Here is a 60948-nt window from a genome sequence, read left to right on the forward strand (position 1 = left end):
TAGCTGATCCCATGAACACTTTTGTGAGATTATTTGCTGAGATTCCTCTCTTCAAAAATCATCTGCCTTTTCAGATGAAATTGAAGTTGCCCTGAATCAGGATCTAGATCGTCTTCAAACTTGGTCAGACCAATGGCTTATGAAATTCAATCCTGCTAAAACGGAGGCAGTTATCTTTTCTCCTAGAAATAACCCTGCCAAACCAAACTTGGTATGCAATGGTGAACCCATTAAATTCAATGATTCGCATCGTCACTTGGGTGTAACCTTTAGCAGTAATTGCAAATGGAGTGACCATGTTAACCTCATTAAAACTTCTTCTCAAAAAGTGTGTGCCATGAAAAAACATAAGTACAAGGTAAATAAGTCTACTCTTAATACTATTTATATATCGTTTATTAGACCCATTCTTGAGTACGCCTCTTGTGTTTGGGATGGCTGTTCGGAACATTGTCCGACTCACTAGAAAAAGTCCAATTAGAGGCTGCACGAATCGTTACCTGTCTCACATCCATAGCGTCTCGTGAGTCTTTGTATCGTGAAACAGGTTGGGTTTCTCTCAAACAAAGAAGAGAGGAATCAAAATTGACTACGTTCTACAAAATACACGATAAGATAGCCCCTTCTAACTTGGTAAATCTACTTCCACCAATTAGGCGTGACTTAAACATTGAATTAAGAAACCCAAAAACCCCACAGTCGTCTAAATACTATGAAAAAATCCTTTGTGCCGTCGTCTATAAATTTGTGGAATAACGTAGATAATTCTGTAAAAGTGCCCCGTCCTTAAATACCTTCAGATCTAAGCTTTCTCCTGTAAACATTTCAGTTCCAGATTATCAACACTCTGGCAACCGTTTCCTTTCCGTTATACATTGTCGAATAAGAACAACTGTAGTGGAATGTGCTCAGATTTATTTACGGTGGGAATTTGTCAATCTCCAAATTGCTCTTGTGGAGACGTCGTTGAAGACGCAAGTCACTATTTTCTTTCGTGCGCTTTATTTTCTAATTGTAGACGAATATTGTTTGATACTCTATATGACCTAGACGTGATTTTTAACGTAGAAAACATATTATGGGGTGATATTAACTCTTACTCATACCAAACTAATTGCGAAATAATAAAATCAGTTCAAAAATATAATCAACAGTCCAAACGATTTGATGCTACCTAAATCTTTCCAAATGCAGTCAACCATGAACCCCCCCCTCTCTCTCTCTCTCTCTCCCTCTCTCTCTCTCTCTCTCTCTCTCTCTCTCTCTCTCTCTCTCTCTCTCTCTCTCTCTCTTAATTTTCCAGTAATATCCGCTGACAAACTGATTTAAACATTAAGTCTACAATTCTGTATTTTTATGTTTATTGTATGAACATATGTTACGTGTTGTAATATATTATCTGTGCTGTATTTGTGGAGAAGAGTTCATAAGTTGCAAGAACTTGTCTCTTATCCATTTGTCTATTTGTCGACAATAAAATATGTTTAAATCAACTAAAACATGAAGTAAGTCAGTGTTGTGTGTGAACTAAATCAAAGTACAAGTTAATGTTGTCTTTTTAAAATATTTTTTTTTGAAAATAATGTGAAGTTATTTTAACATAGAAACGCATTCTTTTATCTTGTTTATTTTAAAAAACTAATGATATTCAAAATTTAATATTTTACATGGTAAAAAAAAAGATAACCTATACACAGGAAATTGGCAGCACTGCTTCTCAATATTTTTTAAATGTATTACTCCAAATCATTATTTGGACATCGCACGTTCACGATTGTAAGGCTAATCAAAATTTAAACATTAAGGACTGATAGTTAATTGTCGAATACTCGGTATATATAATATAGAAATTATTACACATCAATTGAAATTCATTGGTTTTTATTGCAATTATAGATACTATAATGAAAACAAATTAAATCTCTCTAAGAAATGAAAAAGATGAAAGAAAAAATTCTCAAAAGTATTATTATTTATTTTTCTACGAAAGGAAAAAAAAAGTGACAGTCTAAAATATTTTGTAAACTACTATTGTAAGGAGATGGCTTCGTAAGTTTCTTGTACCAAATCCTTTTCTCTGATTTTGGTCGATATTATAGGTAAAAAGACAAATTTAAAGTAATTGATTTGGCTGTCATTATGCATGCACGCGAGAGACTTTTACAGTTCAATGTAGCGATGAATTATTCCGATACAATAGTTAATGAGTCGTGATGTAATGCACTTTGAAAACTGAGTGAACTAAATCCATGAGCTACAAACCAATTATTGATCAGATGGATACAAGATGGAGAAGTACCCCTAAAACCATATTAATGCACGTGCAGGTATATACACTGTACCTACTGATTCAGAAATAAATTAATCTTCTCACTATGTAGAACAAGAATTAAACACAATTTTTGAGGTAATGAAAAACCTAAGAAGTTGCCTTTGATATCAGCTATTACAGAAAATTACATTGCTGACTGCAAACACAGGGACACGAGAATTTGTAACAGTAGAACGATATTTATCTGAAAACACAGGGACACGAGAACTTGTAACAGTAGAACGATATTTATCTGAAAACACAGGGACACGAGAATTTGTAACAGTAGAACGATATTTATCTGAAAACACAGGGACACGAGAATTTGTAACAGTAGAACGATATTTATCTGAAAACACAGGGACACGAGAATTTGTAACAGTAGAACGATATTTATCTGAAAACACGGGGACACGAGAATTTGTAACAGTAGAACGATATTTATCTGAAAACACGGGGACACGAGAATTTGTAACAGTAGAACGATATTTATCTGAAAACACGGGGACACGAGAATTTGTAACAGTAGAACGATATTTATCTGAAAACACGGGGACACGAGAATTTGTAACAGTAGAACGATATTTATCTGAAAACACGGGGACACGAGAATTTGTAACAGTAGAACGATATTTATCTGAAAACACAGGGACACGAGAATTTGTAACAGTAGAACGATATTTATCTGAAAACACGGGGACACGAGAATTTGTAACAGTAGAACGATATTTATCTGAAAACACAGGGACTCGTCACTGTAGATCTATGTTAGAATCTGTCCCGATATGAAGCACTGATAGATGGCAACCAGATGGGAGTTTAACATTCACCTTCGTCAATACAAGATACAAGAATTTTATTTTCTGTCGCATGCAATAAAACGTAATATTAGCTCAGGAGAGCTATTACTACGAAATGTGATTTATATACAGCTTACAATGTGAAAAAAAACACTTATTTTTATCAGGAATTGATTATGTTTATTTTTTAACAGGTACAACTGTATGTATTCTGATTGAATACGTTTCTCAAGGCCCACTGTTCCAGGACAGAAGTATAAAGGCACTCATCGTGTTATTCTCAGCTGCGTCGGTACGTAAGGCATGTTATCACATCATCTACCAGTGATTTCGTCCATTTGGGTATATTTCACTAGTATCGTATACACCTGTTGGCGGTCAGTCAGAAATTGTTATGTCATTAGATCAATAATGGTTCTACGGTATCAATGAAAAATGGCGCAACGAAATGACTGCCTTCGCTAATTTGAGCCGTTCACTTGTCACTTTTAAATCTGTCAAAATGTAACTTTCAGAAGTTATGTAATGAAAATTTGTTACCATTTCACAGGAGATTTTATGAAACTCCTCTCGGCGTTTTACTTTCCGCTTGTCACGGCCCGCAAAACTTTCAAGACCCGATTTATAAAATCATAAGATCCTATATTTTAAACAAACACGATCATTTGTCATTTCGTTTTTGGTTCGTGCGGTTTTTAGAGACGCATTTTGATGAAAATGAACTTGAAAAAAAACTGCTAATTATTGCAAGATGTCAGTTCTAATTTCTTTGATCCGATCTCTGGCACAGAACAATTTGAGGTAAACCTGTCACAGTGATATTGTTACATGTATATATACTGATAATGATTTATTAATTTTGCGTAACGCAATATACTTAAGAAACACGTAAATCACCTGCAATTATGGATCTGCCAAATGATAAGCGTGTATCTCAAAAATCCTAGAAGTAAGGAATAATAGGTTTTCCTTTAAACGGTGTGCATACATAATATGATAATTACACCTTCCACCAGACACACGACCCGAGTGAAATTGATTTTGATTCACATTTCATCAGTGATATCAAACAACAGTGATATCTATTTCACTCGGCATTATTTGACCTTTTCTTTGCAAGTGATAGAAAGTCAAGCTTTTTAATTCAATACTTAAAAAGCATCTCCAACTTGACTAAGGATACGGACAACAACAATTTAAACTATCTTATTAACCTCAATTTAATTCCAATAAAATAGGATATTCTGTGATTCAAAAATTGAAATCCAAATGATAACCAAATTGTATATTACATGTAATAATTCACCTCAGCTAATAATGTGTTAGAGAGAGAGAGAGAGAGAGAGAGAGAGAGAGAGAGAGAGAGAGAGAGAGAGAGTGAGAGAGAGAGAGAGAGAGAGAGAGAGAGAGAGAGAGAGAGAGAGAGAGAGAGAGAGAGAGAGAGAGAGAGAGAGAGAGAGAGAGAGAGAGAGAGAGAGAGAGAGAGAGAGAGAGAGAGAGGGAGAGAGGGAGAGAGGGAGAGAGAGAGAGAGAGAGAGAGAGAGAGAGAGAGAGAGAGAGAGAGAGGGGGGGGGGGAGAGAGAGAGGGAGAGAGAGAGAGAGAGAGGGGGAGAAGGGAAGAGGAAGAGAGAGAGGGGAGAGAGAGAGAGAGAGAGAGAGAGAGAGAGAGAGAGAGAGAGAGAGAGAGAGAGAGAGAGAGAGAGAGAGAGAGAGAGAGAGAGAGAGATAGAGAGAGAGAGAGAGAGAGAGAGAGAGAGAGAGAGAGAGAGAGAGAGAGAGAGAGAGAGAGAGGAGAGAGAGAGAGGGAGGGAGAGAGGGAGAGAGAGGGAGAGAGAGAGAGGGGGGGTGTCTTGAAATATAAGCTGTACTTTGGCGAGGGTGAAGAAAGACGAAAGTGTGAGTCACGTTTGTCTTTCTGTTCCGAGCCAAACGATGCAGCTTATATCTTAATCACTAACCATGTATTCTATTTATCCTGCATCATCGTTCGAAAATGAGACTACTGAAACTTCAACAGTTTTGTCGTTCAATCTATGTTTACCTGACATCGACGTTACGCTGAATTTTGTCTAATGACGTACGCCAAAATAATTGCTCCGCGCAGAAACGTAGTTCCAAACTTCAACGGATATGACAGCGATTTTATGAATTTTCATAAATCACATTTTTGTTCATTACAACATGTAAAATCGCATATTTCAACAACTGATATTTTTCTGTTTTCCGTCACTGCCGAATACAGCAAAAATGATGTATTCCGACCACGGCGGTTCCAGTTGCAGGATAAATATATATATTCAATCTAGTAAGTAATATTGACGGTATGGTTCAATATTGGTACCGGATCCTAACAAACAAATGTTTGTTGGATACGTATTACTGGAATAGAGATATGATCAATGAAGTAATAACGACAGTACGACAAGTGAATTGTCAAATTTCCGAGGCAATCAGTGTCCCTGTATAATGAAGTAATAATGAAAGTATACATACATATCTATATATAAATAGATATAAATAGATATATGAATTCTCTGTCATTGAGCAATCGGCTAAAGTCATCCAGAATTATTCATTTACGTTTGTCGACCATCTGTACATTTGACAACAGAGAAAACAACCATTGTGTCAGAAATTGATTCACGGGAGTGTACCTAATGATGTTTGGTTTAGTAATGAGACACTGTACACAACACACGACTACATGTACCAGGATAGTTTATTACGTTGTAATCAAACAGGACATCACATTGAAATAAAAAATAGATGAATTTTATCCTAATTGCTCCAGGTGGTTTTAATCTACCGCGAACTTTGATTAAAGTGCCTTATTCTACTCTAGTCATGCTTTTATTCGCAAAAGGCAAGTTTTTATTGTGTGAAATCTTAGCCGTTGAACAATTCAATCAAAACAAAAGAAAATTCTATTGTTAATGAATTACTGTTTCTTTGCTTTGTGATTTGTTTCACTGAAATATGTATAGTCTAAAAACTGGTTTTAAATATTACAAGTCCGGTCCAACCCACATACAATTAATCTATACATTCTTAATGCACAAACAACTACCTGCAAAATTGTAGCATTTAGGAAACCGTTTGGTAAGTTGACTGGTTTTCCGTCTCCGTGAATCCTTCCGTATCGTCTCATCGGCGAACATCAGTGCTCTGGCGACGCCAGGAAAATTAAGCAAATTTGAATTTGACGATATCCTGCTGTCTGTTTCAACTGATCACAAGATCACACGTAATTCCTTTCTTCATGTGCAACTTTATCTCCCAATGTCCAAATCACAACATTTCGTTTATTTTCTTTTTCTCAAATGTTGACCCCTCCCTTTTAGAGCGTTGGTCTACGTAACCCCAGGTGAAGGTTCGATGTGTGTAGTTGGATCTCGGGAAACTAAAAAACGGAATGATCTGTGCTGACTTGGTTGTGTCCTTGTGTCTCCCTAATCGCTCTGGAAGGCATACGGCGAACCTCGTGACGGATCTCTTGTATACGTAGGCACCATCTATTACAAGACTCGCCTCAAAATGACCCTCGGACGATATACCCAGCAAATAAAAACAAACACCATGTGCAAATGTAGACTCACCTCGCCGAATGAAAATGTTGACTCGTGTCACTTTGAACTACTGTTGACCCCTTCACCATGTTCAAATGTTGACTCTCCTTGCCGTACACAATACAATTGTTGACTCATCTCACCGAGCGAAAATGTTGACTCATATCTCTGAACAACCGTTGTCCCACTTCGTCGTATAGAAATGTCGACTCTCTTCACCTTGTATAAATGTTGACCCTCTCACTCAAAAATTATCACACATGTTCATCGTTTTCAACTGTTTACCCGCCTCACGTTACCATAAGTTGCCTAGCCTCACTATGAACAAATGTTGACTCGCATCATCGTGCACAATTCTTGACTCACTTCACCGTGTACAACTGTTGAATCATCTCACATATACAAATGTTGACTCAATTCCCAGTGAACACTTGTTGACTAATCTCATCAAGTATAATTGCTGACTTAACATGACTTTGTACATGTATAAATGTTGACTCGCCTGCTTGTGTATAAATGTTGACTCGCCTGCTTGTGTATAAATGTTGACTCACCTCTCATTGTGGATATTCCGTTGCAGTTCATGTCTACGGGGTTTGTGGGATTACTTGGTTTGATACACAACGACTCGGCTTGGGTGGTAAGTATTCAACATCTTCATCCCTTTGGCTTGTTTTCCAGGGCATATATGCCTTTATTATGATTATGCATGTGACCCACGTACTAGTTGCCTTAACAATTGTACCTGTGCATTGGTCCAAGTGTTACGATTGATTGCAGTTCTTTTCTTAAAATCCGCCCTGTCCAAACTACTGCTTCTATGTCATGTTACTTCGTTGCCACGGTGAAGTTTATTTTGAAATATGGAACACTTTTGAAATGAATGTATAGAATTTTAGTGGTAAGGCACTGCAGGATAAATCTTGTTCATCCTAGACATAGATATATAATCCTAGATGCCGCGCGACGGCGCCTGTGACGTGTCTAGCGGTCCGCCATCTTGGGAAGGTATTGTACAAGCTGTCAAGTTACTACCATGTACAAATTGATGTTCTACAGAATGTGTGCCTTATCCGATTTACCTTTGTATGATAGGGCCTATTCATTTTGACTTGTAAACATATATATAGTGTTGAGTAGTAGATGTCATTGTAGTAGGCAGTGTTTCAAGTAGTGATGAAAGAGGTTTTTGATGTACTATCATTAAGTATTTGAGCAAATGGTCATTCACCTGATGTAAGGAGTAGTTTTGTTGTTGTTTTTTTTCTGTAACAATCTGTTGTGCACTGACATGTTAGCAAAGTAGTGTGATTTATTATAGTTACCTTCTATGTTTGACAGTAGTTTCATTTTGGTCACGAAATAAGCAACTAGTCTATAACTTGTTGATTTAAACATATTTTTATTGCCATCAAACAACCGGGATTAGGCACAAGTTATAACAACTTAGTGACGCCTTCTATAACCTGTACAATACATAGTGATCTTGGGCTTATTAGTGATGAATACAGAAATGTAGACAGAAGACATGATTTGTGGACTGGTTTATGGTACCAGTGCTGCGTATGAAGAGAGTGTATACTTTGTATTTGGCTGGTGCAATATGGGACTTAAGATAAAGTAGTTTGCACTTCATGCAAGGTCATTATTGTCATGAATGATGTAATTGTTGTTGCATCAATTTCAAACAGTAATTGGATTACAGGTTCACCTTCTCTACATGTATGTGAATGTTCAGTGTGAAGGCAAACAACATGCTGCACTTCATTAGAATCGCCTGCAAGCGAGATCCGATTGTATATTACCTTACTTTGTTTTGCTGTGGTCTCCTCATTCCTAATGCACCAAAATTCAAGAAAGTAACCAGTGAATGAAAATGTCTCTTAGTTTCATGTTTTTACTAAGACACCCACAGTCACACTGCACGTGACTATATATATTATTAATTAGTGCATCTCATGGTCAGAGGCTGTTAGCTGCTGTGTGGCACTTTGCATTCAGTGTTCTGCATGCTGATATAACCTTTAATAGATTAGCAATATGTATTCACACATATTATTCACTCTACAAATTAAGCGCGTAAATCCTAGGGTATATTGTTCATTAACCATCCCCCTCCCCCTTAAAATGAGGTCCAGCAAATCATGAAGTCGCATGAATGACACTGATATATAATTAATTGCACTTTGATATGTAAGCCATTACAAAATAAATTCATTTTTGGGGTGAACACCTGTCCAGGGACCAGGTCCACAGATCAACATGATCGCTTCTATATATTGCCACAATCAAGTTATTTATTACTATTTGAAAAAAGGATGAATTTGAATAAAATGCTATTTATTATTTCTTAATAATTTCTTAATATTTTATTGGGTTTTTTCTTTTTTGGGGGGGTGGGGGTGGGGGGGGGGGGGTAGGTTATTATATTTCAGTTTATTGTTAAAAATTATCCTATGCAAAATAAATGAGGAGTAAATAAAAAAATTTTTAGTAATTTTTACATTTTAAATATTTCCGTTATTTTTTCTTTAATTTTGATTCCTCCACTTTGAGATGAGATGACTACAGCATAGAACTTTTTCTCGGCTTTAAAATGAAGTATTATTTGTGTTGATACGTGGGCTAGTGACCGAGGTACATTTTTAGTGGGATTTTTAGCATGAGGGCCTCTGTGTAGCTATGGTTTGGCGCTAGCGGCAATACCTTTCCAAGATGGAGGCGCTGCAGACACGTTGCGTCAACAGTCGCAGATAAGCCGTGCGGCATCTAGGTTAGATATCTATGATCCTAGACACGTTTGCGCAGTTGATCAAACTGTTAAGGGTTTTTTTGTTTTTTTTTTATTTTTGAAATTTACTGAAAACTGCTACAGCTCTCATCAAATAGCAATACCGCGGTCAAGTGCCATTCAAGTGTGTCTTCTCAGTTGTCTATGTACTTGTTATGCATATGTGAGATACTGGTTACGTAATACATGTGACGTCATAGCGTTACTTCGATTTACAATATATTTGATTGACAGTAAATTTTTCTACCTTAAGTATTACAGAATATCTCGTTTTGATTGACCTTGAATCCGTGAAACTACTGTAATACTAGGAAAGTATAGGAAAATCCTGATCAACCGCTAAATGATTCAATTTGTTTAATATTGATAGAAGTTGATGAGGTCTGTTACTTTTACTTGGTTCGCACGTATGGATGAGTGAATGCATGTATGGATGACTAAACGAAATCAATAAGAAAGTCGTTTGAACTAAGAAAAGTATATAGAATTAAGATTCTATATTCAAAAGCTGATCGAAATTACATATGTGCGGATAAATAAAACGATACAATTCACTGAAATATTTTGGTTGTCTGAAACGTGTGTGTGTCAATAAACCCTTTTAGAGAGTCACTCGCCAATTAATTAGAAGGTTCGATAACCAATTAAGATATATCTGATTCCCAATGTATATCTGACGTTTCAGACAAACTTGCAGTTATCTATCGAAAGCGTTATGTTGATCGCCACCATCACGGCTTTTCTAGCTCTTAAAGACACCGTCTACCTTCCCGGATATAACGAATGTGTCGCAACTAATGTCACGTCCATATGCACGTGCAGGTATGTAACCATAACCAATGAAATGATCATAAGGCCGTAAGTGAACAATACATATAATAATTAGCCGTTCACGTCGAATCCAAAGTTAAATTCATAGAACCCTTGATTTATAAGTACGTTCGGTGGTGTGAGGCATCGTGATACTGTTGTACTATTTTCATTGTAGCTCATGATTTACATAAATACAATGCTTAAAGTAGGAACTTATTTGACTATCGACCATTAAGAGGTTAAATCGTGTTGTATATCTATCTACAGGTAAACATTCTGCATGCTGTATATCTGTTTTCTCTTGTACCAATGCTCTATAAGTTCGTACTGATTTCCCTCATAGCGAACTACATAGGCTTACAAACGAAGAAAGGTGAAGTACGACCCCTATACAAACTTTTTCGTGACCATACACACAATAAACCAGATATTTTTAAACTTCAATAACCTATTTCATTGCTAGTGGAAACATCACGAGCAGTATTGTCCTGAGAACTCGGATAATGTTTACAAAAACAGATATAAAAGGAGTATTTAGCCGACGAGCGGATTCCTCTCTGATCTATTAAAGTTCAATAAGTATAATGACTTTGTATAGAACTAACGTTAATATATCTATAGAGCTTAGGGATGGTAAACTATAACAAAGTCCTATATCAAAATGACTCGCTCTTTCCGGATATAATTACTGTCTTTAAGACCTGTGATTTTATGAACTTGAAAATCAATTAGGTATGAAGTGTTTGTTTTACAGACTAAATATTGGTTTGTAAGACCGGAATCGGTGTTAGCAATCGCCTTCTTCGAAACTCGAATCGAATATCATTTTGACGGGCAGATAACTACGTCAAAAATCTGTTACTCAATATGTAAATCTAAGTACGCAGAACCGTTTTCTCAAACAGAAACTTGTTATTAAGTCTCATGTATACTCAATTTTTATATTTCAGTAAAAGAAGTAAAGTCCAACTTCCGTGAGTATCTCCTTCCTTCTTGTAATGCTGCGAAATAAATAAATAAAATCCTTTTAATACATACGTAAGTTTTATCATGGAAGTTTCCTGTATCTATCACAGACAACGAATTTTTGTTTTTTGTCAAAACAATCTGGAAGCAAAAGACATTTCGTGACATGTATCATTTTTGAATAATTTTAGAATTAATTTTGACAAGTGATATAGTTCTTCTCTTGAATGAAACCTGAATCTGAGAAATCTGGTCATGCAAGCGACTTGCACGTCCGAGACAGGGATCGAACCCTGACCTTCTTATTTAATGACGAGCTCGTCACCCATCCGCTGTATGTTGCTATCTGTACCAAAGTTTTGTACCTTTTCAGAGGGAGTTTATCAACCATCGACTGTGACACCTTAAACACAGCACGTGACATGGCAAATGCCCTTATATACCTGTACATAGCTGTTTGTATCATGTGCATCATAGAACTACTTCGTGCTATTTATCGGGTCTGTACCCGGTCCTCTCGGCGTAAGGTAAATCTCATATCAAAATATAATCATGTACACCATCACCATGAAGGATGACGTCACAATCTCATCATCATAGTGATGTCATCACGATCCCGAACCAATCAGTTAGGCAAAGCAAGTCGAATTGTCAACTGACTAACTATTAAATTTAAAACGACAACTGAAGTTAAGAAACGGCGCTATCATATCTGTTCCGTTTTCCAATTTATTAAAAAAATCTTCCCATAAGTTCCTGAAATGATTTCAGAAGTTCAAGAGCTGGCAATATTTGTTATCATCATTACTATCGTTTTATTACTTTGTATATGCTACACCTTGGGCTCGTTTTGTTTTGATTTGAAATAATATTTTCTTTGGTGCAGGAAAGCCAGAACGAGGAGATGTTGAATAGTCTGACTTTCTACAATATACCATACCCAGAAAAAACACACAAAAACAAGAAAAATAATGAAGACAGACGAGATGAGGACAAAGAAAAAATATTCACATTACTTAATACTTAGCGAAACGTGAATTCCTTTATTATATTTGGACCGGTTGAATCGGACAAATGAAAACCACGCAGTTTTCACAATCCAAGTGGATCTGCTTACAGTTTACATGGCACGAGTCATGAACCTATCAAAGAGCGCCCTCCTTTATCGAGTTCGAACGATTTAAATTGTCAACACTACACAATTCTGCAATAAAGCATTTTTCTAGTTTCACGATATCATTTAGAATACTGGCTGACTTTGACTGATCGTGACGTACGAACGTGCAGAAATGTACAAAATGTACATTTACGTGTAAGGTGTCATTTCATCAAGAATTGCTTGGAGAGATTGAACAACCATTCCTGGGTTAAATAGTGGCACAAATCGATGTAAATTAAAGTAGATGGCTGAATGTAGTTAATGACTCCACAAGTAACCAAGAAGAAGAACATAAAATATGGTTAAATAAGATTAGATTTTAATGTTTGGATGATGTACCACATACATGTATGTTGGCATTACCATAGGATGTTCTAACATAGCTAGGGCAAAAGCGAGCGGGTGTCTATCTGGCCGTGTTATCAGATGTTGTAAATACTGCTGATTTATCATTACATGTTTTATACATGTAGCTGGGTGGAATATTTGATGCCAATGTATGTTGTAAGCCAGCTATCAGCTATATGATCATAGTGTTTGTATTACAAATTACTAAGAGAAATACAAATGTATATGAACAGAATTTTGACATTATCGATGCAGTTAAGAGAAGAACAGCAAACTCAATAGTTTAGTTCTGCCGAACACATTAGAAATTGTAGCTTTCCTCGTTACTTTAGTCTTGAAGCTTGATCACCACGACGTGGTATTCGGTTTTCTTCAACAGTGTTTCGTTTGAAAGAGTTACTGCACTTTGATGAGAATTTTAATCTTGTCCGGAAATTGTGCCTTTCAGTTTTCAATTAATCTTTTTCATATGAATTTACCTTTTGTTTTTATCATTTTAAATTTGTGCAGATATATCTTTATCTTCTTTTTCTTTGAACTTTGTATTCTTTATCATCTAAATATTTAACACTTTGCCTCGTTTGTGCCAATCAAACCCTTTACTTGAAAAGGGAGGATGCAGGTCATCGCCTCATGTCGTACGTTGGTGTTTCTCTAAATGTACATTTAGCAAATATCCCATGTGACTAATTATATACCTTTACGTTCCAAAACATTGGGATTTAGCCTTCTTCCTGGAGAGTTCCAGAGGTTTTCTGGTGAACTTTGGCTATACTGATGCCTATTAAAGTTATGGATATCAAAGAATTAAAACAATTGTTTGTATTATGATAACTGTTATGGCGTTTCGATTTGTGTTTGTTCGTGTATCAGAAAGAAAATCTCCAATGCAATTAACAAAAACATTATCGATAATTGGTTAGAACCTTTAGATCATTCCAGTTATCTCCCTTATACGATATACAGTGTCATCGGTATATGATCATATGATGAAAATGTAAATGGAAATTGATATTAAATGTCTATTTTATCAAAGGAATGAACACTTCTGACTTTAATATAATCTGTAATTTAACAAAAAAAAAAAAAAAAACACTGCAAAGGGAAATTATGGTGCTGATTAGAATCGAGAAGATCAAATCAAAACGAAATTAATTTAAGATATCTATACACTTGCTACTAATTCTAGATCACAACGGAAGAATACCAAGGTTCAGCTTTGTCTTTTGTGTACTACGTCCGCCAATATAGATTTGGTAGTTAATTCTGGACTTATCGGTGTTCATTACTTCGTTAAGCATAACAGAAAGTGGTCTTACTTTTGGAAAATCGTTAATCATGACAGGAAGTGTTCTTACTTTTGGTAAATCGTAAAGCATGACAAGCCAGTGCTCTTAGGTTTGGTAAATCGTAATGCTTGATAGGCAGTGGTCTTACTTTTGGTAAATCGTAAATCATGACAGGAAGTCGTCTTACTTTTGGTAAATCGTAAATCATGACAGGAGGTAATCTAACTTTTGGTTAATCGTAGAGCATGACAAGCCAATGGTCATAGGTTTGGTAAAAAGCAAATACGAAAAGGCAGTGGTCTTACTTTTGGTAAATCGTAAATCTAACAGGAAGTGGCATTATTTTGGGTAAATCGTTAAGCAGGATTTATTGTACATGTACCTCTGTTTACCTTCGATGTTGTCTCTCAGAATGAAATATACAAAACTGGTCACATTTTTCTTCTCGAAGTCAGATACCAGATGGAATTCCACGAAAGCAAACATTTTTTTTTACACTAACACAAACACAGAAGATGGTAGCGCTCTATCCAACCTGTTAATTTATAATCCCGACCTGTGTCAGACGGACGGACGGATACATATACCTAACGCCACCATACACCCACTCCGTTGCATGGAAGAAGGGAGCCGGAGAGGAGGAGGGTGTTTATATAATCTTCTTAATAACGTTTGAGGTAGTGTTTTTTTTAATCTTGAAAGAAATGCGTCTTTGAGAGTTGTCTCCCTTCAATTGCGTAACACGAATCAGAAGCCTCTTGGGCTGAACACATGGCATTTATCCACTTTATCACGGCAATTGAGATATGATATTTTCTCTTCCAAACCTGCGGGGTGTCAATGTTCCGTTCAAATGCATTTCAAAAAACTTATAATTAACATTTCAATATTAAGATTTAAAGCTGTTATGAGAGCGTAGATACACATCAATTTTCTAATCCGGAGAGGAGTTAACGCTGGTACCTACCACAGGGACATGGGCACCATTTGGACCTACATCCCAACGTGATTATGATATTTTCAGACGTTTTTACTTAGACGTCTGAGATGTTATAGGTAGGCACCTTAGCACATAAACACCCCACCTGTTACGAGTACAGCGTCGTAAACATATGTTGATTTTGTCGGATCGAATGAATATCGTGAAAATACAGGAATCACTTATTAGTTTTGGGCTTTTATCAGCGTTCAAGAAGTTCAAACTCACATTTGGGTCTAATATTATCAAATTAATGTTGAAACACAACAGCAAACACCATGTGAATACAACTATGATAACTTCAGTTTGTTTATTGGGTAACTTCCTTGATGACCAGACGTTAGCGATCTCTGTAATGCCTTAGAGAGAGAGAGATCCGTCGTTGAGGAGTACCCATCAGATGCGGGAAAATTGCGCTCACTCATTTCTCGCCGTACTGCGTGTACTCTTTCAAGTAACTGACTCTTTTTTATAAACTATGTAACTATAATTTCAACCAGGGACATATATGACACATGTGATATATATGTCTTTGTTTCAACTATCCTCAGTGCAATTATGTGAAAATTATATTTTCCTTCTTACGCACAGCCTTCTCAACATTGGCGATCCAGTCATAGATGGAAATTTTATCATTGCAAATTAAAGACTAACCACATTGCTAGGTTATTATTACTTTTATTTCAGAAACCAGTATCTAGCCACAATACCAGTGACACATAACCAATGCCCGTGCTTACAGATAGTGCTCGGAAACCAAACACTTTTGTATAGAGTGTTTCGATTGGCTGACTAATATATTAGGCCAATCAGAACGTCACTTTTACTTCGACGGAAGTACAAAGGATGTTTATGCTCCGATTTGTTTACACGGAGATTAACAACAGCTGACATTGACCTGTAAATCGCCCCGAACTTAAAGTCGGTAAGTTTGCTAAATGCCGACTAGTTCGCTAGTTATATTCTTACATCATAACTGCTGTACAATGGATATTATGTCCGAAATGTCATGTTGCTGCTATAAGCTTCATGACTGAACACGCTCAGTTTAGGTGTTACCCGTTACAGATTTAAAATTGCCTATTTTGTCGGGGCTCATGTGTACCTCTGTAGTTATGTCAGAAAGCAAAATATTCACCAGGTCTCGTATCCTGTTTCCACCTATACTCTCCGACCGACAGACAAATTTATGTCAATGTAACCGTAACCAAATCGTTCTTGAAATCCGGAATCGGTTGATGATAAATTCGCGTCTAATACATGTATTTGCACCGTCAGGTAAAGATCTGGTATGTAACAGCTAGTATAGGGACTCTGGTACGATCTGTACTAAGGTGGTGGAGGTTTGCATTTCCAAGGATTCTGAAATTAAAGTGACCCTATGTCGTACTGCTTGTGTCCTGATTGTCGTTGATATTCAGTTTAATAGCCACTAGTCATTATTTCAATCTTTATCCCACCTCATAATCGTCCACGAAGCTTAAACAGCCCACAAATGAACAATACATGTACTGTAATAGGAAGAAGTATTGAAAGACACCCTACCACTAATGGGGTTCGAACTAGCGACTCTTTGGTCTCTAGCCAGACACATTACAGCTGACTAAAGGCAAATTCCCACTAGCTAAGGCTAATGAGGTGACCTGTACTCTAAACTCATACACTAGGAAAAAAAATCCAATATCAATTATGTAAACCTGGACTTCTTCAGTCTACATTGCATATATGATAGCTAGCTGTAAATAGTATGTTTCAATAATACTTTTATACTTATAATATACAGTGCACATGTTCAATGTAACCCTGTATTTCATCTCAACCATAAACAGTCCATAGATAACCACCAGGGTAAAATCATGTGGCCATGTGTAAATAATGGTTTTAGTCACCACTCAGTGAGGACTAGGTATGACCTAGGTAATTACCTGGGTGATCTATATGTCATTAGGATTATAGCTTTTATTTCAACGATGAATCAATAATAGCAAAGATTACTATAAGGAACCATGGACAATGCTCTACAGAGACCATGGGACCTCATCCACATCATATTGCAGTGTATAACACATCCTAAACAGAGTACTAATGTGGTAATATACAGCTAATGATTTATTGATTGACACAGAAACATCTTCCTAAACTTTAAGATACAATGCTTATTGATGTACTGCATATGGATATTTTGTCCTAACCTGTCGCATTAAATGGTTCAGTTATTCTCTCAGTTTGGTATGACATGGTTCAAGTACTTACATAATCAAGAGAACCTAAGGTTGAAGCAGGAATAGCAGATCTTATAGCACAACTAGTAGAAGAATTAAATGTTTCTGCTCGGTCACCTTCATCAGACATGACCATGTGAAGCCTTCTAACACTGACATACACAGTCTACAAGATGGTAAGAGGTCTCACAGTGATGTTTCTGCTCGGTCACCTTCATCAGACATGACCATGTGAAGCCTTCTAACACTGACATATACAGTCTACAAGATGGTAAGAGGTCTCACAGTGATGTTTCTGCTCAGTCACCTTCATCAGACATGACCATGTGAAGCCTTCTATAACGCTGACATATACAGTCTACAAGATGGTAAGAGGTCTCACAGTGATGTTTCTGCTCGGTCACCTTCATCAGACTTGACCATGTGAAGCCTTCTAACACTGACATATACAGTCTACAAGATGGTAAGATGTCTCACAGTGATGTTTCTGCTCGGTCACCTTCATCAGACATGACCATGTGAAGCCTTCTAACACTGACATATACAGTCTACAAGATGGTAAGAGGTCTCACAGTGATTTTTCTGCTCGGTCACCTTCATCAGACATGACCATGTGAAGCCTTCTATAACGCTGACATATACAGTCTACAAGATGGTAAGAGGTCTCACAGTGATGTTTCTGCTCGGTCACCTTCATCAGACTTGACCATGTGAAGCCTTCTAACACTGACATATACAGTCTACAAGATGGTAAGATGTCTCACAGTGATGTTTCTGCTCGGTCACCTTCATCAGACATGACCATGTGAAGCCTTCTAACACTGACATATACAGTCTACAAGATGGTAAGAGGTCTCACAGTGATGTTTCTGCTCGGTCACCTTCATCAGACATGACCATGTGAAGCCTTCTAACACTGACATATACAGTCTACAAGATGGTAAGAGGTCTCACAGTGATGTTTCTGCTCGGTCACCTTCATCAGACATGACCATGTGAAGCCTTCTAACACTGACATATACAGTCTACAAGATGGTAAGAGGTCTCACAGTGATGTTTCTGCTCGGTCACCTTCATCAGACATGACCATGTGAAGCCTTCTAACACTGACATATACAGTCTACAAGATGGTAAGAGGTCTCACAGTGATGTTTCTGCTCGGTCACCTTCATCAGACATGACCATGTGAAGCCTTCTAACACTGACATATACAGTCTTCAAGATGGTAAGAGGTCTCACAGTGATGTTTCTGCTCGGTCACCTTCATCAGACTTGACCATGTGAAGCCTTCTAACACTGACATATACAGTCTTCAAGATGGTAAGAGGTCTCGCATCTTGTTACCATCTTATGTACTTTTTTTCTGTAATCTTTTTACAGATCTTGTCCTACTGTTTTCTACCTCATTGTTCTTAGGATTATAACACAACCAGACATATTGGTTGATTCTTTACCATCTCCTACACTAATTTTATCCTAGCCACAGAACTTACATTACAATGAGGCTGATCACCCGAGATTACAGGTGACAGATGTTTTAAATCTACGAAAAATTACTAGTAAACAACATATCAGATGAAGAACAAAGTGCACAGTGGAGCAATGTCAGATCAATTCTGATTTTTCCAACAGATCAAGGGGAAGTCACAGTTGTCATGGACACAAACAGATGTGAGAAAAAAGTCATAGCTGTACTCGAACACGACAAAATACATGAAAAACTCCAGATCAACCCTAATGAAAAGTTCAAAAAGAGCGTTGTAGCTTGGTTAGATAAATAAAATAAGACCACTTAATCACAGTATAGTCACCTATATCCCACTACAGAGATCACACCTAGAATGTACTGCACATTAATCACAGTATAGTCACCTATATCCCACTACAGAGATCACACCTAGAATGTACTGCACATTAATCACAGTATAGTCACCTATATCCCACTACAGAGATCACACCTAGAATGTACTGCACATTAATCACAGTATAGTCACCTATATCCCACTACAGTAGATCACACCTAGAATGTACTGCACATTAATCACAGTATAGTCACCTATATCCCACTACAGAGATCACACCTAGAATGTACTGCACATTAATCACAGTATAGTCACCTATATCCCACTACAGAGATCACACCTAGAATGTACTGCACATTAATCACAGTATAGTCACCTATATCCCACTACAGAGATCACACCTAGAATGTACTGCACATTAATCACAGTATAGTCACCTATATCCCACTACAGAGATCACACCTAGAATGTACTGCACATTAATCACAGTATAGTCACCTATATCCCACTACAGAGATCACACCTAGAATGTACTGCACATTAATCACAGTATAGTCACCTATATCCCACTACAGAGATCACACCTAGAATGTACTGCACATTAATCACAGTATAGTCACCTATATCCCACTACAGAGATCACACCTAGAATGTACTGCACATTAATCACAGTATAGTCACCTATATCCCACTACAGAGATCACACCTAGAATGTACTGCACATTAATCACAGTATAGTCACCTATATCCCACTACAGAGATCACACCTAGAATGTACTGCACATTAATCACAGTATAGTCACCTATATCCCACTACAGAGATCACACCTAGAATGTACTGCACATTAATCACAGTATAGTCACCTACATCCCACTACAGAGATCACACCTAGAATGTACTGCACACCCGAGATCCACAAAGAAGGTAATCCATTACGGCCTATAGTGGACTATACTGGTTCCATTGGTTACAATGTCTCCAGGTCACTAGCAGACATTCTAGGATCCCTCCAGGGAAAATTAGAACATCATGTCAAAAACTTGAGAGACATCGCAGGAAATATGTCTATGGTACTTATCCAAAAACATCAGGAATTCATTTCACATGATGTAGTGTGTATTTTCACCAACACACTCACTGGCAAGGCACTTGGTATCATTGCCTAGAGCAAGTCATGGCAAAAGAACTTCAGTCTCTATACCCAGAATATCATGGATTTGCTAGAACTTGTTCTTACAATGCCATACTTTTGGAGATACCATTTTTCAGTAATGGTTTGGCACAACCATGAGCAGACCAGTGTCTCTGATTGTGGTCAACTTATTCATGGAACATTTAATTGGAGAAAGAGGATATAGCAGTGATTCCTGTAGAATGAAAACCTAATCTTTGGAAACAATATGGTGATGACATATTGGAAATAGTCAAAAAAGGGTTACAGAAAGAATTGCCTGCATGTATCAATACCATAGATACCACCCCATCCAATTCATCAGACAGGAAGAAGTTGATGGCATTAAGCCATTAATTAACATCCTTTTAGTACGGAAAGATGAAAGTACTACCAAGGTGTTGATCTTTAGGAAAAAGATGTACATGTACTTCTGATTGTACAACCTCTTACACTAGGGTGTTGTTCACACTTTGCCCAACAGAACTTCTATTCTATTGATATTACCAACCTTAGAAATCCTACAGCTGTTAAGTCCTTCTATAGGTCTCATCCATGATGCAGAGGTGCAAAACTAAAAAGCCCAGGTGATGAAAAGGAAAACCAAAATTGGTTGAAACTTCATTCATGTTATCTGGATGGGGAGGTGCAACATCACGCAATAATTAAAGAGACTTCATTCATGTTATCTGGATGGGGAGGTGCAACATCACACAATAATTAAAGAGACTTCATTCATGTTATCTGGATGGGGAGGTGCAACATCACGCAATAATTAAAGAGACTTCATTCATGTTATCTGGATGGGGAGGTGCAACATCACGCAATAATTAAAGAGACTTCATTCATGTTATCTGGATGGGGAGGTGCAACATCACGCAATAATTAAAGAGACTTCATTCATGTTATCTGGATGGGGAGGTGCAACATCACGCAATAATTAAAGAGACTTCATTCATGTTATCTGGATGGGGAGGTGCAACATCACGCAATAATTAAAGAGACTTCATTCATGTTATCTGGATGGGGAGGTGCAACATCACGCAATAATTAAAGAGACTTCATTCATGTTATCTGGATGGGGAGGTGCAACATCACGCAATAATTAAAGAGACTTCATTCATGTTATCTGGATGGGGAGGTGCAACATCACACAATAATTAAAGAGACTTCATTCATGTTATCTGGATGGGGAGGTGCAACATCACGCAATAATTAAAGAGACTTCATTCATGTTATCTGGATGGGGAGGTGCAACATCACGCAATAATTAAAGAGACTTCATTCATGTTATCTGGATGGGGAGGTGCAACATCACGCAATAATTAAAGAGACTTCATTCATGTTATCTGGATGGGGAGGTGCAACATCACGCAATAATTAAAGAGACTTCATTCATGTTATCTGGATGGGGAGGTGCAACATCACGCAATAATTAAAGAGACTTCATTCATGTTATCTGGATGGGGAGGTGCAACATCACAATAATTGAAGAGACTTCATTCATGTTATCTGGATGGGGAGGTGCAACATCACGCAATAATTGAAGAGACTTCATTCATGTTATCTGGATGGGGAGGTGCAACATCACGCAATAATTGAAGAGACTTCATTCATGTTATCTGGATGGGGAGGTGCAACATCACGCAATAATTAAAGAGACTTCATTCATGTTATCTGGATGGGGAGGTGCAACATCACGCAATAATTGAAGAGACTTCATTCATGTTATCTGGATGGGGAGGTGCAACATCACGCAATAATTGAAGAGACTTCATTCATGTTATCTGGATGGGGAGGTGCAACATCACGCAATAATTGAAGAGACTTCATTCATGTTATCTGGATGGGGAGGTGCAACATCACGCAATAATTAAAGAAACTGCATAATTTTCATATATCTGATAATTTCCAAGAACCTTAAGTACATGTGTATATTCTGAACCGTGCAACTATTCAAATGAATTAAAATATGGCTGGCAGGATATTTTTAACATTGAGGACTAAAATTCTATTTCAGTTGAGATTGGTTAGGCCCTTTGGGCATCTTGTAAACGATATCACAGTCACTGAATTAAAATAAAATATCACAATTAACTGAATTCAGAAAAAAATTAATTTCTTTTTTAATCTTTAGATACACTTGTAGGAAAAAAATTATATAATTTATCGTCTTCAATATTTGTTTCTTTTTTGTTCTGCTCAGCACGTTATCTGGCAGATTGACATATGTATTGCTGCAAATATATGTCTGTTGAACTAAATTATCTCTGCTATCAAAGAATTTTGTTTTTATTAATGATTGTTTGCTACAAACTATCAAAGAAAATGTTTATTTTAGTTTTGTAATTCATTGATAAAACTATAGAAATATATAGCTGTTTGACGCAAAGAAAAAAGAAAGTGCCGTGATTTTTACCTGGTCATTGTTTATGAGAATGCAGAACTTGTAGAAGGTTCCATTACAAAGGTGATAATCAGAATGTATGGTTGCAGCTAATCTCACGAAGGACATTTGTCACCTTGTCACCAAATCCTGAATGTATATCAGGCGCGGACTGTATGTGACTCCTGAATTGTGAGCCGTATCAGTAGCTCATTGTTTGATCAAGTTCAGTGTTAGCACTGTGGTGACGCCTGATCATTTTTGCATGCGTCAATTTTAAGACTGGCCATTATTTTGATTTCACGTAAGTAAGGTATGTAAACATTGGATTTGGACAGTGATAAGGAAATGAAGTAAAATCTAGGTTGTTTATGGAGGTGTGTTGGGTCACTCAAGGAGTTCAGTCTTAAATCTTCAGATATATCTTGATTTTTTTGCATCAAACTATCAAGAAACGACTTGCAACCACCAAGCAGACTTCTGCTTTTGAGAAAGAAGTTATAGTTTGTGATAAGATACTATAGCCATTAACATATATTTCAAAAATAAACATTAAGCAAAAAAGAAAACTCATTGTGCTAATGGCATGGGAAAAACAAAGCAAATGACAAGTTTTTCGTCTTCAAGCAATTCATTTAAGAAACAAGTCAGTTTGGCATCAGAAAATTCGCTTCTGGGTTTAGATATTCTGAAAAACATGTCAGCTGTAAATGGCAGGTTTGAGTTATTATCACATGTTCTGCTGACAAATGCTTATTATCACGTTTTCTCCTGACAAACAGAACATCATATTGAGTAGTTTTTATAGTAACGTTCATATTAATTAACTGTTGGTGATATCCAGGTAACCTTGCTTTTGACACCTGATATGTACAAGTGCAAAATGATGAAATGCCTTTTTGACATCCGCTCTTTGGTCTATACAGACGTGTGTACTTAAAAAAAGTATATATAGTGGCTCAACAGGTGTGGGTGCATACAGTGTCACGTAATCTGTTGTTAAGATATTCTCATTGAGTTAAGCACTGTATATGTGTATTAACAGGGTATAATGTATTTTATCATTATTGAAGTGAGTATTATTCCCATAGGTCTCTGAGTTGTCTGTTAGAAAATAATTAATTTATATTGGGATAAAAGAGAGTATAGAACTGAAGACAGAGGTCATCAAATACATACAGATGTGATAAATATAACAATTGATGAAAAAGTACTTGGTGACCCTTTAATGCACCCTGTCACCCTTGATTTTGAAGGACTGTTTGACCAGATGACTTAATGACTTAGAGATTGATGATTTTGATTTCTGGTTCCTGTTATTTCTATCATAATTAAATAGTTTCCATTCATAAACTCTTTGTTGGATGGAGATATTGAGGTGAAATTTGGTTTCAATAGTTATATAATACAAGTATGCAGATCAAGCACTTAACTTGCAGAATTGCTGTCTTTGAACATTTTACTTGATGTAGGAAATGTCCATAATTGAACTGAAATTTGATATATGGTTTTATTATTTGCACGAAGGCAGCTCTTTATTATGATAGAAATGTAATATAAAAGACACACAAGTGAATATCACCTTTTGACAGAATAATGTGATACAGGAAATCTAAACACTGAATTAAACAACTGCTTTGTCCTCTAAGAACTTGTCAGTAATGCTAATCTTAAAGCCAAGGAGTTACTTGGAGAAGTCCAAAGCATCAAACACCAAAAATATGTAAAACAAAGACTAGATGGGGAGATGCACAAGCCGTATAATTCAATAAGTAATTTTCATGTCTGTTTTAGAAGGGCATCTATATACATGTGGATTTTCAACCCTGCCACTATTGGATTGAATTAAAACTTGGTTATAGAGTTAACCTTGGCCAAATAAAATCTAGCACAGTATGAAAAGTACCGTTCTAAGAGACAGTGAAACTTTAATGTCATACTTTTCTTTGATTGCCCCTAGTGTATGTATTCCAGATATGTAGTAACGTCCCTACACAGGTTGTTTTGTGTTTCTGCTGATATCACAGACCACTCTGTGCTCACATGGTTTTGTCCATCGGTAAGAGATTTTACCCTTATTGCTCTGGAAACCATGTGATTGACCTCCCACATGCTGTTCAATAAAGTAACGATTAGCTTCTTCGAGAAGGCTCAGCTTTTAAAATGACCTTGTCTATTCCGAACGATAAACATATAACAAACAGACTATCTAGAAACTGATCAGATTGATCAAGAAACTCTGCTGATTGATCCAGTTCATCTCAACTATCTAGAAACCTATCAGTTTCCTGTTGAAACTCATGAATTCTAGAAACCAATGAATTGATCTTAGGAATATACCTTTCAACATCACTTGAAGTCACCTAACTCCAGCTTTATCTGGAAACCCCAATGTATTTGCTTAGAAACCAATCTTATTTATTTAGGAGTCTACCTAATTTATCTTGAAATCTCAGGCAGCCAAATATATCTACCTGTACACAACTGACTAAGGAACAACAGGTGAACATAATCATAATCCGAACTCTGAAACTTTGAGCATTTACATGAAGACTCCTTATAAAATACATGAAGAATAAGACCAGGTGTTCTGGAAGAGTAAGCGTCTTCTGCTTCATTGATAACACCTGACATGTAATCATACTCAATCCAAATAAATAGTGTCACCTTCCCGAATATGAACAAGGTATACAATAACAGAACTAACAGGCAAACTTACAAGCATCAAATATGTCCTGCTTCATATCACTTTCTGAAAAGCTCATTATCAGTCCTAGCCTTCATTAAGCACAAGATCTTCAAAACCGTTCGTTGGGTACTTATGAAAACATGCCCCCTTTAATACTATCTTGAAATCTTTTTATCTTTATCTGTAGATCAGGGATACATCTGGAATCAGCTGGCAGTGTTCTGAGATACAGACAGAAAAAGCCATTTTTTACCTGGTGTAATGCCAGCAACCATTTCAGCAGGTATATATAGTATTATCTTCCTGACTTCAAAGTTATAACATCTTCTAGTATACAGGTGAAGTATTATCTATATCATCAGATATTTTGTACACTGTAAGCCAATATTTGTGTAGTGTTTAAATTCACACAGTACAAGATTGATGGCTGTTGACTGGTTCTCAGATAAGTGTGACGTTGTGACGTATGTTGCACATATCGAATATAACTATATTAGACTATACCTGACTGTGAAATCCTTCCCTGTATATTTCTGATAGCTTTGTGAATACACACTCTGACTTTGATAATCGTGGGAAACACGTGTGCACACGGGGCTGAGAGGTGTATCCCACGGCTAAATAACGATCAGGGTATTCTTCTCTATCAAATTAAATCGGGGGCATTGTGTTGGAAACATTGTGGAACAGTATACCCCCTCGACCAACCTCAGGCACATGGCGACTTTTTGTTATCCGGTAAGTTAATTGTTTATGATAGGATCACAACATGTTTTATATAAAAAACAATACATGCGTAATGGTATTGAGCTGTTTGGCATGTGTATACATAAATATTGTTTGTAATGCAACGAGTCATCATTATCACCTGGTGTCGTGAAACTCCCAAGGATTAATAATGCTTTCAACTGGTGTGTATGTATGATACACAATGTACAGACTCGTGGTGAGTGAAAACCCTATTTATATAAATCTGATTTTTCTAATAATTTTTTATGAATTTGATATTTTTCTATGTTTTTTAATTTGTACAACCATCTGAACTTTAATGATGTTTTAATTGTTATTTGGTAATTAGCCATCTTACAGATACTAAGGTCCCATCATGTAGGATACTTAATACAACTATATTGAAGGATTTGGGGTTTGATGCCTAGAAAATGGGAAACTTTTGTTTTTTTTCAAGCAGAATATTTTCTTAAGAACTTAAGATATTAAACCTCATCATTGTAATATCCATGACTTAGAAGATATAAATGATATTTTATTCAAAATTTAAAAACTGAAGTCAATGTTGTTAAATTCAAACTTCAGTCACAAAAGAATTTAAGATACATAAATCGCAATATCAATAAGAATACGTATCGTGATTTTAGAAACTTTATCTTCATGAATCTTTACAATGATCATTGAAGCCAGACATGGTGATTGCCTCTTCGCTTTGATTATTATATTGTATTGCTGGAGAATGAGGGTCGGTATTACTGAAGAATGTGGGTCATTATTTCTGGGTGATCGAAAGTTACTTATGGTTATGTGTCAGTGGAGAAGATTCATACACTGTTTGGTATACATCTGTTCCTTTGAAATTACAGTCAGATAAAGATATAGACATTTAAATTATAGATACGTATGAAAATTCAACCGTCTGTGTCACTGTAGTAGTGATGGCCAGATAAAGGTAAGAAATGACATATCAACATGTGTTGATAACTGACAGATTTATATTAAGTTGTAACTTAAAAGGAATTGGGGAGGGGAAGGGGAGAAGGAGAGAGCATGGGAGGAGGATATAGGGGAATATAGAGTTAGTGGGATGTGGGGGTTGGGGTGGTGGGGGTGGGGAATATAGTTAGTGGGATGGGGGTGGGGGATGTTGGAGGTGGGGGTGGGGGATGTGGGGGTAGGGGATGGGGTGTGGGATTTGGGGGTGGGGGTGGGGGATGTTGGAGGTGGGGGAGGGGGATGTGGGGGCAGGGATGGGGTGTGGGATTTGGGGGTGGGGGTGGGGATGTTGGAGGTGGGGGTGGGGGATGTGGGGGCAGGGATGGGGTGTGGGATGTGGGGGTGGGGGATGTTGGAGGTGGGGGTGGGGGATGTGGGGGCAGGGGATGGGGTGTGGGATGTGGGGGTGGGGGATGGGTTTGTAGGACATGGATGCGGGAGAGGATGAGTTGGTTGGAATTGAATGGATTTGGCTTCCAAATCTGGCCACCAATACATGATATAAATGACCTTGACTTGGATTTTAGGTAACCTTGACCTGTGTTGGATTGTATATGACCTTGACATTTTATATTTATTATATATTATATTTATCTTGATATTTATCATTTGTATTGATAAATTCCAGAATAAAGAGGTCTACAAATCTGAGAGTTGAGTGACCTGTGACTATTGATTGACATCAACTGATTTAATAACAAAAATTCTGATTTAAAAAAAAATTGAATTAATGTAAGTAAGACATTGATGTGACTTCATTAGATAGATATGCTGGGAGTGGACAATTGGCAGGCTTTAAATTGGCACATGCCTGTGTTTATCTGTGACTAAATTGTAATGTAGATTTGATCAGGTGGACCATTTTGTTGTAGGACAAGCATTAAATACAACTGATATAGGAGTGCTACAGTGGCAATAAGCATATGTTTATTTGATACCTCATTAAGTAAACATGCTAAACATCATTCATTCAAACTCATTGTCTGGAAAGTTTAAAATCAGGATGTATTTAAAAATGTAGCACACTTTATGGGTAGGTGTGACTTACTTAAAGGGGTTGGGAATAGTGGAATAGGTGGAGGGTTAATTTGGAACGAAGAACTTAAAAGGGATGAGTGAAGGGGCAATTATAGGGGGCCCAATTATAGGGGGCACAATTATAGGGGAAGGTAAAATATAGTTATAAGGGAAGGGGTAAAGTGGAAGTTATAAAAATCATCTAAGGTTATCTGATGTATGAAAATTACAAAGTTTATCTAATCATGGGGCTGCTGCACCGGCTTGTCTAGATTTTGACTTTTCTTTTGGTCACTTTGGATTTTCCTTAGTCACCTCATAGGCTTCAAATTTTAGGCCAGTAGCATCACTGACGAGTCCTAGAAGGAAGAAACAGCTGTATGATATTGTTTAATTCATTGTTTGGGTCTACTGTATCTCATTCTAAATTATAAAAAGGTGCTATTCACTTGTGTGTCTTTTGTACAAACTTGTAGGAAGGAGATCAAAAAGAGGCACAAGTGGTGGTTATCAGGGGAGGGATGGCTATATATAGAGAGGGGGCTATTATAGGGGAGGGATGAAGGAATTGGTATAGGGAGAGGGACAGTTATATAGAGGGAATGTTTATCATAGGGGGAGGGGTGATGAATGGGTATAGGGAGAGGGACAGTTATATAGAGAGAATTTTAATGATAGGGGAGTGATGAAGGAATTGGTATAGGGAGAGGGACAGTTATATAGAGGGAATGCTTATCATAGGGGGGAGGGGTGAAGGAATGGGTATAGGGAGAGGGACAGTTATATAGAGGGAATGCTTATCATAGGGGGAGGGGTGATGAATGGGTATAGGGAGAGGGACAGTTATATAGAGAGAATTTTAATGATAGGGGAGTGATGAAGGAATTGGTATAGGGAGAGGGACAGTTATATAGAGTGAATGTTAATGATAGGGGGAAGGGTGAAGGAATTGGTATAGGGAGAGGGACAGTTATATAGAGAGAATGTTAATGATAGGGGGAAGGGTGAAGGAATTGGTATAGGGAGAGGGACAGTTATATAGAGTGAATGTTAATGATAGGGGGAAGGGTGAAGGAATTGGTATAGGGAGAGGGACAGTTATATAGAGAGAATTTTAATGATAGGGGAGTGATGAAGGAATTGGTATAGGGAGAGGGACAGTTATATAGAGTGAATGTTAATGATAGGGGAGGGGTGAAGGAATTGGTATAGGGAGAGGGACAGTTATATAGAGTGAATGTTAATGATAGGGGGAAGGGTGAAGGAATTGGTATAGGGAGAGGGACAGTTATATAGAGTGAATGTTAATGATAGGGGGAAGGGTGAAGGAATTGGTATAGGGAGAGGGACAGTTATATAGAGTGAATGTTAATGATAGGGGGAAGGGTGAAGGGATGGGTATAGGGGGAGGGACAGTTATATAGAGAGAATGTTAATTATAGGGGGAGGGGTGAAGGGATGGGTATAGGGGGAGGGACAGTTATATAGAGGGAATGCTTATTATAGGGGAGGGGTGAAGGAATTGGTATAGGGGGAGGGACAGTTATATAGAGAGAATGTTAATTATAGGGGGAAGGGTGAAGGGATGGGTATAGGGGGAGGGACAGTTATATAGAGGGAATGCTTATTATAGGGGAGGGAGGGGGGGGGGGGTGAAGGGATGAGTATAGGGGAATGGATGTTTGTATAGAGGGAAAGTTTATTATAAGGTAAAGGGTATGGTAATAAGTGATGGTAGGCTTTGAATTATGTAAAAGAGAACCAAGCAAACATTACAGGCCAGTTATACCTTTTGTTTGTTAATTCTATTTCTGAGAATGCACTCTTTGAACCATGTATATGAATGGAGTATGATTTTTACCAAAAGAATGACAATTATAAATAATTATCTTAAATGTTACTACAATGTAATATGATTTCAGAGAGTTTAAATGTCTTCTTAGACCTTTATTTATGTATCAGAGTACTTTGATAATGATTGTACAATATAGACAGTCCATTTAACAGTCAGACAGACTGTATTGATCCTGGTTCACTTTTATAAACACCTGTCATGTACGTTTATCACATAATGTAACATACAACACTCACACACTCAACATAATCAAAGATTTGTTACCTCAACTCGGTTAACCTATGATTTTGATTTAGAAAACATTTGAATATATAAGACAATAATATGATTGTTTTTTATATCCCTTAAACAGGAAGTTTAAACAAATATTGATTTTTTTCATCTTAATGAAAAATCACATAAATTTGTCTTTAAGGGACTTAGATAATTTGGTTTCATAAATATCAAATGCTTTTGTACTTTAACACTTGGCATTTACAGCATAATTTCTTCAACAGAAAATGTTTATCTTTGGTTAAGCTAAAGATACATTGTTGTTTATGTCTACTCAGCTGAACAACAAAGTAAGTGGTATATAGACTTCTTTGTAGAAAACATCAGTATGATGTTGATTATAAAGGATGCTTTACCATGATAAGAATTAGATCATGGTAATAAAAAAAAGGGAAAAAGATTTGAAAAAAAAAAAAACGAAAAAAATTTCAGATGTGTAGAAAACCTACATAATGTTTGATAAGGAATGTATTTATAGTAAACATTTGACAACAATTTTTTATTATTTCTTTTATAGAGAAAATCTGAGTGAAGTATATAGTAGATAGAGGTGAACCAAAATAGCTTGTTTTGTGTATCTTGGCTCTCTACATATTTTCTTGAACACTTTCTATTTAACCACAGTTTATGTAGCCAGCTATGTACTTTAGATATAAGTTTGTAATTCAGTGCTTATTGCAGGGATTGAAATTGATTACATACATTTAGAAATTATAATTGTAGTTAAAGTTAATGTTGTAAAGATGACAGATCTTTTTTTTTTTTAAACTTTTGAGTATTTTACGACATAGTACTGGCACTGTCCCAACATACTTGAGCCTTACTTGTCTGGGGACAACACCGCAGACCAAGGACTAGGTTACAAATGTACTATGGACTGTGAATTAATAGAAATCTTTGTAATTGTTACGTTACACCTTATTTTTACCACCTAAAACCTGACAGACGTTAATCCCAGCTTTTTTATGGTCTGTCCCCGATATCAAATGACATCGTTAATGACACTAGTATCTTACGGTAATTGGGACCACAGATATTTACACATACTTGTTCTACTGAGTTGTGAAATTTGAGTCATAATTGTAATTAGTGTTAATTAAATGTTCGTTTGTAATATGTGGATTAGTCATTGGTTGTATGCACATGTCAGTACAATATCATTTTACTAAAGTCAAATGATTTGATCCTTGTTCAAGGAAAGACCCATCAAGGTTTTTATACAAATGCGTTTGATTACGGACAAGCTCTAGACTCTACAATGCACTTTTGAGTTTAAGGAAGCCTCTTCGTCTACTGAAAGGCCAAAAGGCTGTTATAGCAGACATTAAGCCTGTTAAGTCAGATAAATAAATAGGAAGGAAATCTCAATCTACAGGTGAATTTATTAATCATCTTATGCGAATATTGCTCAATAAACTGAGAGTTATGGCTCTGAAATCTCACCTAGTGGTTGTTTTCCACTCCAAGCTGATTTGTTCATATTCCTGGGACTTACTCTCTCACATTATTATTAATTACTGTTTTTGCGACAAATCTTCAGCCTTCTCCTCCAATAACAAAATATGTAATTATTATGACACATTCATACAAAAGTTGTCTCCCCCTATTTATGGGGATGATCTCATCAGACCACTCTGAGGAATGATTTATAAATTTTCAAAAAGAGAGTTTTTGGGTGTTTAGCATCCTTAGAGTCATCCCAAATGTACAGTGTATGGAACTATTATACAAATACTATTTCACTGTCTTGTAATAAGCCCACCACCCCCTGAGTCAGAGGTTATGTCCTGGGCTTATTCCAGGATAATTATTGTATTTAAATCAAAGAAAATTTCATGTTATTTGATCCTCAGAATACCAGATTGATACTGAGAAAACTGGATTAATAATGAAATGAACCTTCCTTTTCCACAGGATCCAAGATGTAGGGGAGAGAAGTATTTAGGAGTTGCCATGGCAGCTAATCGGGAGTCAGGTGGGATGACTCCACAGATGATGAGGGCATCAGGTCTCAATCCGATGGAATGGAACGGTTATGATGAAGGAGAGGTTGAAGAGGATGTCATGGAACAGAAACTGGCAGAAATCCAGGAACAGAGTCTAGGACCTCTAAAGGAAGATCTAGCAGAGTGGCTTGGAAAACACTTAGGTATGTCGTGTCATAATGTGTCACTATATCACACATTACAGTGTAATATACTGTATTTATTCCATAATTAGCCCATGTCTGTTATAGTAACAACTAGTGCTAATTCATTACCCTGTTATACTCTCTACATCCCTGTGTAATATACTGTATTTATTCCATGATTAGCCCATGTCTGTTATAGTAACAACTAGTGCTAATTCATTACCCTGTTATACTCTCTACATCCCTGTGTAATATACTGTATTTATTCCATGATTAGCCCATGTCTGTTATAGTAACAACTAGTGCTAATTCATTACCTGTTATACTCTCTACATCCCTGTGTAATATACTTTATTTATTCCATAATTAGCCCATGTCTGTTATAGTAACAACTAGTGCTAATTCATTACCTGTTATACTCTCTACATCCCTGACTTTGAGCTGTTGGCCATGCGTTTATTTGGTACCATCAATATTATATATTTCAGCAAATTTTTTTCACAAAATTCTTGTGCTTAAAATTGTGTCTGCATACTTTGTATACTTATACAGTACTTTTTGTACAAACTTGTGTCAATGACATCAAAAAATAATAATGAAATGCTGTCACAGACCTCTAGTACTTACAATGATATCATAGTCAGAAACAATGGAGTGAAATTTAGAGCTAAGTTCATTGAATTTTAGACTTCAAAGATAACATAAGATGGAGAATCTTGCTACATGTAAATCAGATTGAAGGATTAAAAGAACAGATTCGCTGACAGAAAAAAGTTGAACTGTGCGAGTTTCCTTTCCTTAACATATGACTTGGCCTACTTTCGGATAAAGTGTTTAACTGTGTTGAAACATTTATACAAATTCTTTTGAGTAACCAAAGGCCCCAGAATTATGGAATTTGCCCAATAGTAATTAGCAATGTCATTAAACAAATGAATGACAATTTTATGGCCACCATACTGCAGTCAGATATGCTTGAAACACATTTTCTAAATAACTAGTGCACCCAGTGTCATGATATTTGAGTTACAATGTTCAGATATACTGTCTTGACTTTACGCAAATAAAGGACCTTGCATGCTCAACTTTCAAGGTCACTAGGGTCAAATATGGAAAGATATTTAAATGGCCTCTTCAGGGTAATGAAAGTGAGTCATGATAGATTGCCAGTAACATGTGGGAGATTGAAGGTATGATTAGATTTGATTCTGAGAATTCACCCTTGTAAGAAAGTCTTATCATTAGCAATACAAGCCCTTTGGACCCCTTTTTGAAATTAATTTAAATACTACATAGGTGTACAAAGTATTCTATTACACCTGTATGCACAGGTGTGACATATCTTATTACCTATATATAAATGTTTAACTGTGATACCTGTTCTTGTATTCTACTTGTATGTACAGGTGTGACAAATCTAATTAACTACAAAGTATATGTAATGAAGCTGTATTACCTATATCATACCTGTGTTGTAATAATTTTTGCATTGATCTGTACAGAGATAGATATATCCAAGTCAGGTAAGCAGTGCCTGGCATGTGTTAATGAGTGTTAACCAGGTGTTTGCTTGTGCATTTTTATGATAAATTAGACTTTATTGCTAAATGTATGTAGGTTCAACATAAATTTTATTAATCATTCAAATAAAATGATGTTGAGGCCAAAATCTCTAAATGAAAACTGTAGAACAGAATTCTTTTTCTTTTCATGACTTTATAATAGAAAAAATATACAGATTGAATCCATGATGATAAAATTGTTTAAATCACTGGGCATATACTCAGTCATTGTTAATCATACCTCTCTCAGTAGAGGAAGAACAAAATTATCATAGAAAGGCATTCCCTATCAACCTATCATTATCCTTCTATACTGATGAGGTTAAGAAAACTGACAAAACTCCTTCACAGTATGATGGTGTTCTTTATCATGTAGGGGACAGCTAAGCTAAAGGACAACTTCCTGTAAATATGTTGTGCAGTTATTATATAATGTAAATATATAAACTGAATTCAACAACTATTGTGAAATAAGTAACTTGATTAAAGGTGTTTACCTCAGGATAGGTCAGTCACCAATATTGTTTGTCTCTGTGTTGTTTGTACATGAAGTGAAAGAAAAGAAAAATGTGAAGCATATCTAGCTAAAAGCTTTTTTACAGATATGCTGGCTGACTTTGTGACATACTTTACAGATATGCTGGCTGACTTTGTGACATACTTTACAGATATGCTGGCTGACTTTGTGACAAACTTTACAGATATGCTGGCTGACTTTGTGACATACTTTACAGATATGCTGGCTGACTTTGTGACATACTTTACAGATATGCTGGCTGTGACATACTTTACAGATATGCTGGCTGACTTTGTGACATACTTTACAGATATGCTGGCTGACTTTGTGACATACTTTACAGATATGCTGACTGACTTTGTGACATACCTTACAGATATGCTGACTATGACATACCTTACAGATATGCTGACTGTGACATACTTTACAGATATGCTGACTGACTTTGTGACATACCTTACAGATATGCTGGCTGTGACATACTTTACAGATATGCTGACTGTGACATACTTTACAGATATGCTGGCTGTGACATACTTTACAGATATGCTGGCTGTGACATACTTTACAGATATGCTGACTGTGACATACTTTACAGATATGCTGGCTGTGACATACTTTACAGATATGCTGGCTGTGACATACTTTACAGATATGCTGACTGTGACATACTTTACAGATATGCTGGCTGTGACATACCTTACAGAAACAAGCTAGTTTAGTCAAGTTTGCTTTTGCCACCATTCATCATTACGTATGGCACGTATGATATTTAGGTACAAGTATAGATTACAGGAAAGTTGCAGTATGATATTTAGGTACAAGTATAGATTACAGGAAAGTTGCAGTATGATATTTAGGTACAAGCATAGATTACAGGAAAGTTGCAGTATGATATTTAGGTACAAGTATAGATTACAGGAAAGTTGCAGTATGATATTTAGGTACAAGCATAGATTACAGGAAAGTTGCAGTATGATATTTAGGTACAAGTATAGATTACAGGAAAGTTGCAGTATGATATTTAGGTACAAGCATAGATTACAGGAAAGTTGCAGTATGATATTTAGGTACAAGTATAGATTACAGGAAAGTTGCAGTATGATATTTAGGTACAAGTATAGATTACAGGAAAGTTGCAGTATGATATTTAGGTACAAGTATAGATTACAGGAAAGTTGCAGTATGATATTTAGGTACAAGCATAGATTACAGGAAAGTTGCAGTATGATATTTAGGTACAAGTATAGATTACAGGAAAGTTGCAGTATGATATTTAGGTACAAGCATAGATTACAGGAAAGTTGCAGTATGATATTTAGGTACAAGTATAGATTACAGGAAAGTTGCAGTATGATATTTAGGTACAAGCATAGATTACAGGAAAGTTGCAGTATGATATTTAGGTACAAGTATAGATTACAGGAAAGTTGCAGTATGATATTTAGGTACAAGCATAGATTACAGGAAAGTTGCAGTATGATATTTAGGTACAAGTATAGATTACAGGAAAGTTGCAGTATGATATTTAGGTACAAGTATAGATTACAGGAAAGTTGCAGTATGATATTTAGGTACAAGTATAGATTACAGGAAAGTTGCAGTTTGAAATATTTAAATTTCAAGCTGTCTTGTTTTGGGTTGTGTGCAAATATTGTACACTTTTGTTTATGGTAGTATGTATGCTATTATGTTGCTATGTTTGGTGTAGTTATTATATTACCTGGGTCTAACATAAAACATACCTTTAGGGTGGTCTCAGTTTATATGAAAATCTGTCTGTATAAAGACTGGCCATCAAGTCACATGAAACAAATGTCAAATTGACAAAAATTTGGTTTTTATAATTAATAAAAAAAATGAACTGTCTCTTGTAGTCAACATTTTCTACACATTCACTAGTAAGAAATTTAAGATTGTTGAGGAATGGAAAACTAGGACTGGTAGCTGGTTACCATTCAGTTTTAATTTTTCCCCCAAGTTTTGAAATGTTTCAATGAAATCATTAAGTTATGTACATTATCAAAATTAAAAAAATAAACCTCTGAGGTTAGCCTATGTAGAGAAGTTAAGGAAAAAGTCACAGTATCCACACAAGGATGTTTGCTTATTTTATTGATTATAGCTGTGGTTTACATGAGTTATCTCCCTTTTCAAAGATGGATATCACATTTGTCTTGGAAATCATTGATGTTCACATTATGCTTGAAATGTCAAATTTAGATAATAAAATTCAAGTGTGTTAAACTCTTATGTGTAAGATATAAAGTTCACAAAAACGTAGCATACATATTTAGCAAGTAATGCCTTAAGTCTCAGTGTCAGAAAAAGGCAGCATACATCTTTAAGAAATAATGATAGCATTCATCTTCAACCAGTTAGGTAGTATACAGCCTTAAGTCTCGTCAGAGTAAAGTACTGTACATCCTTATCAAGATAAACTATCTTCACTACAGGGATGGAGGTTAATGCAGACAATTTCATGGATGTGCTGGACAACGGCGTGTACTTATGTCAAATGGCAAAAATTATACAGAGGAAGGCGCATGAGTGTGTCTTGGATGGATCATACACAGAGGTGAGGAAAATTAGTCACTGATTCATATATGGAAACTAAGGAATGCCATAGAAAGGTCATACACAGAGACAAAGAAAGTAGGTCACTGTGATTCATGTATGGAATTTCAGGATTTCATGGAGGGGTCACACATAGAGGTAAAATATTAGGTCACTGTGATTCATGTATGGAAATTCAGGAATTTCCTAGAGGGGTCACACATAGAGGTAAGAAATTAGGTCACTGTGATTCATGTATGGAAATTCAGTAATATCTTGGAGGGGTCACACATAGAGGTAAGAAAGTAGGTCACTGTGATCCATGTATGGAAATTAAGGAATTTCATGGAGGGGTCACACATAGAGGTAAGAAAGTAGGTCACTGTGATCCGTGTATGGAAATTAAAGAATTTCATGGAGGGGTCACACATAGAGGTAAGAAAGTAGGTCACTGTGATCCGTGTATGGAAATTAAGGAATGTCTTGGAGGGGTTGCTGTGATTCTCATATGGAAGTCAGGAAAAGTTACAGAAAGTTAATCTTTGAGATAAGAAATGTAGTTAGGTCATTTGATGGTTCAATGGTATCAAAATTAATTCGGGAAAATCTGGAATGTAAAAAAAAAATGTTAAGTATTTTTAAAAACATTTTTTGATTCAGTTGGTCCATTACTGGTGTATTTATCTAAGTATTTATAATATCTTGTAATGTCCCTAGTTCTTGAATCTCTGTGATGTTGATGACCTGAGTATAGGCTGTGTCCTGAATATTGTGGATTGTTTTACAGCCCCTGCCCAACTACAAACTTCGATGTAAGAGTAATGCACCTTCAGGGAGCTGGTTTGCACGCGACAATACAGCTAACTTCCTGTCCTGGTGTAAAGCATTTGGGATGGCAGATGATCAAATGTTTGAAACAGAATATCTAGGTATGATGAATTTTGATAACAGGATTTGATATTTCTTTGAGCCCAAAGCCTGATTAAGATGTTGACATTATAGTTGTATGTATGTATATGTAAATCAGAAAAGTGAAGATTTATTCAATGATTGTATTGCTATAGATTAACTTATGTGGACAAATGAAAGGAAAAGGTGCCTATCAGCACAAATACATTATTTTAGTGCCCTGCTAACCCAGAAACTTATACAAAAACTAGCCTAGGGCTGGTAATAAGCCCACTCTATCTATTGCTGTTTAGAAGAATTAACAATGAATGATATTTCAGTGACCTGTAATAAGCCCACCCCCTGACTTGGAGTAAATTGTAATGTTTTGGAACCCTGGATTTGAGTGTTAGTTTGTTTGATCAGAGGGTATCACCCTGTAAACAGCCAGGGTAATTTTGAGTGGGATCTCTTCATATTAGCTGGTGGCTACCTCACTGAACAACATATGGGAGGCCCTTTGCATCCCATCCAGACCAATCAGGGTAAAGTGCCTTGCCAAAAAACACAATCAGGGCAACAATGACTGGTCTGTTTTGTGAGAAACACAAACCACCTATGATACCTCAGATCTTCACCTCAGGTCAACACTCTCCAATCTGAGCTATGAAGGTCCATTTAATCTCCTGGGCTCATTTGTTTTCCATGCTTCCTTATCATTGACATATGTTGATTCTTATTGTAAAACAATAAAGATAGGTTACATACAGGTATCACAATTGTCCCAGAAATTAATCAACAGCAATTATTAATCAAATTTTGAACCAATCTCTGACTGAAACAGTAATGGCCAGCTCACTTCTTTTGACTGGTCTGAATTTCTGCTGCTCTAGTAAATCTTAAAAATATAAAACAACTGTAGAAAGCATTGACCTTTACATACTTAAACAAACTCTGAATAGTTTACAATACACTGGCATTAGTGATAACACTGAATGTTAACTGGGACCTGTATTTTAAAGTCTTGTTAACATGTATGATGAGGGAGTTCTTGTAATTAATGTAAAATATTCAAATTTGAGGATTTAAACAAATACCGAAATTAAAACTCCAGAAACTTTTTAATACAATATGTATTCCTAAATGTCTCTTAAAAAAAGGAAGAGAAAAAAAATTGAAAATGTACATTGATTGTGTTTTTGAATGAAACACAGCATGATAGTTTATTTAAATATAAGAATACATCTCTAAGTAATGCTGAATTGATCTCCACCACATTTGAGCTGTTATAGACTACCGTATACGTTGTTTTGTATATTATTTTACTTGCAGTGTCTCACACAGCCGAGAAGTCAGTAGTACTATGTCTGTTAGAGTTAGCAAGAATAGGTTACAAGTTTGGTCTGGAGCCTCCTAGTCTTATCAAAATGGAAAAAGAGATGGAGAGAATGGAAGAAGAAGAACTCCCTCCTCCCCGCCCTCCCCCTCCCAAACCAAACAGTTTGGATGATGAGGTGAGGCTCTATCTAATGATAAAAAATGACCATGTTGTCTCTTTAAGATTCTACAACGAAAGATCTGCTAATTGCAGAAGTGTTTGTCAACTTTTTTTTTCAGAAATAGCTTTAAACTGTCTCCAACAAAGATGGTGTACTTGGCTTACATCTCTTTTGAAGCTGACCGCCTTGAGAAGCATTGTTACAGAAGTCTCAGCATTACTTTACAGAACATGAAAACTTGTCCTGGCAATGTGCAAAATACAAATGACCTAAACACTAATATACAATTTTCTTGTTTTTATGCTATTATTGCACTTTCCCATTCCTGACAGATTTACACATTAATCTGAAACAGATTCACTTCACCAAGTTTTCAGCACATTGCTAATGGAAATCACAATGGATACAGGATGAAATTAACATCATCCAGATTGCTTTTCTAGATTTCACACCTTCCAGCACACGAAATATAATTTATTTAACGATGAACGTGTATTGAATATGAAACATAAGAGTGTTTGTGAGTTGATATGTCCTTGATTTGTCTCCCCTTGTAAAGACTGGTACTGAGACAGAGGAGGAGGAGGAAATTGAAGAGAAAACCCCTCCCACCCCACAGTCCTGGTCACTTGATGAGGAGGTAGGTCTAGTACTGGGCTTGTGTTTGACCTTGACCCTAACAAGAGTTCATTGTCGACTTGGCTTTTACAATCCGTAATAGAAATCAGATGTTTTTATAAATAATGTTTTTCATTCCTCACTTTGCAGTTTCAAAATTTAATGGAAGTTGTACAAGCACACTAATAGATGACTTTTTTCCAGAAATTTCAAATAAAAAATCCAAGAGTGACCAGCTTTTTATGTACCAAAACTTAATTCACTCCAGGTCACACTTTTGACATGAGAAAGATTGGCAAGCCATTTTTCCTATCAAAATTGCACAACCATTTTGGTTTTTCTTATTTTCTTATTTTTTAAAAGAATATATATGTACATGTTACCTCTTCAATTTGTAACTTGATACTAAAGTTGAGGGGGAAAAATTCAATAAGCATGAAGTTGTTTTGCTTAGTCATGGCAAATATTTTGGTACTTTAAAATTGCTTATTATCAAATTATGGTGTTCTACTTTCATTATAATTTTCTGCAAAGTTTGGATAGAAAGAGTCTTAAATTAACAGCAAGTTAAAGACATCCACCTCACTATGAGGAGCTAGCAGTAAGGTTAGAGTGTCATGTCCAATGAGTGTTTGTGAATATTCATGAGCTAGATAATTCAGAACTTGATTATAATGATTTGAATTTTAAAAAGTGTACCTGCTTTGGTAATGGGTGCTGTGAATTGTGTCTCCATCTGAATCCTTTTGAACTGGTCCATGTATATAGATGGGACAGTCCATCAGTGTCACCAGATAAAGAGAGTTACCTCAGCTCATATCTCCTAAGTGAATTGGTCCATGTCTGTTGAAAGCACAGGCTATTATTATTTGTCAACAGAAATTTGTTGATTGTTAAAAAATGCCATGTAGGTATGGATAATTTGTATATTCTTCCAGATGATTTGTTTTACTTCATTTGAAAAAATTAATTCAATAATATTTAAATGTACTTTTAGCTGTCATGCTGTAACTTAAGGATATATGCTACTTTGTTGTGAAATGAATCTCTTCTTCAAAAGATAGTTGCATAAACATACATGTGCCTTTGAAATAGCATATATTATCAAAAGGGTTTAGTAAATCAACATTATCAGTGATATCTTTAAAATACAACAAAAGAATAGATGTACATTCATACTGATGATCATGTTTTCTATAAGGGAGGTAACCATTTGAGATTTGAATGCTGTGTACTTTAAAATAAGGTAGCATGTTGCCTTAAGGAATGTTCATCAGAAATATGATCGGTGAAATGATTGTTGAGACGTTGAGGAACATGACTGCAGTTAATTTGTGACATTAAGTGTTTAGAACAGATTTCACAGAGTGTGTTTCTTACTTGATATGTCTTTTGAGTGACCTTGAGAGTTGTTTTACTGTTTGGTGTTGTTGCTGGTTCCTGGTAGCAAACTTAACCACAATATTCCAGAATTAATGATAACCTGATAACAGCTTTATATCACCACTATATTAAGAAACTCAGTTGAAATTGTTTAAATCATTTTTGAAGTTGTCAGACTGAAGTGTTTGTTTTGTTACCAAATTCAAATTTTATTTCAATAAAACTAATCATCTAAATATCACAATGATTCAGTGATTTTTTTTTTATCTGCTGCAAAAACCTTCTTAAGTAATTTTGCTGCACACAGCTTAAATGTTTGATTTATGATAACAATATCAGACAGAAGTTGTTTATAGATATTGCTTTATGCCAATAGAATATTTGAAATTGTCATTTACATAAGATCAATAGAATTTGCTTCATCCAAAATCTTGACAATATATTTTTAATACCAAAACTAGCCATTCTCAGTTTTCTGTCAGACTTCTTCATTTTTGTCCTGCATCAAAGTTTACTGGAGGAATAATAAGATGTCAATTCAGATTGTCAGTTTTGGTCTTAATTATTGATATTTTTGAAAATTAAAAATTCATAAGAAGCTGTGTTAACTATTGTGCAATGAAGCGATTTATCAGCAACATAATTATGCTGTACTTTTTGGATTTTCACTGACACATCTAAGTCTTTGTTTTTTTAAAGATACGTGTTATTTATTTTTAGTTAATTAATGAATGAGATATTCAAAATGTACAAGAAAGTGGCATATAATGTGATCTTAATAGTTTAAGAATTAAGACTTAAGTGTGGTTGCTTTGAAATATATAGAACATTCATTAGAATAATCATGTATTATACATGAAAAAAGATTGATTTTTGTACAGCATGTTTCAGTGTGTTTTATAACTGGATTTGTATACTGATGTCAAAAATGCATGCTATTCTGTATTGTATTTTTTATATGAGAGCTTTTAATTTATTTTGCAACTTCATGTCAAACTCATGCATATTCATTACCCATTTTAGTCGGATACTGAGGAAGTGTCTTTCCGTGATGGAGGTCTGATTCCAAACTTTTGGAATTTTGATATGGCGGTAGGTTATGTGACAGGCTGTCATATTCTATATATAGCCTGTCTGCTTTCATGTTAATGTGAACTAATATGATAAATGTAGTTAGGTTCACCACAGTAATTATTAATTTTTGTGACATTAATTTTCATATCCCCTGAAATATATTTTGTCAATATATTTTGAGGATTTTTTTCAATATTCCTTTTTGAAATACATGTACAGTTGTATCTATACATGAATTTGTATCACAAGGGAGTGTTAAGTTAGAATTCAGCTTACAATACTAGTATGCCTTGCCTTGGAAAACCTTTTGTATACAGCCAGTAAATCTCCTGCTAAACTGAACCAAAAGAAAAAGGAGAAAATATGTTATTAATGTTTTATCCCTAGAAGCATTTGGATGGCTTTATAATCAGTTTAGATATTGCTTTAGGAGAATTGAATCCTCTGATATGAGGCACAACTTTTGATTCATGGAATATACGGGAACTCTTGTTAGAGTCCGAGATGAAATGGCATCCAGGCTGTCTGCATGGTACTTATCTAATATGTTGTAATAGGAAGCAATTTGATGAGAAATCCAACTTTGATAGCATTAAATGCACAATTGATGAATTCATTAGTCCAATATTCTATTCTGCCACCCACCTGATCAGGTCTATGACCTTCTGAAACTGCCTACAATAATGCCAGGGAACTCACACATACACATAAACTCAGATTCAAAATAAGGAGATGAGATTATTACATAATGGTAATAGATATTTGTTATCATTCCAACTGAAACTACATTTTACAATTAATCCAGGGTGGGCTTGTGACTGGGTTTCTTTTATTTACAAACCATACTGTATAGCACTTTGAATTTTGACAATTACAGACAAATTTCCTTATTTCAAAGTCAAAGGGCTTGTGGGCAAACTCTGAACGATCCAAGTAATTGAGTTAATCAAGTTTGAATGTTTAGTCTTAAATTTGGCTAGGAAAAAAATGGTGTCTAGAGAGCTACATGACTTTGAGATTGGGACCAAATGGGGGGTCTAGAGAGCTTAGTGACTTTGAGATTGGTACCAAATGGGGGTGTAGAGTGCTACATGACTTAGAGATTGGGACAAAATGGGGGTCTAGAGAGCTACATGACTTTGAGATTTGGACCAAATGGCTAAGTGACTTTGAGATTGGGACCAAATGGGGGTCTAGAGATCTAAGTGACTTTGAGATTGGGACCAAATGAGGGTCTAGAGAGCTACATGACTTTGAGATTCGGACCAAATGGGGGGTCTAGAGAGCTACATGACTTTGAGATTCGGACCAAATGGGGGGTCTAGAGAGCTACATGACTTTGAGATTCGGACCAAATGGGGGTCTAGAGTGCTACATGACTTTGAGATAATGAGGTTTATCTGTATATATATTTTAGGTCCCATTGTTTGGTGAAAATTAATTTAAATCTGTTTATTTTAATCATTATTATTCATCTTCATATCTGCATTAAGACACATTGACATGGCCATTCCATCAGTTTTTGTTTTTGTTTTTTATTATTGCTAATCTCTTCATCTTCAAAGCAAGATTTCTGGTAACTTAAATTAATTGTTTGATTGTGTTTGTTATTTATGTTTTTTTTACAAAATTTGAAAAATGGTTTGTATAATGCTAACATATTTATTTACCAATAAAATATTGGATATACTGTTGATGAAGATATAAACACGTTTTGAACAAACTATCAGATATTTCAGTCTTTTTCAGATCTTTCAATAAACCTGTAAACTAGAATTTTTTTATTGTACCTTCACATAGTGAATTCTGACTTTGAATTGAAGAGTGTGATATAGTTTTTATGTCGATATTGATTGAAACTAACTGCATACAAAAATGAATATTTGTCCTTTACCTCAATAGTGAAATATATAATTTTATTATGTCATCACAAATATCAGAATTCAATTTTTTTACACTATATCTGTGTCACAGCTGGCTAAGTGCTTGCTGGACAGGTGATGGTGGGTCTTTTTTCAATATAGACATTTTTTGTAAACTTTTGAGAAAAGTCTTTTTATATAGAAATGTTTTGTCATTTGTTGGTTGAGATGTCAGAACAAAAATATTTCATATACATGTATAATGTAACTTGGTTCAAGAAATACTGTAATGTTAGTTTATTATTTATAACTGACAAATCAACCATGTATTGTAAACAAAGGACAAATTGTCAATTATTTATAACTGACAAATCAACCATGTATTGTAAACAAAGGACAAATTGTCAATTATTTATAACTGACAAATCAACCATGTATTGTAAACAAAGGACAAATTGTCTATTATTTATAACTGACAAATCAACCATGTATTGTAAACAAAGGACAAATTGTCTATTATTTATAACTGACAAATCAACCATGAATTGTAAACAAAGGACAAATTGTCTATTATTTATAACTGACAAATCAACCGTGTATTGCAAACAAAGGACAAATTAAAAAAAGGAATGGTTTATGGTACATCAGATGTTGAAGGCAGATACTGATGGTGAAAAAGTTTGAAAAGAAAAAGATATGTGTAAAACAGTTGTATTTTAATTAATATGATGACACTATAACAATTTGTTAAAGATCCAGAAGATAAAACATGACAAAGGACTGATTCCTAACCTCCGTAGGTGGATATTTCATGAGGAGGTAAGACCATCATCCCACTAACGACAGTATCCATGGTAACACATTTGTCTTACATCAGCCATATTAGTTACCTTTGTATCATCTGAATTTTTTTAAGCATCACATATTGATAGTAAGTCATCCCTTAGAATCCCTAATGTTTGTTTTGCCGGGATTGACAACTTCATCCCTAGAAATTCTACGTGTCTCTTTTTTTGGATAGATACTTGCTTATTGCTTATTTGATAACTAATTAACCAATTTTCAAAATATCAACTTTGAATTGAGTCACAATGCAATTTAAAATGATACATATGTATGATGTTAATGATGCAGTAGAAGTGTTTTATATTAATCAGCAGTTTACACTGAAAGTGCTATATTTAAATCAAACTTTAAACAAGACCACCAACTTGTTATATTTTTTTATCTATAACCATGGATTGAATTTTATAAAACTTTAACTCTGCCTCTGGCAGATTGAAATTATCTGTAAAGAAAACTTTAAAATTGACTACCTGAAATTAAAAACATTAATAAGGTTGATTGAAAATGTCCAAAATATCAAATGTTGATATCATTACATCAGAGTGCTGAAAGATATCATTACAGCAGAGTGCTGAAAGATATCATTACAGCAGAGTGCTGAAAGATATCATAAAATATGACATGTCTTCATTAAATAGTTGAACACATTCAATGTCTGTATATATTTTTAATTTGAAAATTAAATAAATATTTGTCTTACCACTTCATCAATGTCTGACCATTTCCCAATATCAAATTAGCTTCTACAAATGACTCTACGGCTTCTATATTTAAGAATTCTTTGTTTCATTCTGAGATGAAACTGTAAACAAGCATGTCTTCATGTTTGTGGTAGAGATATTGCCTATATATATTCCATTTTTGTATCATCATCGTTCTGTTTTGTTCTAGATATGAAACCCTACATGCACATCACCAGTAGAATGTAGAAAAGACACGACTTTTTACACCTAGACACACACTTGATATACATCTAAATGGTTGTCACATAATTCTGTGGCATAGGCTGCATATTAATGATCCTTGTTTGTTTAAAACATAGTTGCATCTACAGTACAGAAGCTTAGGTACAATAGTAGTATACTGTTTTTATTGTTAGAACCTAATATGTGGTATTGATAGCTCTATCTGTTAGGCCTACATAATCTCAGGTGGAGACATGTGGTATTGATAGCTCCATCTGTTAGGGTGTTGGCCTACACAATCTCAGGTGGAGATATGTGGTATTGATAGCTCCATCTGTTAGGCCTACATAATCTCAGGTGGAGACATGTGGTATTGATAGCTCCATCTGTTAGGGTGTTGGCCTACACAATCTCAGGTGGAGATATGTGGTATTGATAGCTCCATCTGTTAGGCCTACATAATCTCAGGTGGAGATATGTGGTATTGATAGCTCCATCTGTTAGGGTGTTGGCCTACACAATCTCAGGTGGAGATATGTGGTATTGATAGCTCCATCTGTTAGGCCTACACAATCTCAGGTGGAGATATGTGGTATTGATAGCTCCATCTGTTAGACCTACATAATCTCAGGTGGAGACATGTGGTATTGATAGCTCCATCTGTTAGACCTTCATAATCTCAGGTGGAGAGTTTTTCACAGACACATGGAGTTATATTTTATCTTAAATTATTTAAAGATTTGAAAGTGAAACATTAAAAAAAATTGAGCTATTCAAAAATATTTCATATGAAATAAGAGTAGGGAGATTTCTCTGAAAACTAGGAAAGGTAACATATACACTTAAAGTTAAAAATTCCCAGCTTTGAAACCTCCATATTTACTTGTCATTACTTTATTTACATTATGAATCCCACCTGACTTTTTGTAAAATCCTAATTCTACACCAATACGCTTTAGATATATACTGTGCTGCTTTGTGTATATTTTGTTTTTAATATTGAGATTCCTTGAAGATTTTGTAAAACACAAATACGAAAACCATTTTCTTGTAATCAGTATATCAAACTAAGTTACTGAAAAAAAATTGTGAAAATGTTCAGAAATGTTGTTCCTTGTCATGATCAGTGTTAATTGTTTATTTACATTGTATTTTGTAAACAAATGTCGTATTTGTGGATGTATATATTCATTATCAAACTTTTGTGAATATGAAAAGACATTGTGTTACTTTTATCCTTGTTTGCCTCTGTTAAACAATGTTTTTCAAGATTGACATACATATATAAATATAGATACATGTACCTATATATACACCTATATATGACATACACTTTTGCTGTTACGTAGTGTGGATTTGGAATGGGTTGTGAGCACTATTTGGAGTGCTTAGCAAGGGTGAGTTTGTTTATCTGATCATGCAAAATTCATTCACAGGGGCTTGTGAATCAGGCAGAATTGCAAATAGAATTTTATAAATAATATTTCAGGGGACTGCGTCAATCAATAAGAATGATAACAGATTGCATTATCTTGTAATTGTTTTCTCTGGAAATTTTCTTATACTCATCACTAAGCCCAGGTAAAAACACGTAATTTTTGTTCAGTAGAATTATTACCAGGAAATACTATTTCGTCTTATTTGACCATGCCAGAGGTTACATGGTTGTGTGTAGATTGCTTGGATCTACTGAAGGATGAGTATAGTGTATGTATATAAAAAGGAAGAATGGTGAAGATGATAAACAAAGTGAATTATTGGATCATTTAGTTTTTGAAAAGATAGTTAAAACAAGAAGGAACAATTGAATGAGGCCATGATGGTGACCAGTTAGATCAGGTACAGAACAGCCACCATTTTGCATTCTCACAATCAAATTTTATTTACACCTCAATTTCAACAAACTCTCCCTGAAAGCTTACATATTTTAGCACTTGTGAGTGTTGTTTTTGCAGTCATGTTTTTGATGCCCCTGATCTTGTTCCCACTACAGCTCTCTGCTGACTCCTTTTCCACCAAGTTCTCCTTTGCTTGTGTTGAGGATGTAGACGATAGAAATGTATGTCTGATCACTTGATCACTGTGAATTGTTGATAGATGGGAAGAAAATTACATACCTTGTGGAGATGTGGAGAAAAAATTGTATATTGCTGTCTATTGAAGACTTCTTCTATAATGTTAAGTTTTGATATATGTTTCCTGGCTGATTTCCAAGTCCCTGTGTATTTTTTTATGTAAAAGTACATGTTTGGGTCTGATATAAAACGAAAAAAATGATGAAGTGGCACCCCTAACATAAACTGCGTGACCTTAGATATGTAACTCGCTCCTCACCATCTTAAAATTCATCCCTCTACTGTGTGATCATTCAAAGCTTAATTATTTTTAATATAATGTGTTGGAAATAATGAAATATATTTATCATCAACCTCTTAACATTCATTTTGTTTGCATGTTTCAATGATAACTTTTATATTTTTGCATGTTTTACCAATAGACATGTCTGGATCGGTTTTACTGGAACAAAAAATCTAATGAATCTATGGTACCTTAATTGATGAAATGAACTGGGTTACCCTTTGTTGTGGACAAGTCCACTGTAGTTTGCAGAGGGTTCCACTACTTCCTGAACTAGAGAGCATGTTTTGTTATGATTGATGATTTTTGTGTTTGTTTACCTTTATATGGAATTACATAATGGTTTTTTTTAACAGCTGGAAATCTGCTGCAGCTTTTTCTAACATTAATGTGATGTGAGAAATTAATATAACAGAAGCTCATGTAAACTGAGTTACTATCAGAATTTCTAGAAATCAGTTTGTATGTTATATCATGGTACATAGTAGTTTGTGTCAGAAATCAGTGAAGTTATTCTGAAATATTTTGTAACATAAATTGATCTGATACTATTACATCAAGCGATGATATTGATATCCCTTTGAATCTGTTTAAGGAATTTCGTGTTTCTTACCTTTCCAAAAAAGTTAAGATATTGTGAAGACGTAAAAAATGGACATCAATAAGAAAAATATTTGATTTACAACTGATCAAAGCTAAATATGGAGAATTAGTTAGATTTGGAATCCATGGAAATTTCTTACCTTTTGATAAATGAATAGATATAAAAAGGTAAACAGTGGAAAACAGAACAGACTACACTATAACTGGATGTCCATGTGAGGGTTTGTATTTCAAGTGTTCATCACTGACATGAAATGAGGGTTTGTGTTTGTGTATTTGTAGGTCAAAAGAATAGCCTTCATGTGTAAATGCCATGATCATGTCAAGAAACTCGGCGAGGGAAAATATCTCATCTTCGGCAAAGTTGTTCAGATTCGGGTAAGTTTCTTTTTAAACTGATACCTTTATATCCTGTTTCTATAACATGTTCTGATTGTGTTCGCTACATTTGGGTCTAATGAACCCGTGTAAGTCCTCTGACCTATATTAAGGTAGGGAAATAGAAATGCCACTTAAAACTCACCATGTTTTTATCAGTGGTAAGCCATCAGAAACTTCACCATATTCATACGACACTATATCTAGGCTTCTTAATATGTCTTTGTCCTGTTACAAATCTACTGCCTGAGTTTGAGTCAGGGTTAATGTGTTTCCCCCTAGACTTATTTCTTTGTCCTGTTATAAATCTACTCCCTGAGTTTGAGTCAGGGTTAATGTGTTTCCCCCTAGACTTATTTCTTTGTCCTGTTATAAATCTACTCCCTGAGTTTGAGTCAGGGTTAATGTGTTTCCCCCTAGACTTATTTCTTTGTTCTGTTATAAATCTACTCCATGAGTTTGAGTCAGGGTTAATGTGTTTCCCCCTAGACTTATTTCTTTGTCCTGTTATAAATCTACTCCATGAGTTTGAGTCAGGGTTAATGTGTTTCCCCCTAGACTTATTTCTTTGTTCTGTTATAAATCTACTCCCTGAGTTTGAGTCAGGGTTAATGTGTTTCCCCCTAGACTTATTTCTTTGTCCTGTTATAAATCTACTCCATGAGTTTGAGTCAGGGTTAATGTGTTTCCCCCTAGACTTATTTCTTTGTTCTGTTATAAATCTACTCCCTGAGTTTGAGTCAGAGTTAATGTGTTTCCCCCTAGACTTATTTCTTTGTCCTGTTATAAATCTACTCCATGAGTTTGAGTCAGGGTTAATGTGTTTCCCCCTAGACTTATTACTTTGTCCTGTTATAAATCTACTCCCTGAGTTTGAGTCAGGGTTAATGTGTTTCCCCCTAGACTTATTTCTTTGTTCTGTTATAAATCTACTCCCTGAGTTTGAGTCAGGGTTAATGTGTTTCCCCCTAGACTTATTTCTTTGTCCTGTTATAAATCTACTCCCTGAGTTTGAGTCAGGGTTAATGTGTTTCCCCCTAGACTTATTTCTTTGTTCTGTTATAAATCTACTCCCTGAGTTTGAGTCAGGGTTAATGTGTTTCCCCCTAGACTTATTACATGACTTACTTCTTTGTTCTGTTATAAATCTACTCCCTGAGTTTGAGTCAGGGTTAATGTGTTTCCCCCTAGACTTATTTCTTTGTCCTGTTATAAATCTACTAAAATAGAGGTTGAGTCAGGGTTAATGTGTTTCCCCTAGACTATTACATGACTTATTTCTTTGTTCTGTTATCTACTCCCTGAGTTTGAGTCAGGGTTAATGTGTTTAGACCCCATAGACTTATTTCTTTGTCCTGTTATAAATCTACTCCCTGAGTTTGAGTCAGGGTTAAGACTTATTTCTTTGTCCTGTGAGTTTGAGTCAGGGTTAATGTGTTTCCCCTAGACTTATTACAGACTTATTTCTTTGTTCTGTTATAAATCTACTCCCTGAGTTTGAGTCAGGGTTAATGTGTTTCCCCCTTATTACATGACTTAGACTTATTTCTTTGTTCCTGTTTAAATCTACTCCCTGAGTTTGAGTCAGGGTTTATGTGTGTCCCCCTAGACTTATTACATGACTTATTTCTTTGTCCTGTTATAAATCTACTCCCTGAGTTTGAGTCAGGGTTAATGTGTTTCCCCCTAGACTTATTACATGACTTATTTCTTTGTCCTGTTATAAATCTACTCCCTGAGTTTGAGTCAGGGTTAATGTGTTTACATGACTTATTTCTTTGTCCTGTTATAAATCTACTCCCTGAGTTTGAGTCAGGGTTAATGTGTTTCCCCCTAGACTTATTTCTTTGTCCTGTTATAAATCTACTCCCTGAGTTTGAGTCAGGGTTAATGTGTTTCCCCCTAGACTTATTACATGACTTATTTCTTTGTCCTGTTATAAATCTACTCCCTGAGTTTGAGTCAGGGTTAATGTGTTTCCCCCTAGACTTATTTCTTTGTCCTGTTATAAATCTACTCCCTGAGTTTGAGTCAGGGTTAATGTGTTTCCCCCTAGACTTATTACATGACTTATTTCTTTGTCCTGTTATAAATCTACTCCCTGAGTTTGAGTCAGGGTTAATGTTATAAATCTACTCCCTGAGTTTGAGTCAGGGTTAATGTGTTTCCGCCTAGACTTATTTCTTTGTCCTGTTATAAATCTACTCCCTGAGTTTGAGTCAGGGTTAATGTGTTTCCCCCTAGACTTATTACATGACTTATTTCTTTGTCCTGTTATAAATCTACTCCCTGAGTTTGAGTCAGGGTTAATGTGTTTCCCCCTAGACTTATTTCTTTGTCCTGTTATAAATCTACTCCCTGAGTTTGAGTCAGGGTTAATGTGTTTCCCCCTAGACTTATTACATGACTTATTTCTTTGTCCTGTTATAAATCTACTCCCTGAGTTTGAGTCAGGGTTAATGTGTTTCCCCCTAGACTTATTACTTTGTCCTGTTATAAATCTACTCCCTGAGTTTGAGTCAGGGTTAATGTGTTAATGTGTGTACCCCTAGTTTGAGTCAGGGTTAATGTGTTTCCCCCTAGACTTATTTCTTTGTCCTGTTATAAATCTACTCCCTGAGTTTGAGTCAGGGTTAATGTGTTTCCCCCTAGACTTATTACATGACTTATTTCTTTGTCCTGTTATAAATCTACTCCCTGAGTTTGAGTCAGGGTTAATGTGTTTCCCCCTAGACTTATTTCTTTGTCCTGTTATAAATCTACTCCCTGAGTTTGAGTCAGGGTTAATGTGTTTCCCCCTAGACTTATTTCATGTTTCCTGTTTATTTCTTTGTCCTGTTATAAATCTACTCCCTGAGTTTGAGTCATGGGTTAATGTGTTTCCCCCTGAGTTTGAGTCAGGGTTATGTGATTACATGACTTATTTCTTTGTCCTGTTATAAATCTACTCCATGAGTTTGAGTCAGGGTTAATGTGTTTCCCCCTAGACTTATTTCTTTGTCCTGTTATAAATCTACTCCCTGAGTTTGAGTCAGGGTTAATGTGTTTCCCCCTAGACTTATTTCTTTGTCCTGTTATAAATCTACTCCCTGAGTTTGAGTCAGGGTTAATGTGTTTCCCCCTAGACTTATTACATGACTTATTTCTTTGTCCTGTTATAAATCTACTCCCTGAGTTTGAGTCAGGGTTAATGTGTTTCCCCCTAGACTTATTACATGCCTTATTACTTTGTCCTGTTATAAATCTACTCCCTGAGTTTGAGTCAGGGTTAATGTGTTTCCCCCTAGACTTATTACATGACTTATTTCTTTGTCCTGTTATAAATCTACTCCATGAGTTTGAGTCAGGGATAATGTGTTTCCCCCTAGACTTATTTCTTTGTCCTGTTATAAATCTACTCCCTGAGTTTGAGTCAGGGTTAATGTGTTTCCCCCTAGACTTATTACATGACTTATTTCTTTGTCCTGTTATAAATCTACTCCCTGAGTTTGAGTCAGGGTTAATGTGTTTCCCCCTAGACTTATTTCTTCTTTGTCCTGTCCTGTTATAACTTATCTGTTATAAATCTACTCCCTGAGTTTGAGTCAGGGTTAATGTGTTTCCCCCTAGACTTACTTATTACATAGACTTATTTCTTTGTCCTGTTATAAATCTACTCCCTGAGTTTGAGTCAGGGTTAATGTGTTTCCCCCTAGACTTATTATGACTTATTTCTTTGTCCTGTTATAAATCTACTCCCTGAGTTTGAGTCAGGGTTAATGTGTTTCCCCCTAGACTTATTTATTTCTTTGTCCTGTTATAAATCTACTCCCTGAGTTTGAGTCAGGGTTAATGTGTTTCCCCCTAGACTTATTTCTTTGTTCTGTTATAAATCTACTCCCTGAGTTTGAGTCAGGGTTAATGTGTTTCCCCCTAGACTTATTTCTTTGTTCTGTTATAAATCTACTCCCTGAGTTTGAGTAGAGTCAGGGGAAATGTGTTTCCCCATAGACTTATTACATGACGTATTTCTTTGTCCTGTTATAAATCTACTCCCTGAGTTTGAGTCAGGGTTAATGTGTTTCCCCCTGACTTACTTATTTCTATTTCTTTGTCCTGTTATAAATCTACTCCCTGAGTTTGAGTCAGGGTTAATGTGTTTCCCCCTAGACTTATTACATGACTTATTTCTTTGTCCTGTTATAAATCTACTCCCTGAGTTTGAGTCAGGGTTAATGTGTTTCCCCCTAGACTTATTACATGACTTATTTCTTTGTCCTGTTATAAATCTACTCCCTGAGTTTGAGTCAGGGTTAATGTGTTTCCCCCTAGACTTATTTCTTTGTCCTGTTATAAATCTACTCCCTGAGTTTGAGTCAGGGTTAATGTGTTTCCCCCTAGACTTATTTCTTTGTCCTGTTATAAATCTACAGGGTTATTTCTTTGTCCTGTTATAAATCTACTCCCTGAGTTTGAGTCAGGGTTAATGTGTTTCCCCCTAGACTTATTTCTTTGTTCTGTTATAAATCTACTCCCTGAGTTTGAGTCAGGGTTAATGTGTTTCCCCCTAGACTTATTTCTTTGTCCTGTTATAAATCTACTCCCTGTTATGAGTTTGAGTCAGGGTTAATGTGTTTCCCCCTAGACTTATTACATGACTTATTTCTTTGTCCTGTTATAAATCTACTCCCTGAGTTTGAGTCAGGGTTAATGTGACTTATTTCTTTGTCCTGTTATAAATCTACTCCCTGAGTTTGAGTCAGGGTTAATGTGTTTCCCCCTAGACTTATTACATGACTTATTTCTTTGTCCTGTTATAAATCTACTCCATGAGTTTGAGTCAGGGTTAATGTGTTTCCCCCTAGACTTATTTCTTTGTTCTGTTATAAATCTACTCCCTGAGTTTGAGTCAGGGTTAATGTGTTTCCCCCTAGACTTATTACATGACTTATTTCTTTGTCCTGTTATAAATCTACTCCCTGAGTTTGAGTCATTGTTTCCCCCTAGACTTATTTTCTTATTTTTGTCCTGTTATAAATCTACTCCCTGAGTTTGAGTCAGGGTTAATGTGTTTCCCCCTAGACTTATTACATGACTTATTTCTTTGTTCTGTTATAAATCTACTCCCTGAGTTTGAGTCAGGGTTAATGTGTTTCCCCCTAGACTTATTTCTTTGTTCTGTTATAAATCTACTCCCTGAGTTTGAGTCAGGGTTAATGTGTTTCCCCCTAGACTTATTTCTTTGTCCTGTTATAAATCTACTCCCTGTGTTTGAGTCAGGGTTAATGTGTTTCCCCCTAGACTTATTACATGACTTATTTCTTTGTTCTGTTATAAATCTACTCCCTGAGTTTGAGTCAGGGTTAATGTGTTTCCCCCTAGACTTATTTCTTTGTCCTGTTATAAATCTACTCCCTGAGTTTGAGTCAGGGTTAATGTGTTTCCCCCTAGACTTATTACATGACTTATTTCTTTGTCCTGTTATAAATCTACTCCCTGAGTTTGAGTCAGGGTTAATTATTACATGACTTATTTCTTTGTCCTGTTATAAATCTACTCCCTGAGTTTGAGTCAGGGTTAATGTGTTTCCCCCTAGACTTATTTCTTTGTCCTGTTATAAATCTACTCCCTGAGTTTGAGTCAGGGTTAATGTGTGTTTCCCCCTAGACTTATTTCTTTGTCCTGTTATAAATCTACTCCCTGAGTTTGAGTCAGGGTTAATGTGTTTCCCCCTAGACTTATTACATGACTTATTACTTTGTCCTGTTATAAATCTACTCCCTGAGTTTGAGTCAGGGTTAATGTGTTTCCCCCTAGACTTATTTCTTTGTTCTGTTATAAATCTACTCCCTGAGTTTGAGTCAGAGTTAATGTGTTTCCCCCTAGACTTATTTCTTTGTCCTGTTATAAATCTACTCCCTGAGTTTGAGTCAGGGTTAATGTGTTTCCCCCTAGACTTATTTCTTTGTTCTGTTATAAATCTACTCCCTGAGTTTGAGTCAGGGTTAATGTGTTTCCCCCTAGACTTATTTCTTTGTCCTGTTACAAATCTACTCCCTGAGTTTGAGTCAGAGTTAATGTGTTTCCCCCTAGACTTATTTCTTTGTCCTGTTATAAATCTACTCCCTGAGTTTGAGTCAGGGTTAATGTGTTTCCCCCTAGACTTATTTCTTTGTTCTGTTATAAATCTACTCCATGAGTTTGAGTCAGGGTTAATGTGTTTCCCCCTAGACTTATTTCTTTGTCCTGTTATAAATCTACTCCCTGAGTTTGAGTCAGGGTTAATGTGTTTCCCCCTAGACTTATTTCTTTGTTCTGTTATAAATCTACTCCCTGAGTTTGAGTCAGGGTTAATGTGTTTCCCCCTAGACTTATTTCTTTGTCCTGTTATAAATCTACTCCATGAGTTTGAGTCAGGGTTAATGTGTTTCCCCCTAGACTTATTACATGACTTATTTCTTTGTCCTGTTATAAATCACTGGGGCTTATTACAGTAATTTTGATATTACTTTCTTTTTGATCATTTTTGTAAAATGCATCACTTACCCAAATACCTAGTGGTACTAGTATCAATATTAGTCTATAAAGGAAAATGATTTCCTTTTCACAAAAGACACTCGCTGTAAATGCATTCAAACCATTATTTGAATTCTGTAACATTTTGGGAATCATTTTAAATGTTCAAACCCCCTAACAGAATAATTTTTCTTACCTATAATCTTATTATATGAAGTACATTGTACAACAATTGATCCTGCATTAAGCCTGTAGAATAATACATTACCTAAGATCCAGAGTGAGGGGGTGGGCTTATTACAGGACAACAAAACAGACTTGTTATTCTATTGAATTGCAGTAGATATTGGTGGGCTTATCACCTGGTATGGGCTTAGTACATGGTTAATTAAGCTAATACTAACACACAGAATAAGTACAGAAATGGTGAAACTCTCAATGGTGTCCTGACTCAAGACTTTTAAGTATCAGAACTTTTATAAACGAGTAATAGATTGTGCTTTGTGTTAAAAGAAATAAATGCATAATCATACTTCTCTACCTACAGCATACTTATGTCAAAAGTTCAAACCTGTTGAATGCACTAAGTCAAAATTCTTGTAAGTCGAGATGACCATAATAGCAGGCTTTGTTCACAGAATACCACCATGTCATTAGAGCAAACATGATTTGATACAATCACTGACTCGTCACACCAGCTTGTATAATATCTCGCCATCAAAGATAAATCTCTCAATCAAAATCACAAATATTTCTATTAGTTTGATGGAGCATTTCATTTGATCTATCAATATCAACATGGTAGTCATTCTAAAGGTAATTGTTTACACATTGATTGATTTCATTGATTAGGAAGATAATGTTTGTTTACCAACAATATTGAACAGGTGATTCAAATCATTTCAAATTTCTACTTGATCATTTTAAAATGTGATAGTTGAAATATTATCTCAGTGTTATGTTACATGGAATCTTTTTTTTATTTTTTCTGGTAGGAAAGGAAACAAATGAGCACCGTATTGAAATTTGATGACTAGATTTGATATCATTAATATGTCATTTAATCTGTTTCATAGTGTATAGTCATTTTATCTAAACTGCACAGATAAGCAATATTCTACCCAGTCCTGTTGTATAGTCGGGATACCTAACATTCTACAGGGTTTTCTTAGGTTGGTTTCTCTTCTTTATAAGAAAGAATCTTTTGTACATGCTAGCTCGTTTATGGCCTTCTGTTTGGCAGGAAAAAAAATTTGATACCATCTGACTCCATCAGAACAGGATCTCTGTATATATTTTGACCTATGAATTCCACTTTTTAGTGAACATTTTAAAACTGTATATGTGTCCTTATCCCTGAAATATACCACCGATAATCTCTTAAAGATTTTTACTATCTTTTCTCCTTTCCTCTTCTATATCAGAATTTCTTTGAAATCCACTATGATTGAAACTTTATATTTAATTAATTTCATCACACATAAAAAATATCCCTGTTAAATTTTCTTATTCAGTTGTAATAATTATCATTTCTCTGACCTTTCAAGAAGAAAGCTTAAGACCTAAAGATGATTTTTTTTATTTCATTGTATTTACTTAGGCGTATATCTTACCCGTGCATTAATTTTCACACTTAACATATTTTGATCTCTTCTCTTTACACATTTATCTTGTATCACATATATCAGCATTTACCTATTTGCATTGACTTTTGAGGTTTTTGCAATTTGACCATTGACGTTTAATTCATTTCATTTTATGCATTAATTTTTAACCTCTGTTACAGTTCCTGAAGAACCGTCATTTGATGGTTAGAGTAGGAGGAGGTTGGGACACATTGGAGCATTATCTTATACATCACAACCCGGTTCAGGTGTTTGAGCACCGCAGACCAAACACTGCAAATGGCTCCCATGATTCCACTAGCAAATACCTGTGTTTCAAGTCAAAGTACAAGTCCGAATGATTGGACCAAAAGGAGATAATTGATTCCACTCACAACACAACAGAATTGCAACACTCTTGTGATCATCCTGTTGTAGAAGTCTCCTTAATGAAATGGTCATTTCATGGAGGAATTAGACAATGACGGGCTGATTATCCATTTGTCCGATTTATTGGAATTCCTCTGACACAAAAGTCTTGTGATGGATTAAAATATGGCCAAAAGTGTACATTAACACTCCAAGATTTCTCATAGCTACCTACCTGGTGCATTTTCCATTTCTGGTAAATATGGGCTGTATATTCAACTACACTGGTTTCAAATATTCAGGTGATGGCTGTGTTTGACAGGATGTCAGGATGTGATTCCTTAAAACTCCTTACAATTCCTTTGGTTATACGTGTCATTTTTTTCTGTACTGCAGGAATACAGTAAGTAATGACGATTGTAATGGAGCACTGTGTAAATTTAAAGAAAATAGATATATATTGGTCACACAAGGACTTTTAAAAGTTGCTGATGAGAACTGAAAAAGTCTGTTTAGTCCAGATAGACAGACTAGTCAAATTTTTTCTCACACTCAACATTAAGTCTTTGATGAAGCTGACTCGTTTTAATCTAAAGCTGAAGTGGTCGACCAGTTGTTTTTGTTGAAAAAGCAAATTGAATATGACTTTTTCTAGCTATTGCTCACACTGAGCTTCTCTTGTTAAATGGGCATACTGTATTGATATATGGAAGAGTCAAAACATTGTAACATACTGGACAATCTCCGATCAGAACTGAACATCTCCGATCAGAACTGAAGCTGTAATTGTGGAAAGTTGGACAAAAACAGATTGAGGTTTCTGACTGTTGTTTTGTTGTTTTTTAATTGTACACTTCAGGGAATGTGGTAATACTTTGTACACCTGTAAGAAATACAAAATATATTTGGTAATTTATTTTGTTTTAACCATGAAACTGATTTACTTGTGCCGTTTAATTGGCCCACATCAAGTACAACTGCGTTTATCCTGTAATATCTCTATTCTACCTTGACTTATTTGAAAAGTTTGTGTGAAAAATGGCCTCTGTCCTAACTTTGTGGATGGAGAATGAGACTGATGTTCACTTGGGGTCCTAATCAAGGCTGAAACTTTCTCCTGCTATGAATGACTTTTTCTCCTATGGTTGATGTTGAAGTCAAGGTTTGTAAATGGATAGCCTGTATTTGTTAGTTGTTATAGAAATATTTATATATATAATGGTGCTCTTGTTATTTTTCTAAATGTCTGTCTTCTTGAAAGATTTTGAATTCCTATTTAATGATAAACTTGTAAAATTGTCTGTGATTGGCTATTTTCTGTAAATTTGAAACAATATCTGTGATTGGCTATTTTCTGTGATATACTGCAAATAGTTTTATGGTCTTCTATATTGTTTTCATCTTTCTTTGATTGAAAGTAAGAAAGCAGTCAATAGGAAACATAAATGTTTGAGATATTATTCTCTATTCAACAACGAGACATTCTGTCTCCAATTTTGTTTTAAGCGTTTTGATTGGCCACTGAATTTACAAATAACCTTTATATTAACCATGTACTGATCATACCATAGATGCCTCTGACATTAAAATTGTGCTGTTTAATGTTGATTCTTGATAAATGGACTAATAGGAGCAGAGTTTTCTGTCTCTAAGAACAATGATGTTACAAATGTTTTGATTGGTCAGATGTTCCTCTGACACTGTATGAATGCATGTGGTTGCTGTAATAATCAATAAAAAAACTTGCTTTAATTTACAAATTGTATATTTCCAAGATGGACAGAAATCATGCTACAAAGACTATATTTTACAAACATAGGATACTCTGGTTTCTATTTTTAAAAACTTGTTAAGTCATATTTATACCGAGTCTGTTCTTGGTAGTTTCTTAGATATTTTGATATTGGCAAGTTAAATTTCAAATTTTACAGAACATAAACTTTTGTGTTATGTTTTTGTATATGTTATGGATATATAACTGATGTAAAACTGGTTATTTTGGTAAATTGTATGATAACATAAAGTACAGGAAGAAATGGCATCTTTTTATTTTCATTATCATTTTGATAGAAAGAAGTGAAAATGTGATGTAGTTAACGTCATTTTAAATGGGACATGAGTGACAGTGTTACTATGTATTCAGAATTTCTCCTTAAAAAACAATGATGTTGGATATAATCTTGTACAAAGTCTAGAATGTTCTACCTTTAAAATATAGTTCCCACTATATATATATATTTTTTTTTATTTTTCAAGTACACCATTTTGCATTTAATGTTGGAGATATACAGCTACCACATGCTCACAGTGTGTTTGGAGTTTCACATCTCACAGTGTGTTTGGAGTTTCACATCTCACAGTGTGTTTGGAGTTTCACATCTCACAGTGTGTTTGGAGTTTCACATCTCACTTGGTGCTTGACTTAGTTTTGTAGTTCATTGTGACTCCAGGTTCATGAAAACTTCTGGTTCACAGGATTGGCAAGATCTTGTATAAGCATCATGTATCTAAGACTTGGTTCACTGAGATTGGTTTCACAAAGATTTTGTTCATAGAGTCTAGCTTCACAAAATGTTTGGTTCACAAAGACTTGGTTCACCAAAATTAAGTTCATTAGATTCTAGTTTGACCACGACTTGGTTCTGTTCACTGTGATTTGTTTTACTAGATTTCAGGTTCACAAAAAGATTTGGCTCCTCAGACATGCATGTATTTGCTAAGAATAAAACAGCCTGCTGTTTCCAAATAATCCTTCTGATGTACATATAGTACTGAGGGATTTATCTCCCTTGGTTCAAAATTGGTTTGTCACAGACAAGGACAAGGCAGATGAATATCTGCTTGTGTGTATATATTGAATAAGATATATACATTTTACTGCTCAGTTCAATAAATTAATACCATTGTATATTGTGGGGAAACTAGTGATATTTCTTATTACTTTTACTGAGGGCGTAAACTTAATTCAAGTTTTGTTTAGAAACAATGTAGATATTAAATCTTCAACCTCATTCCATGTACGTACACATATCATGATTATTTATCAAATATCAGTGGTGAAAGTTTATTTTTAGCTCAACATTTACAATATTTGATATGAAATAAGGTGTAAAAAGTAGGATTTTATTTTGTTTTCA

At 35.5% G+C, this 60948-nt stretch overlaps 3 protein-coding genes across 7 annotated transcripts in view; 2 read left to right on the plus strand and 1 right to left on the minus strand.

The window, feature by feature from the left end:
- The window catches only part of LOC132558934 (uncharacterized), an 18344-nt gene extending 6070 nt beyond the window's left edge, over positions 1-12274 (plus strand). Inside the window, exons 2-7 of the mRNA XM_060223556.1 lie at positions 3306-3403; positions 7258-7317; positions 10154-10290; positions 11232-11255; positions 11621-11774; positions 12134-12274. Of these exons, the coding sequence (XP_060079539.1) occupies positions 3306-3403; positions 7258-7317; positions 10154-10290; positions 11232-11255; positions 11621-11774; positions 12134-12274 (614 nt within the window). The remainder of the gene's footprint in view (positions 1-3305; positions 3404-7257; positions 7318-10153; positions 10291-11231; positions 11256-11620; positions 11775-12133) is intronic.
- Positions 12275-15893: 3619 nt separating this feature from the next.
- LOC132559408 (growth arrest-specific protein 2-like) lies at positions 15894-59116 on the plus strand. Of its 5 annotated transcripts, XM_060224023.1 has the most exons (10): positions 15903-15947; positions 25481-25576; positions 32078-32312; positions 33797-33817; positions 36830-36951; positions 37717-37858; positions 39150-39331; positions 39876-39956; positions 49248-49343; positions 57625-59116. In XM_060224023.1, the coding sequence occupies exons 3-10, from the start codon at positions 32117-32119 to the stop codon at positions 57802-57804; spliced, it is 1020 nt and encodes a 339-aa protein (XP_060080006.1). In that variant the 5' UTR covers positions 15903-15947; positions 25481-25576; positions 32078-32116; the 3' UTR covers positions 57805-59116. The 5 variants fall into 5 exon arrangements, with proteins under 5 accessions (XP_060080013.1, XP_060080006.1, XP_060080028.1 ...); XM_060224030.1 differs by lacking the exon at positions 25481-25576 and having other exon boundaries at positions 15894-15947; XM_060224045.1 differs by lacking the exon at positions 39876-39956.
- Positions 27102-31643, minus strand: LOC132559181 (uncharacterized). Its single transcript, XM_060223799.1, has 2 exons — positions 31607-31643; positions 27102-27556 (listed from the first exon to the last, which is right to left on the minus strand). Exons 1-2 carry the CDS (start codon positions 31641-31643, stop codon positions 27102-27104), a joined length of 492 nt encoding a protein of 163 aa, XP_060079782.1.
- Positions 59117-60948: the final 1832 nt, after the last annotated feature.

This window comes from Ylistrum balloti, unplaced genomic scaffold, assembly GCF_031769215.1.
Source record: "Ylistrum balloti isolate Yb309-2 unplaced genomic scaffold, AGI_CSIRO_Ybal_v1 Utg369662, whole genome shotgun sequence".
Lineage (NCBI taxonomy): Eukaryota > Metazoa > Mollusca > Bivalvia > Pectinida > Pectinidae > Ylistrum > Ylistrum balloti.

What these genes read in the sequence shown, in the direction of transcription:
- LOC132559408 (XM_060224030.1), top strand. Translation starts at nt 32,117, where the DNA reads ATGGCAGCTAATCGGGAGTCAGGTGGGATGACTCCACAGATGATGAGG. An exon ending in GTTTGAAACAGAATATCTAG is followed by an intron (nt 37,859 to 39,149) that starts GTATGATGAATT and finishes TTTTACTTGCAG; the next exon opens with TGTCTCACACAGCCGAGAAG. An exon ending in CCTGGTCACTTGATGAGGAG is followed by an intron (nt 39,957 to 49,247) that starts GTAGGTCTAGTA and finishes GTGTATTTGTAG; the next exon opens with GTCAAAAGAATAGCCTTCAT.
- LOC132559181 (XM_060223799.1), bottom strand. Translation starts at nt 31,643, where the DNA reads ATGAACAAATCAGCTTGGAGTGGAAAACAACCACTAG. An exon ending in GAGTGGAAAACAACCACTAG is followed by an intron (nt 27,557 to 31,606) that starts GTGAGATTTCAG and finishes AATCCAACACAG; the next exon opens with GTCAAGGTTACCTAAAATCC.